The 72,089-nt window shown below is 34.0% G+C and overlaps 3 protein-coding genes across 3 annotated transcripts in view; all 3 read left to right on the plus strand.

The window, feature by feature from the left end:
• The window catches only part of septin5b (septin 5b), an 11,520-nt gene extending 6,890 nt beyond the window's left edge, over window positions 1-4,630 (plus strand). Inside the window, exons 7-10 of the mRNA XM_073829089.1 lie at window positions 73-169; window positions 334-469; window positions 549-651; window positions 3,574-4,630. Of these exons, the coding sequence (XP_073685190.1) occupies window positions 73-169; window positions 334-469; window positions 549-651; window positions 3,574-3,636 (399 nt within the window). The 3' untranslated portion in view covers window positions 3,637-4,630. The remainder of the gene's footprint in view (window positions 1-72; window positions 170-333; window positions 470-548; window positions 652-3,573) is intronic.
• A 2,574-nt stretch (window positions 4,631-7,204) lies between these two features.
• Window positions 7,205-58,931, plus strand: mctp1b (multiple C2 domains, transmembrane 1b). The gene is made up of 20 exons (XM_073829168.1): window positions 7,205-7,837; window positions 20,780-20,894; window positions 21,046-21,188; window positions 26,622-26,701; window positions 27,042-27,165; window positions 31,269-31,439; window positions 32,830-32,960; window positions 33,086-33,272; window positions 36,032-36,125; window positions 39,029-39,131; window positions 42,930-43,032; window positions 43,373-43,474; window positions 43,640-43,714; window positions 49,650-49,769; window positions 51,864-51,983; window positions 54,549-54,605; window positions 56,755-56,864; window positions 56,956-57,065; window positions 57,843-57,940; window positions 58,022-58,931. The coding sequence occupies exons 1-20, from the start codon at window positions 7,373-7,375 to the stop codon at window positions 58,091-58,093; spliced, it is 2,580 nt and encodes an 859-aa protein (XP_073685269.1). The 5' UTR covers window positions 7,205-7,372; the 3' UTR covers window positions 58,094-58,931.
• Window positions 58,932-66,011: 7,080 nt separating this feature from the next.
• On the plus strand, window positions 66,012-69,177 carry tlr8b (toll-like receptor 8b). The gene has a single exon (XM_073829167.1). The coding sequence runs from the start codon at window positions 66,017-66,019 to the stop codon at window positions 69,062-69,064; it is 3,048 nt and encodes a 1,015-aa protein (XP_073685268.1). The 5' UTR covers window positions 66,012-66,016; the 3' UTR covers window positions 69,065-69,177.
• The last annotated feature ends 2,912 nt before the right edge of the window (window positions 69,178-72,089 follow it).

The raw sequence follows: 72,089 nt of genomic DNA on the forward strand, positions 1-72,089 counted from the left end.
GGCTAAAACTCTTGTAGTGTGAGCCTAGGTTTAGAAACAAAAAATCTAAATCTTCTATGTTGTGTGTTTCAGGAGAGCACTCCATTTGCTGTGATTGGGAGCAACACAATAGTGGAGGTCAAAGGTCAGCGGGTGAGAGGGAGACTTTACCCATGGGGGATTGTAGAAGGTCAGTGTGGATCTCTGCTTGAATATCTAAATTTTGCATGAGACAGACAGACTCTCTGTACTAACAAGAACAAATGAATGAAAAATAAGTTTTAGCCAACCACATGTTATATCTGTTATATGTTATATACAGGTTTTACAAACATATATATTTTTTTGTCACAGTGGAGAATCAGTCGCATTGTGATTTTGTTAAGCTGAGGAACATATTGATTCGCTCACATATGCACGACCTGAAAGACATCACGTGTGACGTACACTATGAAAACTACAGGGCGCAGTGCATACAGCAAATGACAAGGTAAGTCACAATGCTTTTCTCAAATATCACACTAAATATCATAGACATTTGTACTTATGAGATGTTCTGTTTTCACCAGCAAACTGTCCCAGGATAATCGCGTGGAGAGCCCCATCCCAATACTACCGCTGTCCACCCCAGACGTAGAGACAGAAAAGCTGATAAAGATGAAGGATGAAGAGGTCAGTGAGCTATCCTACTTAATCTGGACATTTCAGTTCTTAACTGTAATTTTATAAATGTGACATGGAGCACAAAATTATATGGAAAATATAGTGGTTTTGAGACACTTGCAATCAGGGCTTAAAACATTTGCAGCACCTGAAAATCAACGTTGACTTGTATGAAAGCCTGATTAAAAAATAAGAAAGGTAATTATGACTTTTTATCTCACAATTCTGACTTTTTTTTTCAGAATTGTGAGTTTATTTCTCAGAATTGCGAGTTAATGTCTCGCAATTCTGACTATATAACTTGCAATTGCGAGTTTATATCACACAATTGTGACTTCATTTCTCAGAAATTCGAGTTTTTATCTCACAATTGTGCCTTCATTTCTCAAAATTTTGAGTTTATATCTCAATTCTGAGAAAAAAAGTCAGAATTGCGAGAAAAAAAGGCCGAAATTGCGAGATAAAACATTGTTTTATCTGGAGAATTGTAAGATGTAAACTCGTAATTGCGAGAAAAAAGTCAGAATTGTGAGATAAACTCGTAGTTGTGAGAAAAAAGTCAGAATTTCAAAATATAAACTTAAAAATTTAGAGTTTTTTTCCCCTTACATTTCTGACTTTATTTCTCGCACTTATGAGTCTATATCACGCAATTCGGAGTAAAATGTCAGAGTTGCACGTTTTTATCTCGCAATTCTGACTTAATTTCTCGCAATTGTGTTTATATCACGCAATTCTGAGAAAAAAAGTCCGAATTTGGAGTTTTCTTCTCACACTTCTGACTTTATTTCTCGCAATTGTGTTTATATCATGTATTTCTGAGAAAAAAAGTCAAAATTGTGAGTTTTTTCTTGCATTTATGACTTTATTTCTCGCATTTATGAGTTTATATTACCCACTTATGAGAAAAAAGTCAGAATTGCAAGTTTTTTTTCTCACATTTCTGACTTTATTTCTCGCAATTGCAAGTTTATATAACGCAATTTGGAAAAAAAGGTTAAAATTGCACATTTTTATCTCGCTATTCTGACTTTATTTCTCGCAATTGTGTTTATATCACGCATTTCTGAGAAAAAAAAGTCAAAATTGTGAGTTTTTTCTTGCAATTCTGACTTTATTTCTCGCAATTGTGTTTATAACACGCATTTCTGAGAAAAAGGTCAGAATTACACGTTTTTATCTCGCTTTTCTGACTTAATTTCTCGCAATTGTGTTTATATCACGCAATTCTGAGAAAAAGAGTCTAAATTGTGAGGTTTTTTTTTGCATTTATGACTTTATTTCTTACATTTATGGATTTATATCACCCAATTCTGAGAAAAAAGTCAGAATTTGGAGTTTTCTTCTCACACTTCTGACTTTATTTCTCGCAATTGTGTTTATATCATGTATTTCTGAGAAAAAAAGTCAAAATTGTGAGTTTTTTCTTGCATTTATGACTTTATTTCTCGCATTTATGAGTTTATATTACCCACTTATGAGAAAAAAGTCAGAATTGCAAGTTTTTTTTCTAACATTTCTGACTTTATTTCTCGCAATTGCAAGTTTATATAACGCAATTTGGAAAAAAGGTTAAAATTGCACATTTTTATCTCGCTATTCTGACTTTATTTCTCGCAATTGTGAGTTTATATCACGCATTTCTGAGAAAAAAAGTCAAAATTGCGAGTTTTTATCTTGCAATTCTGACTTTATTTCTCGCAATTGTGAGTTTATATCACGCAACTTAAAAAAAAAAGTCAGAATTGCACATTTTTATCTCGCTATTCTGACTTTATTTCTCGCAATTGTGTTTATATCACGCATTTCTGAGAAAAAGGTCAGAATTACATGTTTTTATCTTGCAATTCTGTCTTTATTTCTCGCAATTGTGAGTTTATATCACACAATTCGGAGAAAAAGGTCAGAATTACATGTTTTTATCTCGCTTTTCTGACTTTATTTCTCGCAATTGTGTTTATATCAAGCATTTCTGAGAAAAAAGTCAAAATTGAGAGTTTTTATCTTGCAATTCTGACTTTATTTCTTGCAATTATGAGTTTATATCATGCAACTTTAAAAAAAAGTCAGAATTGCACGTTTTTATCTCGCAATTCTGACTATTTCTCATCATGTATTGTAAAAAATGTCATGTATTTCTGAGAAAAAAGTCAAAATTGTGAGTTTTTTCTTGCATTTATGACTTTATTTCTCGCGATTACGAGTTTATATCACGCAATTCTGAGAAAAAAGTCAGAATTACACGTTTTTATCTTGCAATTTTTACTTTATGTCCTGCAATTGTGAGTTTATATCTCGCAATTCTGAATAAAAAGTCACAAAAAGCCTTTTTTATTTGTTATTCAGTGGCAGTAACAGACTTCCATAGACCCGAAAATAATTTACCAGCCATGCATAGTATGTGCATGCAAAAGTGATTAATAATTTATTTAATAATCATAGTAATCATAATAATTATTATTATTTTATAATAATTTAATCAACTAATTAAATAAATGTAAAAATAATTATCATAATTGTTTTATTAATGATTAATATTATTAAAATCTAAACAAATCGATAATGAAATATCACTATGATACTATTTAACTGTTAAGTGTTTAATAATAATAATAATAATAATAATAATAATTTATATAATAATACAAAGTTTTATTATTATTTTTTTTTAACAATAGTACTATTACAATACAAATTTTTATGGCTGATTTTTGTTTGAAACCATAAAGCTTTTATTTTGGCGTAAAACTGCAGGAAACTTCTGTTGGAATGCTTTTTTTGACAATAGAACTCTCGAGAATACTCACCAACACTGTTTTTTTTTTTGTTTGTTTTTTTTCACATTTTGTGTTTGGCGAGTGTTCGTTTTAGGTCCTCTTTGGAACACCAAACGCTGAAACTGCCAAATATTTTTCACTTTGTCTTTCACAGTTGCGGAGGATGCAAGAGATGCTTCAGAAAATGCAGCAGCAGATGCACGAACAGGACCTGTGAGCGCCGCCCTGAACAAAAACGGCTGATTTCAACTTGTCTGCACTTTCACACAAGCAGAAACATAACACTTTACCATCATCACACTGAACGATATGCAGTAGGGAAACAAACAGATGTATTGTGTAATGCACAGATATGAATGCATGTGTCGGTTAAAAGGGTCACTTCACTTGAGCCTGACATCTAAAACCAGGCTCCAACTTGAAATATTTAGTAACGCTAAAAGATTTAGCGATTTAGTTTGTTTTCACACTTTGTACAGTCCATGTGATGCTGTATGACTGTTTCCATGGCAAAGACTTCTGCTTTATTCACAGACATGGCAAATGTTCTGTCGTTCTATTGTCTTTTTTGTTTCCTGTTTTTGTGATCTGTTTCTATCCTAGTTTTTTAAATATTTTTAGTCGTGTGTGTGTGTGTGTGTGCATGCGCAAGTTTGTGTGCCTGTGATGATTTGCATAAACCAAGTGGAAAACTAAATATTTGAGGATTTTCTACTTTTGAAGAAGCTATACCAACAAGTCATTACATTTTGAACAAGGTTTGGAAATATGAAAACAATTGCAGTATTACAGCAAACACTTATTTATTCTACATTAATTTATTTGTCTCTGAAGAACCTTTGTTGTACGATTGCTGTATGTTGATGAGAATTTTAACTAATCCAAACTTTTGACTACTATTGATTGAACTTAAAAAGGTGATTATTTATGACAGTTTTATGTAATTCAGGTTATAATATGCTACTTAGGATGACTGTTCCAGTCCTAAAGCACCTAATCATTTATAATATTTCACAAAATGGATATCAGACAATCTTTATCAGTCAATAGAGGCTCTGACATCTTTTATATGACCTGTTGTTGTTGGTTTTAGATGGATGCATTGAGATATTGATTTGTATGCCCTGTATGTGTTTACTCAAGCTATTCCTATGAGCATGACAAATGCACCATCTGCCATATATCATGACTCCTTTGAAAAATAAACACATCCTTAGTGGTAAAACCTGTCTGGTCTGTACATCTTTTCATCATTGTTAAATATTTTTTATATTGCTCAAGATATCATTTTTCATTCTTGCAATTAACATCTAAATTAATTTTCCATTACATATTTTTGGTTTAGATATTAAAATATATTTTTTAGTTTGAAAGCCTATATTAAAACTTAAATGTGTTTGTGCTTGATTTTGAATCATTCAAGTGACTCGAATCACTCAAAGAATTCGTTCTAAAACAGCGATTCACTCGCCGATTCATTGAAAACAACAAATCGGCGTAATGAACCGGAACAAGTGGATACAAATCTACTAATAAACTCCACAACAACTTGTAAACAAAATATGTGTTTTCCTCATAAATTACAAAGCAAAACTAGCTTATTTTCACCTTTTATTTTATAAACTAGCGATTCTACAAAATGTTTGCAGCAGAAAACCCCATATATATTTGGTTCAGGTAATAAAATATATGAGTTTGAAAGTCTAGATTAAAACTAAAATGCGTTTGTGCTTGATTTGGAATCATCCAAGTGACTCTAATCATTCGAAAGATATGTTCAGTGAGACAATGATTCACTCGACAAAGAGTCGACCAGAAAATCCCTCCAGATATATTTGGTTCGGGTAATAAAATATATGCGGTTGACCGAAACAAGTGTAAACAAATCTAAAATGCATTTGTGCTTGATTTTAAATGATTTAAGTGACTCGAACCATTCAAAAGATTCGTTTCTGTGAGGCAACGATTCGTTGAAAACAACAGAGTCGACCTTAACAAGTGTAACTGTTATACAAATCTAAAATGCATTTGTGCCTGATTTTGAATCATTAAAGTGGCTCGAATCATTCAAAAGATTCGTTCAGTGAGACAAAGAGTCGACCAGAAAATCCCTCCAGATATATTTGGTTCAGGTAATAAAATATATGCGGTTTAAAGTCTAGATTAAAAATAAAATGTGATTGTGTCTGATTTTGAATCATTCAAGTGACTCGAAAAACACTCAATTCAAAACAACAGAGTTGACCGATACAAATCTAAAATGCGTTTGTGCTTGATTTTAAATGATTTAAGTGACTCGAATCATTCAAAAGATTTGTTCTGTGAGGCAACGATTCGTTGAAAAACATTGGAGTCGACCTAAAAAAGTGTATACAAATCTAAAATGCATTTGTGCTTGATTTGGAATCATTCAAGTGACTCGAATCATTCAAAAGATTCGTTTTGTGAGGCAACAATTCGTTGAAAACAACAGAGTCAATCTAAACACGTGTATACAAATCTAAAATGCATTTGTGCTTGATTTGGAATCATTTAAGTGACTCGAATCATTCAAAAGATTCATTCTGTGAGGCAACGATTCGTTTGAAAACAATCTAAAATGCATTTGTGCTTGATTTTGAATCATCCAAATGACTCAAATCATTTGAAAGATTCGTTCTGAGACAATGATTAACTCGTCGATTCGTTGAAAACAACGACTCAGCGTAATAAACCGAAACAAGTGGATACAAATCCACTAATAAACTCCATGGCAATTTGTAAACAACATAATGCATTTTCCTCACAAATTACAACAAAGCAAAACTAGCATATCATTTTCACCCTTTATTTTATAAACTAGAGATTTTACAAAATGTTTCCAACAAAAAATCCCTCCAAATACGTTTGGTTCAGTAATAAAATATGAGTTTGAAAGTCCAGATTAAAACTAAAATGCGTTCGTGCTTGATTTTGAATCATCCAAATGACTCAAATCATTCAAAAGATTCGTTATGTGAGACAACGATTCACTCGCCGAGTCTATCAAACAATGATATACAAATCTACTAATAAACTCCACAACAATTAGTAAGCAGCATGTGTGTTTTTATTTATAAATTACAACAAAGCAAAACTAGTTGATCATTATTTTCACTTCATTTTATAAACCAGCGGTTTTACAAAATGTTTGCTGTTTCTTGCTAGTTTCTGCTTGACTTTGAATCATTCAAATGACTCGAATCATTCAAAAGATTCGTTCTTTGAGACAACATTCACTACGCTTACACTCAAACCCGACTAGTTCAGTAAAGTGGGCGTGTTCGTTCAGTAAGTCCAACCAATCAAATGTTCCTTCCACATACCCCACTCGAACGCTATTGGCTCACGCCACAGTCAGTCTTTGAACTTGAACGATTTTTTTTAATTAAATGATTAGTCCAAAACACAAACTAAACAGCTCCAATGTGTGCAAAAAATAAACTTTACATAATGCGCCAGGTCCACAGGTTTGTCTTGTGGTAAAACATTTGAATACATATTTGCATATGAACAATCTCCGATCACGTAGTATGGGATTAACAGACCACAACATAGAAGGAGTTTAACAGAAGCGCATGTAAATAAAAGCTCGGTGGGCAGGAACACTGCATTGCGTGATCACAGATGACACATTTATTTAATAGCAAGCTGTGTGTAACACAGAAACTTTTTTTTTGAAATAATGGGCGTGGATGAGGACTACAGACTGGGGGACTGTCTCGTTTTATAAAACCATGAAGGACTGCAGATGTGCTGTTAAAAAAACTTGCTTCTCCATCACTCTACTTCCGCATCAAACATGCTTTTAACGCTCAACATGTCTTGCTGAGCACAACACTAAAGTAAATGCTATTTGCATCGGTTTGCATGTTTTCAACATTAACCTCACAGAAACATCTGACTGGGACGCAGCAGGAGACTGCAGAGATTTTATGGAGGGGAAACTGGACATGGATGATGTTTCTCCATCCCATCATCAGCATCAGCGGGGCTTGTGGAAATCCTTCCACGGCAGACCCAAACTCACAGGCAGCCCCAAACTGGGCAAAAAAGACAGAAAGCAAGAAAGCGGGTTTTGGATATTTAAAAAGAAACGAGCGAATGGTTTGGACCGAGCGGTTTCTTCGTCTCAACCCAATCTGCACAGCGCGGCAGCCGCTCCGGATGGTGGCGAGAGCGGGAGGACGCGCTGCGGCATGCCGGAGCAGAGTGTCGGTACGGCGGCCGTAGCAGCAGCGTCGCTCAGTGCGGAGGTCCAGATGCTGAAAAGAACCGTCAGCTCCAAACCGACACTCTCGCAACTGGTGCAGTCTCAACATAAACCTGTTCTGCAAGTATCCACATGCACTGAGGATGCAGTGGTGGATAGTAATGAGGAAAAGATCGATCAAAGTGTGGTAAGATGATTTATAATGTTTCAGATGTTGCTGCCATTACACTAAGCGATGGATGTAGTTTCTCAGTTTCATTGGATCTTAGACAGTTTACACCTTACATTCACATCTGCAGATGTTATGAACTTAAAGATCTTGTTTTTGTGTTAAATACAGGGAACTTTCCAAAACTGCTAAATCTCTATAATAACTGAGCCTTTAGGGTTTGCCATAGCCTCCGACATATAAATGCACTAAACAAAATTTCATTTACAGTGGGGCTTCAGCAAAAGTGAATTTGAATTCAGGCTGATAGGAAATATATTTGCTGCAAAATATTACAATAAATTAGTGCTGGGCAATGATTAATCGCATCCAAAATAAAAGTTTGTGTACGTAATATATATGTGTACTGTGTATATTTATTATGTACACATGCATGTATATATTTAAGAAAATTGTTTTATGTTTATATATTTGATATATTAATATATAATATAAATTATATGAATATAAATATATATACATGTAAATATTTGCAAAATATATACTGTATGTGTGTCTCTTTATATACAAAGCATATAAAACCAGATTAATACACAGGCTGAGATCCGTTAGATCTTAAAGCTTGATCACATCCATCAGGATAATGTCAGAGAAATTGAAACATTTCCAGAAGGATTTTTGGGTTTAAAGGGCAGTCAACCATTAAACGTATTTGCCTCATTTTACCTGTTGTCCCACTTTTGCTGAATCCACCCTACCAACTGCTTTGAATACAATCAAACAAGCAGAATGATTTTGACACTATAATATTTTACATTGCAAGTCCAAACCTGGTCAATTCAGAACTCCTTGAATACTTGGTAGACAATCATTTTGTTGCATGCGTGCATGTGAATATATTTGCTCTTGTACACATTTTAAATATTTAATATATGCACCCCAAGGTTTACCTGAATCAGGTGTTTTTGTGCATGGTCATTTTGACATTTGTAGATGCAAAGTGATATGTTTGCATAGTCAAACTTATGTCAGATTGTCATTCACAGAAGGACATGTGGCAGAGTGACCTTGAGTCAGCCTTTTTTTCTGCGAGACTTTCTTTCAAAACGACTAAGTTTGGTCTTGACATTAAGTTAGTTTTTCTATAAACTGCTAGTTTCAGTCATTTTAGTTCTGTATAGTTAGTTCTCTGTGCCTGAGGGTGTTTGCCAAGCTGGGTTGCAAGAAGAGGAACTAAAAAGTAAAGACACATGTACACATTAACACAGGCTTAAAGCCAACAGGGTATGAAGTGTTGAGTAAGGTTATACAATATATACAAGAGAATTGAGAGGTTGTCTTTGTGCTTTTTTAAAATACAGATTAAAAGATTTGATTACGCTGTCTTGTGCTTGTTTTTCTGCTAGCGCCAATGGTGTGTTTTGTTTAAAGGAATAGTTCACCCAAAATCGAGACTTAACTCAAATTTAGGTTGTTACAAACCCGTTTGACTAGTATTAAGACTTATATGGCTTAATATAACATAAATGATCACTTACTGAAATATGCAGCGTTTTAATTTAAAAATCCACATCATTTTATATATATTTTGGCCGTTATTTTGATCAAAATGGTTGCACTCGGTGAGCTACTGGCACTACCTGTTGCTATTTTTACCGAGACACAACTCTGAAAATAAAATACTTATACGATGCCACATTGTGTGGCTTTTGGTTGTAATTTTCAGTCAAAGGGCAACAAGAGAAGCGAAGTCTTCACTGCTTTCCTAGTGATAAGAAGAGTTAAAAAGAATGGGAAGATGCCTGTGGACGAATACAAATATGAATACAGGTCTTTCTAAAGACCTGCGTCTTTGTTCTTTCTACTTTAGCCCTGATGCCTTTGAGGCTTTTAGTTGACCACAGCTACTGAAAGAGCTTACAAACGGCAGAGACAAGAAACGCTAGATGTCATCCTGACGTAAGGATGTAAACGTGGTGACACTTGTCATGATGCCGCAGCCACTGGAGGAGTTTCTCAATGTGGATTTCACACGATATCTGGCGGCGTTTAGACTCCTTGTGGAGGAAAATCGACGGTACGGCATTTGGTTTAAGCCTATGCTTATGTCCATCGCCACCTAAACTTTTTCAGTAGCTGTGGTCATCATATCAGTATTTTATTTTCCAAGTTGTGTTGCAATAAAAATAGCAACAGGTAGCGCCAGTAGCTCACTGAGTGCAACCATTTCACATCATAAAAATAATGGTGCCCCCCATAGTCCAAAATATGTATAAAACTAGATTTTTTAAACTATCCCTAACCCATAACTTTAATAGGTTTTCAATAAGTGACATAATTTACAATACGTTTAAAACTACTTTGTGTTCTGTGCTGAGCTATTACAGAGAAACCTTGAGCAATAAAGTTTTTGGCTAGTCACTGAAGTTAAGTGTACGGAGGACAGTAGCTTTTTTTGTTTGCATGACCTTTTCAAGTCATTACATCACTGTCTTAACAGCCACCAAAAGTGCATAGATTAGAGTCAAACAAACAACATGAGCTCGAGCTTAGCGTTCCCCTGGATCATATGGGCTCTATCTTTACTCTTTTACATGTGTGGACTTGACAAACAGTCTTGGTATGGAGCTGCCCGAGTTGTGTTTGTGGTTAGATGAGGAAGGTTTTTGTGGAGGTTTGACATTTGGAAAATAGCAGCATGCCTTTCTTAAGAAATGTGTGAGTCAGGATCTGGCAATGGAGAAGATTCATCTGCTCAGGAGTAACTCTCCAGCTCTACATGTGCCATATGCAATGGTTTCGGTGAGTCTGTTCATTGTGTAAATCATGGTATGTGGGAATATGTGGGAATTGCAGTAATGCTAAGCTACCTACAGGGTTTCCACGATCATGAAAAACCTGGAAATTGTAGAGAATAGCCTTGGAAAAGTTTTTTTTTTTGCTATGCCCTGCTTTTAAAAATGAGCTGGACATTTAAAAACATTTTCAATATTATTTACATTCGTATGTGTGTGTTATTAGATAATAATCTTGTTATTTCCATGACTTTTTGACAAAAAATTCTGAACGACTCGAGTCGTCTTTGACTATGACTTTGAATTACTATTAAAAAAAACTTTTTTAGTATATGAATTACAGTTTTTAGTATATGAATGTCTTTTGTGACTGTTGGCCAAAAAATGAAGCTCCTTAAATATATATAAATATAAACCCAAATTAAATTAAATATATATATATACATTGGTATGCGAACATTTGGGAACCCCTTGCAGAATCTGTAAAAATGTGAATAATTTTAACAAAATAAAAGAGATCATAGAAAATGCATGTTATTTTTTATTGAGTACTGTTGTGAGTAAGATATTTTACATACAAGATGTTTAAATATTTTCCACAAGACAAAAAATAATTACAATTATTAAAATAACCCCCTTCAAAAGTTTGGGAACCCTTGGTTCTTAATACTGTGTGTGGTTACCTGAATGATCTAAGACTGTTTTTTTGTTTTGTGATGGTTGTTCATGAGTCCCTTGTTTGTTCTGAGCAGTTAAACTGCCCGCTGTTCTTCAGGAAAATCCTCCAGGTCCTGCAGATTCTTCAGTTTTACAGCATATTTTGCATATTTGAACCCTTTCCAGCAGTGACTGTATGATTTTGAGATCCATCTTTTCACACTGAGGACAGTTGAGGGACTCAAACACAACGATTAAAAAAAGGTTCAAATATTCACTGATGCTCCAGAAGTAAACACGATGCATTAGGAGCCGGGGGTGAAAACTTTTAAACAGGATGAAGATGTCCAAATGTTTTCTTTTTTTGTTGAAATATAATTTTTTTTTCTCATTTAGTACTGCCCTTCGGAAGCAACAGAAGATACTTGCATGTTTTCCGGAAGACAAATTAAGTACAATTTACTTTGATCTTCAAATTTAACAAGTTTTCACCCCCCGGCTCTATGGCTTAATGTTTCCTTTTGGAGCAAAAGTGAATGTTTGAACCTTTTTTAATAGTTGTGTTTGAGTCCCTTAATTGTAATCAGTGTAAAAAGATGGATCTCAAAATCATACAGTCACTGCTGGAAAGGGTTCAAATATGCAAAATATGCTTGAAAACTAAAGAATCTGCAGGACCTGGAAGATTTTTCTGAAGAACAGCGCTAAGTTTAACTGCTCAGAACAAACAAGGCACTCATGAACAACTATCACTAAACAAAAGAAAAGTAGATCATAGATCATTCAGCTAACCACACACAGTATTAAGAACCAAGGGTTCCCAAACTTTTGAAGGGGGTTATTTTAATAATTTCAGCTATTTTGTTGTCTTGTGGACTATATGTAAACATCTTTTATGTAAAATATCTTAGGACATTAGGACAGTACTAAATAAAAAAACAACATGATCCCTCTTGTTTTGTTAAAATTATTCACATTTTTACAGATTCTGCAAGAGGTTCTTGAACTTTTTCATGCAACTTCATATATATCCTTTTTTAATTCTAATAATTTTATTAATTTCCATGACCTTTTATCCAATAGTCACAAATGACTGGAAAAGGTATGAAATCATGAAAAGGGTATGATGTGATGTTTTTTTGCTCTAATACAGTTGTCACATTGCCACATTAAGGCCATAATGAGACTGTGGGTTGAGTATCGCAGCTACCAGTTTTCTACAAGCGGGTCACGGTCACTGACATTGGTTTCTAACTGCTCAGGGCTTAAAAGATACACATGAAAACAACATTAAACAGATCACATGTTTCCTGTCTTACAACATGACAACTAATACAAGTGCATTTTGCACACATCCCTTGAGGCCCCTATTCTGGACCCCGGAATTTCTGTTTATAGGCTGCTTTTTGTGCAAACAGGAAGTGGCTCTATAACTTGAACCACCACACTGTCAACCACCACGTCTTCCTGTTAAACCCTTTGGCAGGTAATTCTGAAATATTTTCTCTTGCCAAAGTTCAACCATTATGACTACAGATGTTTGTAGTATTGGTTGCTTTGCATTAATGCGTTTTAATTGCATTTGCATAAAGGACACATGTTGATTGATTTCTGTTTGCTTTGTTGCTCAAAATCATTGTCACTAGATACAAAAAGAAAGTTTTGTTGTGTCTTAACTATCTGTAATGAAAATAAATTGCGTTTGAGCGGTCACGCTCACAGCTTTTCTTCTTATGGTGCAAGGGGAAGCTTATTACAAGACTTTGATTTATAGTCACAATCAACAAGAGCTACTTGTATAATCCTCAATAATGGTTTTCAGTGCAGCGGTTGATGTGTTTTATTGGCTGGCACCGTTCTCCAATTCAGTGTCTTTCTCTTTACGAGAGCTGCTCTTGTAATCACCTCACAGCGGAGGTGAGATGACGGGTGTCTTTGCTTACAGAGATGCTCCGAACAGAACAGAGGAAGGTGAATTCATCTTAGACAGGTCTTACAGGGGAGCGTGGAATGAGGCCAGGATGATTCATTGATATAAATCCCGAAATCATATTACCAGCTCATGTTTTGCAGGTGTTTGCAATGTTTCAGAGCAGCTGCACACTGAGAGAAAAGGTACTAAAGCTGTCACTGGGGCGATACCTTTTCAAAAGGTACAGTTTTGTACCTTATTTACCCCTAAAGGGTGCATATAAGTACCTTATTAGTACCTAAATTGTACATATTGGTACCTTTTGAAATGGCACCATCCCACTGACAGCTTTTGTACCTTTGTTCTGAGAGTGTGGGTTTGCAGTAAATGCTGCTCCACACAAACTCCATTTTCCTCAGTTTGTGTGGAGCAGCATTTACTGCAAGCCCACACTCTCAGAAAAAAAGGTACAAAAGCTGTCACTGGGGCGATACCTCTTCAAAAGGTACAGTTTTGTGCCATATTTACCCCTAAAGGGTGCATACAAGTACCTTATTAGTACCTAAATTGTACATATTGGTACCTTTTGAAATGGCACCATCCCACTGACAGCTTTTGTACCTTTGTTCTGAGAGTGTGGGTTTGCAGTAAATGCTGCTCCACACAAACTCCATTTTCCTCAGTTTGTGTGGAGCAGCATTTACTGCAAGCCCACACTCTCAGAAAAAAAGGTACAAAAGCTGTCACTGGGGCGATACCTCTTCAAAAGGTACAGTTTTGTGCCATATTTACCCCTAAAGGGTGCATACAAGTGCCTTATTAGTACCTAAATTGTACATATTGGTACCTTTTGAAATGGCACCATCCCACTGACAGCTTTTGTACCTTTGTTCTGAGAGTGTGGGTTTGCAGTAAATGCTGCTCCACACAAACTCCATTTTCCTCAGTTTGTGTGGAGCAGCATTTACTGCAAGCCCACACTCTCAGAAAAAAAGGTACAAAAGCTGTCACTGGGGCGATACCTCTTCAAAAGGTACAGTTTTGTGCCATATTTACCCCTAAAGGGTGCATACAAGTACCTTATTAGTACCTAAATTGTACATATTGGTACCTTTTGAAATGGCACCATCCCACTGACAGCTTTTGTACCTTTTTTTCTGAGTGTGGGTTTGCAGTAAATGCTGCTCCACACAAACTCCATTTTCCTCAGTTTGTGTGGAGCAGCATTTACTGCAAGCCCACACTCTCAGAAAAAAGGTACAAAAGCTGTCACTGGGGCGATACCTCTTCAAAAGGTACAGTTTTGTACCTTATTTACCCCTAAAGGGTGCATATAAGTACCTTATTAGTACCTAAATTGTACATATTGGTACCTTTTGAAATGGCACCACCCCAGTGACAGCTTTTGTACCTTATTTTCTGAGTGTGGGTTTGCAGTAAATGCTGCTCCACACAAACTCCATTTTCCTCAGTTTGTGTGGAGCAGCATTTACTGCAAGCCCACACTCTCAGAAAAAAAGGTACAAAAGCTGTCACTGGGGCGATACCTCTTCAAAAGGTACAGTTTTGTACCTTATTTACCCCTAAAGGGTGCATATAAGTACCTTATTAGTACCTAAATTGTACATATTGGTACCTTTTGAAATGGCACCACCCCAGTGACAGCTTTTGTACCTTATTTTCTGAGTGTGGGTTTGCAGTAAATGCTGCTCCACACAAACTCCATTTTTCTCATTTGCTCTAAGTTTGTGTTGCTTTAATGGTTTCCAATTTTGTACCTTATTTACCCCTAAAGGGTGCATATAAGTACCTTATTAGTACCTAAATTGTACATATTGGTACCTTTTGAAATGGCACCATCCCACTGACAGCTTTTGTACCTTTGTTCTGAGAGTGTGGGTTTGCAGTAAATGCTGCTCCACACAAACTGAGGAAATTGGAGTTTGTGTGGAGCAGCATTTACTGCAAGCCCACACTCTCAGAAAAAAAGGTACAAAAGCTGTCACTGGGGCGATACCTCTTCAAAAGGTACAGTTTTGTACCATATTTACCCCTAAAGGGTGCATACAAGTAGCTTATTAGTACCTAAATTGTACATATTGGTACCTTTTGAAATGGCACCACCCCAGTGACAGCTTTTGTACCTTTTTTTCTGAGTGTGGGTTTGCAGTAAATGCTGCTCCACACAAACTCCATTTTTCTCATTTGCTCTAAGTTTGCGTTGCTTTAATGGTTCCTATAGTTGTAATGAGAAATGCTTATCAACAAATTAGAAGCTTTAGTACGGTGGCCGACAGAGGCCAACGCGCTGCAAACAAGAAAACACATGCAAACAGAAAAAACGACAACAAATTAAGAAAACATCTTCATCAGTTTGACAACACAGGCGCTGCAAATCCTCGCAACGCAAACACAAATACGGAAACGCGCTGCAAATTCTCACAACACAACCAAACTCAGAAACGCGCTGCGAACACACGGAGGGGCTGCGAACACACGAACGCGCTGCATATAGCACGGACCACAACGGAAATGTTTCAGGGGGACCTCAAAAAGTGACGAACCCATCTGGGACCTGATTATTTTTTCAGTGGCTGTTGGTCAGAGCAGAGGTGTTATCGGTGAACTATCGCCTTTTAGTGATAGTATAGTATCACTTAAAGGTGATAGTGATATAAATAATCAGGTAATATAGTGATATAAATAATCAGGTCCCAGATGAGTTCGTCACTTTTTGAGGTCCCCCTGAAACATTTCCGTTGTGGACCGTGTTATATGCAGCGCGTTTGTTAGTTTGCAGCGCCCTCGTGTGTTCGCAGCGCGTTTCTGAGTTTGGTTGTGTTGTGAGAATTTGCAGCGCGTTTCCGTATTTGTGTTTGCGTTGCGAGGATTTGCAGCGCCTGTGTTGTCAAACTGATGAAGATGTTTTCTTTATTTGTTGTCGTTTTTTTCTGTTTGCATGTGTTTTCTTGTTTGCAGCGCGTTGGCCTCTCTCGGCCACCGTACTTTAGGGCTTCCTGTGGTGATCTGTAACATCATCATAACATTTTATTATATTTTTCTTATATACTTGATTTTTTTTTACAGTGAAACTGCAATATTAATCATTTGTTTTTTTTGTAATAACAATACTTATAATAAACCATAATAATCATAATAAAATATTAATACATATCAAATTGATGGTATAATATATGGTATAATTGATGGTACATTATGAATAAGGAAGGAAAGGAAAGGAAAGGAAAGGGTGTGAGTGAGGCCAAGTATGGTGACCCATACAAGGAATTTGTGCTCTGCATTTAACCCATCCAAGTGCACACACACACACCGTGAACACACACCCGGAGCAGTGGGCAGCCATTGCTGCGGCGCCCGGGGAGCAGTTGGGGGATCGGTGCCTTGCTCAAGGGACTCACCTCAGTCGTGGTATTGAGGGTGGAGAGAGTGCTGTACATTCACTCCCCCCACCTACAATCCCTGCCGGACCTGAGACTCGAACCTGCAACCTTTGGGTTCCAAGTCCGAATCTCTAACCATTAGGCCACGGCTGCCCCATATAATAATTATATTGCATTATACATAATGGGGTAAAATAAAGTGTTACCAAAATTATTGTTATTTTTGTAAAAGCTGAAATATTTGGCCAAAAGATTACATATCAATTTGATTAAACATTAAACCTGTTGTTGTTGTTTTTTTAAATCACATTTTCATCACACGTTTTTACAAAAATAACAATAATTTTGGTAACACTTTATTTGACCCCATTATGTATAATGCATTATAAAGGGTTATAAAGGGTATAATGCAATATAATTATTCATAATGTGCGTTGTAATACATTATATTTTGTCGTTAATAATTATAATCGGATTTACAATGCATAGTGTAACAATGAATTGTGACCCTGGACCACAAAACCCAGGGTCCATTTTTTGAGATTTATACATCATCTGAAAGCTGAAATAAGCTTTCCATTGATTGGTTTGTTAGGATATGACAATATTTGCCCCAGAGATACAACTATTTGAAAATCTAGAATCTGAGGGTGCAAAAAACCAGTGAGAAAATTCCATTTAAAGTTGTCCAAATAAAGTTCTTAGCAATCAAAAATTAAGTTTTGATATATTTACGAAATATCTTCATGGAGCATGATCTTTACTTAATATCTTAATGATTTTTGGCTTAAAAGAAAAATATAATAATCTTGACCCATACTTTGTATTTGTGGCTATTGCTACAAATATACCCATGCGGTTTATAAGTGTTATAATGTATTAGCTGTGGTTACAATTATTCATGAGATTGTACAAAGCATTATAAGGTACATTACAAGGCATAAATAATGCAATAAAACTACTTTTATAATGCATTAAACATAAAGGCTTTAAATAAAGTGTTACCATATTTTTTTACCCCGTCAAATCATGCAGCTCTCCATTTCAAACTGGATATTCAGGTGTGAGTTTGGGGCGGGACTATGTGTTTGACTGACCAATAGGAGATGAAACCCATTATTCATTATATTTTGAACTTTGTTTGTTCTGTTTTCTGTTTGATTTAAACGGTGCAGAAATGTTACTGAGATGTTTTCTTAGATAATGTATTGAAATAATGGCGGAAGATAAATATCTCAAAATGTAAATCAGCCATAAGAACTTCTTTATCTGACACATGACACCAGGATGTTGTTAAAGGAATCCCTGATCTAATAACAGTATCCTATATCCTGCTTCTTGCCAATCCTATCATTAAACAGGATGTTAAATAGGTCCGCGATGCAAATAACTTGCTCTCAGCTGACACTGCAAACACATTCAGTGTGTTAGAGAAATGTGTTTTTGACCTCATCTCTTACTCAAGGGTAAAAAGAGGAAGTAGAATGTGTGTAGTGCATGTCAAATATTGTCTGTGTGTTAAAGTGACATAATAAGTGGTGCTGTGTTTTCCGAAGCCCCAAATTATTAAACTTTGTCATGTAACTCATTTTGAATAAGACCTAAATAAGCTATTTCACATAAAAGACGTTTACATATAGTCCACAACAGAAAATAATAGCTGAATTTATAAAAATGACCTTGTTCAAAAGTTTACATACACTTGATTATTAATACTGTGTTGTGACCTGAATGATCCACAGCTGTGTTTTTAGTTTAGTGATAGAAACGAGTCCCTTGTTTGTCCTGAACAGTTAAACTGCAGGCAGTTCTTAAGAAAAATCCATCAGGTCCCACAAATTCTTTGATTTTTCAGCATTTTTGTGCATTTTAACCTTTTCCAAAAATGACTGTATGATTTTGAGATCCATCTTTTGACACTGAGGACAACCGAGGGACTCATATGCAACTATTACAGAAGGTTGAAACGCTCACTGATGCTTCAGAAGGAAACACGATGCAGTAAGAGCCAGGGGTGTAAGCTTTTGAACAGAATGAAGATGTGTACATTTTTCTGATTTTGCCTAAATATAATATATTTTTCATTTAGTACTGCCCTTCAGAAGCTACAGAAGATACTTACATGTTACCCAAAAGACAAAACAAGTTAAATTCCAAAAGTTTTCACCCCTTAATGTATCGTTTTTCCTTCTGTAGCATCAGTGAGCGTTTGAACCTTCTGTAGTTGCATATAAGTGGACTATATGTAAACGTCTTTTATGTGAAATATCTTATTCAGGTCAGTACTAAATAAAAAAATAACATGCATTTTGTATGATCCCTCTTATTTTGGTAAAATAATTAACATTTAGCAAATTCTGCAAGGTGGATTTAAACTTTTGATTTCAACTGTATGTTCATAAATAAAATATATGATTTAAATTGTTATAATTTTGGAATAAATGTAAAATGCTTAAAAACAGTAACTTGATTCATAACTGAGATTCATACTTGGCTTTAATAAATAGAATATCAATTACATTGTTCATGTACAAATATAAAATAGAATTGCTTTTCTTTTTCTGATAGTGTAATTAATGTTTATTTAACCAAGAAAATGTGATTGGGACAGGAATTTACATTTGACCACTGCCTAGAAACACCTTAGCAACCACATAGAACACACCCTGGACTCTGGACTTTAACAGGATGTTTTTAAGGGCTGTCAATGGTGTGAAGGTGAAATCACACAAGTAGCGTTTCACTTCTTATGCAGAAATTAGCCATTGACAATAGAAAACTAGTTTAGTCTCCTGTGACTCCTGATTTTTAGTTAATTTGTGGCTTATCCTGTTGAAGAACTGACTACCGGATAAGATTGTCTGACTGACATACTGTATAAAGTGATCTACCTCAAATGATAAGATGAAGTAATGAAGTGGCATGTGGAAGCTTATTTCACTAATAAACATCTCCACAAAAGGTTACACAGAAATGGGTGGGAAATGAGTAACAACTTTGTGAAAAGTTGTTGAAAACAAAGTGGAATCAGATCCAAAATCATGCTCCAAATACAGTTCAAGTCAAAAGTTTACATACACCTTGCAGAATCTGCAAAATGTGAAACATTTCACCAAAATAAGAGCGATCATACAAAATGAATACTATTTTTTTTTATTTAGTACTACTGACCTGAGTAAGATATCTCATATAAAAGAAGTTTACAGTCCACAATAGAAAATAAAAGTGGAATTTATAAAAGTGACCCTGTTTACATAAACTTGATTCTTAATACTGTGTTGGTACCTGAAAGTTATTGTTGAAAAGGGTTCAAATACACAGAAATGCTGAGAAACCAAAGAATTGGGACCTGAAGGATTTTTTTCTGAAGAACAGCGGGCAGTTTAACTGTTCAGGACAAACAAGGGACTCATGAACAACTTTCACTAAACCAAAAAAAACAAAAAAACAACAGCTGTGTATCATTCAGGTAACAACAAAGTATTAAGAATCAAATGTATGTAAACTTTTAAACAGGGTCATTTTTATAAATTCAACTATTATTTTCTCTTGTGGACTATATGTAAATGCCTTTTATATAAAAAAAATATTATTCAGGCCATTGGTAAATAAAAAATAACATGCATTTTGTATGATCGCTCTTATTTTAGTAAAATAATTAACATTTTGCAGATTCTGAAAGATGTATGCAAACTTTTGACTTCAACTGTAACTATTTAAACACTGAATGTGTTCTCAGTAACTGTGATTGTGTTACATTGCACAGCTTCTGCTTTTAGTGTGGATAGATATATTTCTTTGCAATGTGTCAATGCACAACAGTGCTAATATTTCTATACAAGTGCCAAAAATATGACTGAAACAAGAAAATATGTTGTAATGAGTCCAGTTAAATAAGTACAAATGGCCATTCTAATAAAACTGTTAAAACAGAATAAAAAGCTTTTACTTGGTCTGTATAAAAAGAGCTCAATTTTATGTCCTCAGTGCTGGTTTTAGAGAAACAGCTTTCATTTTAAGCATTTTGCAACATCCTATCTGTTAGAGAAAAACTAAAGTGTTTTCTCTTTATATAAGCACTTTTGAGTTAGTGAAGCTCTATAAGGTTTGGCATTAATGGCTTGATGCGTTGTGTGTTTTGAAGGTCATGTCAATCAATCACACTAAAGTTTTTATGACCATGTCTTTTCTTCAGGGCATTAATGCAGCTGCTAACGGTGCCACACAACCTTCACTGCCCACTTCAGCAATGTACCAGTTAGACATCATGCTGAAAAGAGGAAACAACCTTGCCATTCGAGACAGAGGCGGTAAGACCTGCATCTCCGATGCTCATGTTGTTTCCTCTTATACCACTGTCAGGAAAAAGGGATGTATTTATTTTCAAAGCTAATGTTCCTTCTATGGTTTGCTAAATTGTGTAATCAATTAAATTGCGATCACAATGTTCCTATGTTTCAGGAACGAGTGACCCGTATGTGAAGTTCAAAATAGCTGGCAAAGAAGTTTTCCGTAGTAAAATCATTCACAAGAACCTTAACCCAGTTTGGGACGAGCGTGTTTGCCTGATAGTGGACAATTTACAAGAGCCTCTGTATATTAAGGTAATAATGCTGCTTTTACTTACATTGTTTTGGTATGAATCTTAATGAATGACTCTTATGAGCCAGTTCATTTTAGTGAATCAGAAACGAGTCGATTTGTTTTGGTGAGTCAAAAATATACTACACAACAGGTGTAGTCTGGTTTCTGAATCAATAGCTCTTATGAGCCGCTTCGTTTCAGTGAATCAGATCATTTTTTGATAACCAGTGTTTTCTGAAACCGAAAGTAATGACTCTTATGAGGTGATTCATTTTAGTGAATCTGCTCGACTGGCATAGTCTGTAACCCAAATGAATGATTCATATGAGTCGATTTGATTTGGTGAATCAAAATCATACTGCACAACTGGTGTAGTCTGATTTCTGAATCAGTGGCTCTTATGAACTGGTTCGTTTTAGTGAATCAAATCATATTGCTCAACGAGTGTATACTGAAACCCTAAAAAACTGACTCCTATGAGCTGGTTCTTTTTAGAGAATCAAAAACATTACTGTGCAAACAACATACACTGATTCCAATACTAATGACACTACAGAGACGATTCTTTTTAGTAAATCAGAAATGTATTGCGTGACCAGTACATTCCAATTCTGAATAAATGACTCCTGTGAGCCAGCTCTTTAAAGAAATTCTAAAACATTACAGCACAAATAGACTGATTCCAAAACAAATGGCCAGTTACACTTATGAGCCAGTTCTTTTTAGTGAAAACACTACAGTGTGAACTAAATACACTGATTCCAATATAAATGATTCTTATTAGCTGTTTTTTTTAATGAATCAACAACAGTCATCATCAGTCAGTCATTTAGAAGTCTAGAATGATATCTTTTAAATGAGTCTCGTGAGCCGGCTCTTCTTATCAAATCAAAAACAGTACAGCACGAACAAGGTAGACCGATTCCAAAAAGAAAGACTTATAAGCCAGTTCTTTTAGCAAATCAAAAACATTTCAGTATGAACAATGTAGATGATTCCAAAACTAATGATTCTTATCAGAGTTGGTTCTTTTAAGTGGATCAAAAACATACTATGCAACCGGTATATTCCAATTCTGAACAAATTACTCTCATGAGCCAGTTCTTTTTAGCCAACATTATAGCACAAACAATATAGACCGATTGCAAAAGAAATGATTCTTATGAACTGGTTCGTTTAAGTGAATCAAAAACATACTATGCGACCGGTATATCCCAATTCTAAATAAATTACTTTTATAAGCAAGTTCTTTTTAGCCAAGATTATAGCACAAACAATGTAGACCGCTTCCAAAATGAAGGATTTTTATCATTTTATCAGTTCTTTTAGCAGATCAAAAAAATTACAGCATGAACAATGTAGACAGATTCTAAAACTAATGATTCTTATGAGCTGGTTCTTTTAAGTGAATCAAAAACATACTATGCAACCGGTATATTCCAATTCTGAACAAATTACTCTCATGAGCCAGTTCTTTTTAGCCAACATTACAGCACAAACAATATAGACCGATTGCAAAAGAAATGATTCTTATGAACTGGTTCGTTTAAGTGAATCAAAAACATACTATGCGACCGGTATATCCCAATTCAAAATAAATTACTTTTATAAGCCAGTTCTTTTTGGCCAAGATTATAGCACAAACAATGTAGACTGATTCCAAAGGAAAGACTCTCTTAGCCTGTTCTTTTTAGTGAATCAAAAACATACTATTCCAATTCCGAACAAATTACTTATATAGGCCAGTTTTTAGCCAATGTAGACCATTTCCAAAAGAAATTATTCTTATGAACTGGTTCATTTAAGTGAACTAAAAACATACTATGCGACCATTATATATGACATAATACATGTCAGATTCTGACAATTGACTAATAGCACAAACAATGTAGACCGATGCCAAAGGTAGGACTCTGAGCCAGTTCTTTTTGGTGAATCAAAAACATATTATGCAACCGGTATATTCCAATTCTGAACAAATTACTCTCATGAGCCAGTTCTTTTTAGCCAACATTTTAGCACAAACAATATAGACCGAAACCAAAGAAGGACTCTCTGAGCCGGTTCTTTTTAGTGAATCAAAAATATACTATGTGCCCAATTCTGAACAAATTACTCTTATAAGCAAGTTCTTTTTAGCCAACATTATAGCACAAACAATGTAGACCGATTCCAAAATGAAGGATTTTTATGATTTTATCAGTTCTTTTAGCAGATCAAAAAAATTACAGCATGAACAATGTAGACCGATTCTAAAACGAATGATTCTTATGAGCTGGTTCTTTTAAGTGAATCAAAAACATACTATGCAACCGGTATATCCCAATTCTGAACAAATTACTCTCATAAGCCAGTTCTTTTTAGCCAACATTATAGCACAAACAATGTAGACCGCTTCCAAAACGAATGATTTTTTTGAGCCGGTTCTTTTTAGTGCATCAAAAACTTACTATGCGACCAGTATATTCCAATTCTGACAATTGACTCTTATGAACTGGTTCAATTTAGTAAATAAAAATATTCTGGGACCAATGTGTTCCGATTCCCAAATGTCAGTTCTTTTAACAAATCCCAAAAAATTACAGCATTAACAATGTAGACAGATTCTAAAACGAATGATTCTTATGAGCTGGTTCTTTTAAGTGGATCAAAAACATACTGTGCGACCGGTATTTCCCAATTCTGAACAAATTACTCTCATGAGCCAGTTCTTTTTAGCCAACATTATAGCACAAACAATGTAGACCGCTTCCAAAATTAAGGATTTTTATCATTTTATCAGTTCTTTTAGCAGATCAAAAAAATTACAGCATGAACAATGTAGACCGATTCTAAAACTAATGATTCTTATCAGAGTTGGTTCTTTTAAGTGGATCAAAAACATACTATGCAACCGGTATATTCCAATTCTGAACAAATTACTCTCATGAGCCAGTTCTTTTTAGCCAACATTACAGCACAAACAATATAGACTGATTGCAAAAGAAATGATTCTTATGAACTGGTTCGTTTAAGTGAATCAAAAACATACTATGCGACCAGTATATCCCAATTCAAAATAAATTACTTTTATAAGCCAGTTCTTTTTAGCCAAGATTATAGCACAAACAATGTAGACTGATTCCAAAGGAAAGACTCTCTGAGCCGGTTCTTTTTAGTGAATCAAAAACATACTATGCAACCGTATATTCCAATTCCGAACAAATTACTTATATAGGCCAGTTTTTAGCCAACAATATAGCACAAACAATGTAGACCATTTCCAAAAGAAATGATTCTTATGAACTGGTTCTTTTAAGTGAATCAAAAACATACTATGCGACCATTATATATGACATAATACATGTCAGATTCTGACAATTGACTCTTATGAACTGGATAATTTTAGTGAATAAAAAATATTCGGGGACCGATGTGTTCCGATACACAAATTGAATCAAAAACATACTATGTGACCGGTATATTTAAATTCTGAACAAATTACTATTATGAGTTCTTTTTAGCCAACAATATAGCACAAACAATGTAGACCGATTCCGAAGGTAGGACTCTCTGAGCCGTTTTTTTTTTTAGTGAATCAAAAACATACTATGCAACCGGTATATTCCAATTCTGAACAAATTACTCTAATGAGCCAGTTCTTTTTAGCCAACATTATAGCACAAACAATATAGACCGAAACCAAAGAAGGACTCTCTGAGCCGGTTCTTTTTAGTGAATCAAAAACATACTATGCGCCCAATTCTGAACAAATTACTCTTATAAGCCAGTTCTTTTTAGCCAACATTATAGCACAAACAATGTAGACCATATAGCACAAACAATGTAGACCGCTCCCAAAATGAAGGATTTTTATCATTTTATCAGTTCTTTTAGCAGATCAAAAAAAAATTACAGCATGAACAATGTAGACAGATTCTAAAACGAATGATTCTTATGAGCTGGTTCTTTTAAGTGAATCAAAAACATACTATGCAACCGGTATATCCCAATTCTGAACAAATTACTCTCATGAGCCAGTTCTTTTTAGCCAACATTACAGCACAAACAATATAGACCACTTCCAAAACGAATGATTTTTTTGAGCCGGTTCTTTTTAGTGCATCAAAAACTTACTATGCGACCAGTATATTCCAATTCTGACAATTGACTCTTATGAACTGGTTCAATTTAGTAAATAAAAATATTCTGGGACCAATGTGTTCCGATTCCCAAATGTCAGTTCTTTTAGCAAATCCCCAAAAATTACAACATTAACAATGTAGACCGATTCTAAAACGAATGATTCTTATGAGCTGGTTCTTTTAAGTGAATCAAAAACATACTATGCAACCGGTATATCCCAATTCTGAACAAATTACTCTCATGAGCCAGTTCTTTTTAGCCAACAATATAGCACAAACAATGTAGACCGAATACAAAGGAAGGACTCTCTGAGCCGGTTCTTTTTAGTGAATCAAAAACATACTATGCGACCGGTATATATCCCAATTCTGAACAAATTACTCTAATAAGTTAGTTCTTTTTAGCCAGCATTATAGCACAAACAATGTAGACCACTTCCAAAACGAATGATTTTTATGAGCCGGTTCTTTTTAGTGCATCAAAAACTTACTATGTGACCAGTATATTCCAATTACGACAAATGACTCTTATGAACTGGTTCATTTTAGTAAATAAAATATTCTGGGACCAATGTGTTCCGATTCCTGAATGAATGACTCTTATGAGCCAGTTCTTTTAGCAGATCAAAAAAAATGACAGCATGAACAATGTAGACAGATTCCAAAACAAATTATTCTTATGGGCTGGTTCTTTTAAGTGAATCAAAAACATACTGTGCGACCGGTATTTCCCAATTCTGAACAAATTACTCTCATGAGCCAGTTCTTTTTAGCCAACAATACAGCACAAACAATGTAGACCGATTCAAAAGGAAGGACTCTGAGCCGGTTCTTTTTAGTGAAAAATATACTATGCGACCAGTATACAATTCCAACAATTGACTCTTATGAACTGGTTCATTTTAGTGAATAAAAAATATTCTGGGACAGATGTGTTCCGATATGAGCCAGTTCTTTTTAGCCAATCAAATACATTACAGCATAAACAAAGAAGACCATTTCCAAAATTAATGACCCTTGTAAGCCGATTCTTTTAAATGAATCAAAAACATGCTATGCGACCAGTATATTCCAATTCCGACAAATGACTCTTATGAGCTGGTTCATTTTAGTGAATAAACGTACCGTATTCTGATTCCTGAATGAATGACTCTTATGAGCCAGTTCTTTTTAGCAAATCAAAAACATTACAGTGTAAACAATGTAGAACGAGTTCAGGTTTGTTTGTTTTTAATAAACTGACAACGGTTATCAGTCAGTCATTACTTAGTCTAGAATGATCTCTGATATTTCTTCCTAAAGAACTTAATCTTTTGCAATCCATTTTAGGTGTTTGACTATGACTTTGGCCTTCAAGATGATTTTATGGGCTCAGCTTACCTGTACCTTGAGTCTCTGGAGCTCCAGAGGTATTGTGTCTTCATCATTACTGCAAAGATATAAGAATTCAACAGTTAGTTCTATTTGAATCATCATTAAAATATGTTATTAGTTAAATGTCTTAAGGAGTTTCATGAAATTAAAATTGACAAGTCAGTTTTGCCAATGTTTTGTTGTGATCTAAGAGTTAACACTGACATCTAATGGCGTGGATGCAGCATTACAAAAATGAAAAAGTTTGATGCCACTGTAAAAGTATTGCACTGAACATTTTAAACATATTCCTCAGAAGTTTTATCCACTTCTTTAGGTGTAAAACTACAATACTATTTCTAATGGTGGTCATAACAGCCCATGTTTTTGTTGTAGACCTCTTGATGTTCGGTTGGACCTTCAAGATCCTCACTGCCCCGATCAGGACCTGGGCTCTCTGGAGCTGGCGGTCACACTATTCCCAAGAAATCCAGAAGACAGAGAGGCTCTCCGACAGGCGGTAAGACTCATTTATCAGATTAATGTTGTTTTATACTTGTACAAGTTGGAAACGATTAAATCTGCCTGCAAACTTTCAACATGTATCCAAAAAGATTTCATTCTGACATATTCACAGACCTCAAATTTGTTTCACACCTTTCTCACAAGACTCTATTAACTATTTTTAGCTCTCAGGTAGTGTTTGTCAACCACATCCAGTTGTCTGGTTTTTGAAAAGCATGTGAATTCTGCAACAGAGCCAGATATTCTGCTCAATCGGTTTACTGTACACTACCTTTCAAAGGTTTGGGGTTATGATGTTTTTTTTAAGAAATAATACTTTTATTCAGCAAGGATGCATTAAATTGATCAAATTTGACAATAAAGACATTCATAATGTTCCAAACTATTTCTATTTCAAATAAATTCTATTCCTTTTAACTATCAAAATTAATAATAATGTTTCATGAGCAGCAAATCAGCATGTTAGAATGATTTCTGAAGGATCATGTGACACAGAAGATTCAGCTTTGCATCACAGGAATAAACTACATCTATATATTCAAATAGAAAACAGTTATTTAAAATTGCAATATTATTTCACAATATTACTGTATTTCAGCAAATGCAGCCTTGGTGAGTAAAAGAGACTTCTTTTACAAAGATTAAAAAATCTTTCCCCCAAAACCTTGGAATAGTAGTGTATATACTGCCTAGCCTTTTTTTTTAAAGTTTGCATAATGTACATTTCAAATAGTAGTATACTAGACTCTGGTCATGTGAGCTACTATGTTGCACTTAATTCAGTTTGTGATGTCCAGTAAGCTATTAAAATGGTTATTTCGCTTTTTTAATCCATTTTGTGTAAAAAGAACCATGGATGGTCAAGTCAAGCATATTGCATTGTTGTTTTTTCTTACAGAAAAATTGCATACTGTACACAGTCTGCAAAACTAGTATACCGTTGAGGTCAAAAGTTTACACTCCCCTTTTAGAATCGATAAAATTATAATTATTTTACCAAAAGAAAAGGGATCGTACAAAATGCATGTTATTGTTTATTTAGTACTGACCTGAAAGATATTTTACATAAAAGATGTTTACATATAGTCCACAAGAGAAAAATGACCCTGTTCAAAAGTTTACATCCCCTTGATTCTTAATACTGTGTTTGTTACCTGAATGATCCACAGCTGTTTTTTTTTTGTTTAGTTGTTCATGAGTCCCAGTTAAACTGCCTTTGGTTTTCCAGCATTTTTGTCCATTTGAACCTTTTCCAACAATAACTGTATCATTCCACAATTCATCGTTTCACACTGAGGACAACTGAGGGACTCATATGCAACTATTACAGAAGGTTCAAACACTCACTGATGCTCCAGAAGGAAAAACGATGCATTAAGAGCCAGGGGGTGAAAACTTCTTGAATTTGAAGATCAGGCTAAATTTTACTTATTTTGGCTTCGGGGAAACATTTAAGTATCTTCTGTAGCTTCTGAAGGGCAGTCATGTTTCCTTCTGGAGCATCAGTGAGCGTTTGAACTTTCTGTGATAGTTACATATTGTCCTCAGTGTGAAAAGATGAATCTCAAAATTATACAGTCATTGTTGGAAAGGGTTCAAATACACAAGAATGCTGGAAAACCAAAAAAATTATGGAACCTTAAAGGTGCCATAGAATGCATTGAGAGAATATTTTAAATTGTTCTCTGATATCTACATAGAAGGTATATGGCATAGGAACGGGCAAAAAAATCTCCAGAAACGGTTTTACAGGTCCATTTACAACCCTAGGATTTGTCCCTAGAATGAAATGCTCTGTTATTGCCTTATTTGGAAGCTTCATGAATATTAATGAGCTCTGCTCTGATTGGCTGTTTCACAGAGCTGCTCATCTCTATAGCTCGCACACTGATAAAAATATATATTTAATTAGGAGCTCTAGCCGCTTTTAATATGTGGTTTGTTGAATCTGCCGTTTTGAATCGCCGACATTTTAGTCTCATTACTGTGATCGTATGTGCTCTGTGTAAAGTTATAATGCAGAGGGAGTGCTTACTTACCACACAAGTTCAGCTGCTTGACAGTGATACTCGGGATCTGTAAATCATTCGCCATCATCAGCGCAGTCATTTCTCTGTTTATGTGGTAAGTGAAATCTTTTGTACTGCAATGTAACAGGCTAGCGCTAGCATTAAGCTAACCGTGTCCCTTCAGTGGCTTGCCTTGTTTTACTGATGATTGGGCGATGCAAATGCTGGAGGCGTAACTATTAACGATCCCGGGACTATTGCGTAACAGTCGGTGTTATGTTGGAATTTACCTATTTTTCGGTGGTCTTTTGCAAACACTAGATTTATATAAGAAGGAGGAAACGATGGTGTTTGAGACTCATGGTATGTCATGTCCATGTACTGAACTGTAATTATTTAACTATGCCAAGGTAAACAGTTTTCCATTCTATGGCACCTTTAAGGATTTTTCTGAAGAACAGCAGGCAGTTACAACTACCACTAAATAAATAAAAAAGACACAGCTGTGGATCATTCAGGTAACAACACAGTATTAAGAATCAAGTGTATGCAAACTTTTTAACAACTATTATTTTCTCATGTGGACTATATGCAAACAATTTTATGTGAAATATCTTATTCAGGTCAGTACTAAATAAACAATAACATGCATTTTGTATGATCCCTCTTATTTTGGTAAAATAAATAACATGCAGATTCTAAAAGGGGTGTAAACTTTTGACCTCAACTGTAAGTATTATGTTTGGCTACTCCAAAAAGTCAATGACTCTTGAGAGACACTGGGATGACGGGACATTTGTGCTGTCTGCATAATGCATGAAATGACTTTGAATTAGACATTAGAAACCTGCTGCACTGTGCGGGCGGGCGGAGAACACATCGAAATTCACATGGTGTTGCACCAACAGATGAAAAGGCAGTCTGATGGGTGGCTTTGATCATCAGGACATAGCGTAAGAACAGAAGATGATCAGATCTCTTGATCAGATTTGGAGACTTAGATTCTCATACAGTACAAAATTAACCATGGCCACCTCCATCGGTCCCCTGATTATACAGTAACACATATGACCTGCTCTGTTGTTTTTGTAGACCATGCTACTGAGGAGAACCTGGAAAGGATGCAGTAAGGTAAAAAGCAAGAGCGTTTGCCCCCAGATTCTCTGACTAGCTGCTGTGTACCCTGTCCTACACACCGTATCAGGTTTATTAGTGATAGAGAAATTGGTTTGTGTAAAATTGTAAATGTCAGATACGATTCAGGTTTGCAGCAGTCTGGTCAGAGGATGGGTTTTATAGGTACGGGTTCATTAGTTGCAGCAGTCATGCATCTCTTGAGGTGATGGGCCATGCCTTTTTCTAGACATTTGCATTTTATACTTTGGTCATTCACGGTGTATGTGAAATCATTTCACACTCTTTGAGTCATTTTCCCCATTGAGGAGTCATTTCATTGTCTTAAAGAGATAGTTCATCCAAAAATCTGTCATCATATAATGTACACTACTTTTCAAAAGTTTGGGGTCAGTAAGAATTGTCTCTTATGCTCACCAAGGCTGCATTTGTTTGATCAAAAATACTGTAAAACAGTTAAATATTATTGCAATTAAAAAAATGTTTTCTACATGAATATATTTTAAAATGTAATTTATTCCTGTGGTGCAAAGCTCAAATTTTAGTATCATTACTCTAGTCTACAGTATCACGTGACCCTTCAGAAATCAGTCTAATGTGCTGATTAGACATTTTTGAAGAGTAGAAAATCAAAATTCTTAATATTATAAATGTATGTACTGCCACTTTTAATCAGTTGCATGCATTTTTGCTGAATGAAAGCATTAATTTCTCAAAAAACAAACAAACATACTGACTCCAGATTTACTCTCATGATGCTCAGATTGTCCTTTTTGAAACTTTACAGCAATGTTTACCAATCACTTTTGTTGTATGGACAGAGTAGGCCTCATATGTTTCCTTTTGTGTCCAAAAATCATGTTTTGAGTATCATGAGGTGACTGTATGATGACAGAATTGTCTGTTATGATTGAAGTAACCCTTTCATGTCCTGTGTTGTGTGTGTGGAGTGCAGCAGCAGCAGCAGAATCTACGACTGTCAGATCTGCACAGAAAGTCTCAGCTGTGGAGAGGAATCGTTAGCATTAGACTCATCGAGGGTCGCAACCTCATCCCCATGGACCAGAACGGCCTGAGTGACCCGTACGTCAAGTTCAAACTAGGGCCCCAGAAATACAGGAGTAAGGTATAAATGACTGTGCCATCTCAAATATTTTGGAAAAAAAAAAAATCAAAAAATATTATTTTTCCTACCTCTGACAGAAATTTTCTTTGCTGATGTAAAGGAAAAATATTACCCAATAACCCTTGCCTAGATATGTATTTTTTGTTTTTGTTTTTATTATAATATATATATATATATATATATATATATATATATATATATATATATATATATATATATATATATATTACATTTATTATTATTATATATAATGACAAAAGAAAAAAAAACTATATATATCAACATTTTGTCTTCATAAATAAAAATAAACTATATTTACAATTCAACATTTTTGTCATTATAAACAAATAAGTGAATAAAAATAACAAATATAAAAATAAAAAATAAACAATAATAATGTGTTAATCTTTTATTTAAACATGTTTGTCACTGTCATCATAAACAATAAAAGAAAATTAATACATTTAAATAATTATTTGTTTTATATTTATTTAATAAATAACTCAAATTAAATAATATACACAATTTTTTCTTTTTTTTATTCATTAACTTATTTAGCATAATATATTTATTTTTTACATGATGATATAATGACAAAATGTTGATATCAATAAATAAAAAATAAATGATGTTTTATATTTGTTTTATTTCAACATTTTTGTATTTATAAACAAATAAATGAAAATAAAAATAAATAAATAAACAAATATAAAACTATTAAAATAAATAAATAATAATAATGTATTTATTATATTTAAAAAACATTTGTCAATGTCATCATAAACAATAAATTAAAAATCAATTTAAAGAGTTATTTGTTTTATATGTGCTTAATAAATAATACAATGAAATAGTTTGATTATAATATATATATATATATATATATATATATATATATATATATATATATATATTTAATGAATTAATTATAATATATATTTATATTTTAAAATATATTATGATATATAATAAAAATATGCATATATGATTTTAATTGAACATTTTGTCATTTTAAACAAATGAATAATAATAATGATAATTATATATATATATATATATAATTTATATATAGAATATTAAAATTATATAATAATAATAATAATAGTAATGTGTTTATCTTTTAATTAAACATTTTGTCAAACTAAATGAAAAATATTTAAATAATTATTATGTGTTTTAAATTTATTTAATGAATAAATTTTTTTTTACTAAATTTATTTATAAATTTTCATTTATTTATTAATGTATCTTAGCATTTTCTTAATATCATGAGTCATATGTCATATGATGTACATTTCAGTATACGTTTCAGCAGTGAGAATAAGAATACTGTCTGCAGAAACTATTTCTAAGAATATTCCTCTCTCATTTATTGTTCTTTTCTGTACAGACAATTCCCAAGACCCTCAACCCTCAGTGGAGGGAGCAGTTCGACTTGCATCTGTATGATGAGGAGGAAGGCATTCTGGAGATCTCCGTTTGGGATAAAGACATTGGAAGAAGAGACGACTTCATCGGCCAGTGCGTACTTTCCTACATATCATTTTATATTCACATTATCAGCATGTCTGCTACCTGGAATCAAACCCATAAATATGCCATTGATGCTTGATTTACAGTAAGTACATGTGTTTAACATATTTTAGGTGTCAGCTGGACCTGTCGAAACTGAGCAGAGAGAAGACACATAAGCTGCAACTTGAACTGGAGGAGGATAAAGGGACACTAGTACTACTAGTGACTCTGACCGCCACAGTCGCGGTCTCCATCTCTGACCTGTCTGTCAACCTACTGGACGACCCACACAAACGCCAGCAGATCATTAAGAGATATGTAAGTGATATGATTAAAGGGATAGTTCACCCAAAAATGGGTGAGTAATTAATGTCAGCATTACCCACACACAGCCAAACTACATACAGTAGGGTCTTTCACACTGTATATGGCAAGTTTTGCTACTGACTTCTCTTCCTCTAAAGGGCGCTAGACAACTAAATCCTCCATGGAACTGCACTGAAATCTCAGTATTGATATTTGACACATAGAAATAAAAATCGGCCCCAACAATCTCTTTAAAATGATTAAATACAAGTTCAGTAGTGATTGGCCAATTCTGTCCAATGCTGAGAAATATCACGACAACGCAATCTGTGTGACGCTTCAGAATGATAATAGTTCATCTTTAAATCATGATATTAAGATTTTATTAGCTATTAAAATATAAAACACCACTTACTTTATAAAATGTAAAAATCTGCAGTACTATTAAAAAGTTTGGGGTAAATAATTTTTTTTTTTTTTTGAAGAAATTAATGTTTTTATTTGGCAAGGACACATTAAATCGATCAATTGTGACAGTAAAAGACTTTCATAATTTTACAAATGATTTCTATTTCAAATAAATTGCTGATAAAGTCACAATTGTGACCTTTTTTCACAATTACAAGTTTATATCTCTCAATTCTAAATTTAGCAATTTTGACATTTTTCTCAGAATTATAATGTTACTCGCAATTGCGAGTAATAAAGTCCAATTTTGAGGGGAAAAAGGATATTCTGTCAGAATTGAACGTTTATTTCTCGCAACTGAATTTTTGTCTCGCAATTACAACATTTTTCTTAGAATTGTGAGATATAAACTTGCAATCGCAAGTTATAAAGTTCAATTTTGGATGGGAAAAAATATACGTTGTCAGAATTGAAAGTTTATATCTCGCAATTCTGAATTTTTGTCAAAATTTGTGAAATATAAACTTGCAATTGCGAGTAATAAAATACATTTTTGGTGTAAGTAAAAGAGATGTGAAGTCAGAATTGAAAGTTTATTTCTTGCAATTCAGATTTTTCTCAGAATTGTGAAATATAAACTCGCAATTGCGAATTATAAAGTCCAATTTTGAGGGGGAAAGAAGATTTGTTTTTAGAATTGAAAGTTTCTATGTCACAATTCTGATTTTTTGTCTTGAATTATGACATTTTTCTCAGAATTGTGAGATATAAACTCGCAATTGCGAATTATAAAGTCAAATTTTGAGGGGGGAAAAATATATGTTGTCAGAATTGAAAGTTTATATCTCACAATTCTGAATTTTTGTCTTGCAATTTTGACATTTTTCTCAGAATTGTGAAATATAAACTCGCAGTTGCAAGTTATAAAGTCCAGTTTTGAGGGGGAAAATATTTGTTGTCAGATTGGAAATTTTATATCTCACAATTTATAAAAAAAAATTCTGACAATTTTGACATTTTTCTCAGAATTGTGAAATATAAACTCGCAATTGCAAGTTATAAAGTCCAGTTTAGAAGGAAAAAATATTTGTTGTCAGATTGGAAATTTTATATATCACAATTTTAAATTTTTGTCTCACAATTTTGACATTTTTCTCAGAATTGTGAAATATAAACTCACAATTGCAAGTTATAAAGTCCAGTTTGGAGGGGGAAAATATTTGTTGTCAGATTGGAAATTTTATATCTCACAATTCTGAATTTTTGTCTCACAATTTTGACATTTTTCTCAGAATTGTGAGATATAAACTCGCAATTGCAAGTTATAAAGTCTAATTTTGAGGAAGGAAAAATATGTCAATTAAAAGTTTATATCTCGCAATTCTGACTTATAACATGCAACATTACGAGTTAAGTCAGAATTGTGTTTTTGTGAGAAAAAGTCACAGTTTTGAGATATAACCTCGCAATTCAAATTTGCGCAACTGAAAAAAAGGACACAATAAATTGATCAAAAATGACAGTAAAGACTTATAATGTTACAAAAGATTTCTATTTCAAATAAATGCTGTTCTTTTAAACTTTTTATTCAACAAATAATTCTGAAAAGAAATATGTATTCAACTGTATTCAACATTGGTATTAATAATAAATGTTTCTTAAGCACAAATCAGCAAATTAGAATGATTTCTGAAGGATCATGTGACACTGAAGACTGGAGTAATGATGCTGAAAATTCAGCTTTGCATCACAGGAATAAATTAGAATTTAAATTCAAAAACAGGTATTTTAAATTGCTATAATATTACTGTATTTTTAATCAAATAAATGTGCAAAATACAGCAGAAATTGGTAGTACTCAATTCTGCAATACACTTCAATGACCAAAAGGGGGAGTGAGATGATCACACTCCAGTGCACTACTGGATTAACACTACTTGTTCACAACTGGACGACGGTGGAGTAACTCACACAAAACAAAGACAGAGAGAGACATCTCGCTCCTCTCTGAGCTGTCTGTCTTCCCTATTCACGGTTTGTCTTTGTTCTGCCACTGTCCCCCGGAGGGCCGGTCAGTGAACCGCTTACAGAAACTCGCCACCAATGCAGACTGACCTTCTTTCATAATAGCTGCATAATGAAGATGTATTCGTGAGAGCCACCAGATAATCTGGCGTGGCGGCTCAATGTTTTTGTCTCAATGTCCACGGCCGAGTGGCTTGGACGTGGACACAAAACTGCTCGCGGACTCTTGACAGGGGATTAGAGAAAGTTAGGGCCAAAATAGAGCTGTCAGAAACATATGGACGCATTGCTGCTCGGCAGATTGTGAGCTTTGAATGTGTGATTTTGTTCTTTTTCAGAGTCCACTAAGGTCAGTCTTTAACCTGAAGGATGTTGGAATCGTGCAGGTGAAGATCCTGCGGGCCGAGGGGCTGATGGCTGCTGACGTCACAGGTAAAAATCATATGTCACTTCCTGTATGCATTTGTGCACAGGGGAACAATAACCAGGATTCATACTGTCTTGAAAAATGAGAAATTATTAGGTGATTTTAAAACTATGGCCTGATAAAGTCATGGAAATGTTATCTCGTTTCTGTAGTGAACAAATACATATATTTATTCTAGTTACGCTATGCTTTAAAATATGTAAATAACTAGATATGACTTTTTGTATGGAAGCCAGTTTCTACCACTAAATAAAAAACAAAAAAAGGTTATTCCAACTTTTTTTTCCTCAGAATTGTGATATAAACTCACTATTGTGAGTTATAAAGTCCAGTTTGAATGGGGGAAAAAAATTGTCGTAGTTCTGACTTCATTTCTCAGAATCTCGCAATTTTGACTTTATAACAGAATATAGTCAGCTATTCTAACTTTTTTTTCCACGCAATTTTTTCTCAGGATTGTGATATAAACTCACAATTGCAAGTTATAAAGACTTACAAATTCAAGTTTATATCACATGATTCTGAGAAAATTGTAAGTTTATATCTCATAGTTCTGACTTAATTTCTCATAATTACGACTTTGTCTCACAATTTTGGCTTTATAACTCACAATTGTAAGTTTGTAACTCGCTATTTTTTCTTCTTCTCAGAACTGTGAGACATAAACTCACAACCGAGAGTTATAAACTCCAAATGCAGGAGTTAAGTCAAAATTGTGAGATATAGGCCCAGTTTCACAGACAGGGCTTAGCCTAAACCAGGATTAGGCCATAGTTCAATTAGGACATTTAGGTTTTTTTAACAATGTGCATTAGAAAAAGACATTACTGGTGTGCATCTTGAGACAAAACAAAGGCACTGATATATTTTAAGATCAGTCAGTGCAAGTTTCTTTCAGTTGAAACAGCTCAGACTTACATTTTAGTCGAGGACTAGGCCTTGTCTGTGAAACCAGAGGATACATTTTTTTTTTAAGATTTTTATCACAATTTCTAACTTTATAACTTGCAATTGCGAGTTTATATCACGCAATTCTGAGAAAAAAAAGTGAGTTTTGTGAGTTTATCACACAATTCTGACTTTGCCAATTCTGACTTTGTAACTGCCAATTGTGCATTTGTAACTTGCTATTCTGACTTTTTTTCTTAGAAATGTGATATAAACTCACAATTTTGAGTTTTAAAGTCCATTTGTGACAGTAAAGTCAGAATTGTGATATAAAATTGCTATTCTGAGAAAATATTTTCTCATAATTCTGACTTTATTGCAACTTTATTTATCAGAATTGCAAGTTTATTTTTCAGAATTACGAAAATCTGTCTTTATATCTGACTTTATAACTTGCAATTGCGAGTTTATGTCATGCAATTCTGAGAAACAATATAAACTTGCAAATCTGACTTTATTTCTCAAAATCGCAAGTTTATGTCTCACAATTCTGACTTTATAACTCGCGACTGAGAATTCTGAGAAAAAAAAGATTTAGAAGTATTTCTTGAATAAATAACATTTTTAAATATATTACAATAGAAAACTATGAAAGGTAGTTTCCGCCACTAAATAATAATAATAATAATAAAAATCTCTCATTCAGACTTTTTTTCTAACAATTTTGATTGCCACAATTGTGAGATATAAACTCGGAATTCTGAGAAAATATCAGTCTTTTTTCCCCTCAGAATTGCACTTTATAACTCGCAACTGCGATTTTATATCTCACGATTCTGACATAAAAAAACAGAATATCAAGTTTATATTCTGCAATTCTGACTAAATAACTTGCATTTGTGATTTTATATCTCAAAAATCGGGGGAAAAAATCAGAATTGCTAATGTATATCCTGCAATTCTGATTTTATATCTCAAAATTCTGACAAAAAAAGTTTATATCCTGCAATTCAGACTTTGTATCTCGCAGTTCTGACTTTATAACTCACAGTTCTGAACTGGAATGGTCCATAAGACATCCTGAAAGTTTTAGTGTGGTTTCTCTTTAGGAGGTTTATGATAGAAAGCTGACCATCTGAAAGAGAAAAGGTTCTTAATTTCTTTTTTTCTCACTCATACGTTGATCCAGTTTTTGCGGTTTGCTGTTCTCTCAGAAGCGGCCCACCTCATGGGTTCTGATTTCATGCTTCTTCTAATACCACACCATGGTGGACAGACAAAGGCTTTTAAAAAGCTTTTGCACACACACACACACACACACACACACACACACACACACACACACACATTTTTTCTGTGCCTTTCTCTCAGTCTGTGGTTTAAAAAGACTTGTCTTCCAATCTGATTTTTAGCTCCTCTACACTTTCTTCCCTCCAGCATTCGCCCACACCAATTCTGTGTGCCTTTTTCTTCACATTGTTATTTATTTTAGCTCAGAGCTTTCCAAAATTAGACAAATGTTTCATAAAACAACATGCAGGTGGTGGGATATGTGTAGAATTACATTGTTTCAGCACAGATGTCAGAGAGGATTCTGGTGATCATATAAATATTACTGATTGGATTTCATTATTCCAATTTCATTATTGTCACATGATCCTTCAGAAATCAATCTAATATGTTGATTGGATGCTTAAGGAACATTTACTGTATTATTATTTTTAAAGTTGAAAACATTTGTGCTGATGATTTTTGTAGAAACTGTTAAAAGTTCAAAAGAACAGCAATGGAAATCTATTTCAGATAAAACATTATAAATGTCTTTACTGCCACTTTTGATCAATTTATGCATTCTTACTAACCTCAAATTTCTGGACTCAAACCTTGAGCTATGAGACAGGAATTTGCAGCAATACCAAAAATGACTTACTAGAAACTTTTCAGTATTTAATTTCATGGTTGTCATTTCATTCATATCATTTTCATATGTCACTTGGGAATTTTAAACATTATGTTTCAGGAAAGAGCGACCCGTTCTGCATTGCGGAGTTGTGTAACGACCGTCTGCAGACACACACGGTCTACAAGACGCTGAACCCCGAGTGGAATAAAGTCTTCACCTTGTGAGTTCATTATGCACATCTACTGCCGCTCCCAACAGAGGACAAATTAAAATATTCACAGCTGATGAAGTTGTTCTGTCACCTGGACTCCAGTGGATTGCATTTACAAAACCAACTATCAGCTGCAATTTGGCTCGACTGTGTAATATATTATATAATAGAAAACATGAAAAGAAAATGTATCCCATTTACTTGATTGTACAGGAAAAAATGTAAATTTTCTAAAGGAAATATGAATAGCGCAGGCAATCCTAGCACCAATTCTTTATGATATTTTGGCCCCTAGATATGACTTTGTTTTAGTAAATGAGCAAGACTATGACCAATTACCTCATGACACAATACGCAATATATTATATTACATTATTTCTTAAATGGTTTGTTTGACTTTTGTCTAGTAGCATAAATTAATTGAAGTGTAGGAAATGATATAAAACACACACAAATAAATACTGATACAGTGAAGCTTAACTGAGAAATCACTGCAACGTTGATAAAAAAAATCTGTGTACTGAGATATGATTGATTATTCAATGCAAGTCTAAGGTTTTTTTGCGCTATTTTATTGTAAAAAGTATAGCAACCACTTTAAACAGTTATAGCACAACTTTTTACTTAAAATAGAAGCCACACGATTCAAAGTATCAGACCTGGTCAGATAACATCCTTCATAATTTCTCTCAGAAATGTGTCACATATAAGTTTATAGCTCACAATTTTAAGAAATTTTGAAAAAAGTCAGCATTGCAAGGTGTTTTGAGAAAAAAAACATCTAACAGAACAATTCTAACGGAATTGTTAGATATAAACTAACAATTATCTTTTTTTATTACATGGAGGAAACAAACAAGAATTGCAAGATGTTAACACCAAATTCTGAGAAAAAGTCAAAATTGTGAGATGTAAACTCAGAATTTATATATATATAGAAAAGTTGAAATTGCAAGATCTAAGCTTAAGAATTCAAAAGACAAAAATTCAGAGGAAAAAATGTCAAAATTGCTAGATGCAAGCTCAGAATTAAGAGGAAAAGTCCAAATTGAGAGAGTAAACTTGTTAGGAAAAAAAGACAAAATTACAAGATGTCAGAATTCTGAGGGGGAAAAAAGTCAAAATTGAGAGATGTAAACTCAGAATTCATAAAAAAAAGTCAAAATTGCAACATTTCAGAATTCCAAGGAAAGAAATGTCAAAGTTCTGAGATGTAAACTCAGAATTCATAGAAAAAAATCAAAATTCCAAGATGCAAACTCAGAATTTAGAGAAAAAAAGTCTAAATTGCGACATTTCAGAATTCTGAAGAATGAAATGTCAAAATTCTGAGATATAAACTTAAAATTCATAGAAAAAGTCAAAATTCCAAGATGCAAGCTCAGAATTCAGAGCGAAAAAAATCCCCCTAAAAATTGCAAGATGTCATGTCAGAATTCTGAGAAAGAAAAGGTATAATGGTAAAAAGGTAAAATGTTATAATTCTGAGAAAAAAAATCTAAATTGCGAGATGTCAGAATTCTGAGAAAAGAAATGTCAAAATTGCAAGATGTAAACTGAGAATTCATAGAAAAAGTAAACATTGCAAGATGCAAGCTCAGAATTTAGAGAAAAAAAGTCTAAAATCACAAAATGTCAGAATTCTGAGAAAAAATGTAAAAAAAAAAAAATTAAGTCAAATAAAAAAATAAATCAATAAATAAAAAATAAAACAAGTCGAAATTGCAAGATGCAAGAAAAAATTTGCTTTTCACTTTTTATCTTACATCTTGCAATTTTGACCTAATAAATAAAAAATAAAAATACATTCTCATTTTTTTCTCCGAATTCTGACATCTCACAACTTCAAATTTTTTTCCTTTGAATTCTGAGCTTGCATCTTGCTGATTATGTGCATCAAACTGATTGTTTATAGAAAAAAGTCAAAATTGCAAGATGCAAGCTCAGAATTCAGAGGAAAAAATTTTGAAGATGTGAGAAAAAAAAACCATTAAAAATTGCTAGATGTAAACTGAGAATTTATAGAAAAAAAAATCAAAATGCCAAGATGTACTCTCAGAATTTATAGAAAAAAGTCAAAATTGCAAGATGCAAGCTTAGAATTCATAGAAAAAGTCAAAATTGCAAGATGTAAACTCAGAATTCAAAGGAAAAATGTCAAAATTGTGAGATGTCAAAATTCTGAGGAAAACAAATGTCAACATTTTGAGATGTACTCTCAGAATTCAGAGCAAAAAGGTGTCAAAATTGCAAGATGTAAACTCAGAATTCAAAGGAAAAATGTCAAAATTGCAAGATGTAAACTGAGAATTTATAGAAAAGTCAAATTTGCATAATGCAAGCTCAGAATTTAGAAGAAAAAAAGTCAAAATTGCGAGATGTAAACTCAGAATTCAAAAGAAAAATGTCAAAATTGCAAAAATTATTTATAGAAAAAAAGTCAAAATTGCAAGATGCAAGCTCAGAATCCAGAGGGGGAAAAAAAGTTCAAAATTGCAAAATGTAAACTCAAAATTCAAAGGAAAAATGTCAAAATTTTTGAGATGTACTCAGAATTCACAGAAAAAAAGTCAAAATTGTGAAATGTAAATTAAATTTATAGAAAAGTCAATTGCAAGATGCAAGCTCAGAATTCAGAGGGAAAATTTTGAAATTGTGAGATGTGAGAAAAAAAACCATTAAAAATTGCAAGATGTAAACTGAGAATTTATAGAAAAAAAGTCAAAATGCCAAGATGTACTCTCAGAATTCATAGAAAAAGTCAAAATTGCAAGATGCAAGCTTAGAATTCAGAAGAAAAAGTCAAAATTGCAAGATGTAAACTCAGAATTCAAAGGAAAAATGTCAAAATTGTGAGATGTCAAAATTCTGAGGAAAACAAATGTCAACATTTTGAGATGTACTCTCAGAATTCAGAGCAAAAAGGTGTCAAAATTGCAAGATGCAAGCTCAGAATTCAGAGGGGGAAAAAAAGTTCAAAATTGCGAAATGTAAACTCAAAATTCAAAGGAAAAATGTCAAAATTGCAAGATGTAAACTGAGAATTTATATAAAAGTCAAATTTGCATAATGCAAGCTCAGAATTTAGAAGAAAAAAAGTCAAAATTGCAAGATGTAAACTCAGAATTCAAAAGAAAAATGTCAAAATTGCAAAAATTATTTATAGAAAAAAAGTCAAAATTGCAAGATGCAAGCTCAGAATTCAGAGGGGAAAAAAAGTTCAAAATTGCGAAATGTAAACTCAAAATTCAAAGGAAAAATGTAAAAATTTTTGAGATGTACTAAGAATTCACAGAAAAAAGTCAAAATTGTGAAATGTACATTAAATTTATAGAAAAGTCAATTGCAAGATGCAAGCTCAGAATTTAGAGGAAAAAAGTCAGAATTTCAAGAAAGTTTAAAACGGAGAGATGTGAACTCAGAATTCTGTGGAAGAAAACAATTGTGGGATATAAACTAGAAAAAACTAAGAAGATAAAAAAGTCAGAACTGTGAGATATAAACTTGCAATTGCAAGAAAAAAGTCAGAATTGTCAGATAAACGGTTGCAAATATACTAAGCCATATTGCGGTCAATATTAATAAAGATTATTCAGCAAAATTTGTAATAGCACACCTTGATCCCTAAAAAGCTGAATGATTTATGGCATCATTTATCATCAAATCAAATCCTGAAGTACCGCCCTACATAATTCCCCACGGAAATACAGCCCATAATATTCTTTTTGACATTGACTTCATACAGTATTATAGTCAAAATTACAAATGATTCTGAATACTACATATTTCTCTTTTTTCACCCTGCAGCAACGTGAAAGACATTCACTCTGTGCTGGAGATCACGGTGTACGACGAGGACAGAGATCGCAGCGCCGATTTCCTGGGTAAAGTGGCCATCCCGTTATTAAACGTAAGCTCGCCCCATTCAGTTTCTCCACATTCTTAGATCCACGTGTGTTTTTAAAGGCGCGTTTGAAACAAATAGACTTGCCGACCGAGATTGATGGCGGCGCGTCTTTAAAAGCGCACACAGCTGGGCCTCCCGGTGCCTGGGTAATGTCTCGGTGACAGAGGGATGCTGGTAATGAGCAGGTACTTGTCAGAGTTGGAAGTGCTGGAAGGAGGGAGGGACTGGGAGGGAATGTGCGGCTGGCTGTTTGATGCTGCCGCTGGGAGATCAGGGGTCAGCCGTGGAGGGGGGTCCGCTGGGGCTTTGCCAGACAGCAGGCTGTCACGTCTTCTTCACACAGATCCGCAACAGCGAACAGAAGGCCTACGTCTTAAAAAACAAGGAGCTGACAGGGCCAACAAAGGGGGTCATCTTTCTCGAAGCAGACGTCATCTTCAACGCCGTAAGTGTGCGCTGCGCCCGGAGCGCTGGATGTTGTGTCTTTTGTTTCCGCTGTGTGTGTGTGTGTGTGTGTGTTTTCTCCACTGTCGAATTTGCAATAATTATTGATGCATAGAGAACTCCAGCGCTAATTAAAACAAATCATAGTGCTTCGTTTCGCTTCAAGGTGAAAGCCAGTTTGCGGACGTTCGTTCCACCGGAGCAGAAGTACATCGAAGAGGAGGCCAAAGTCTCTAAACAGGTAAAATAACAACAGTGGAACTATTCTTTGAAAGGGATGGTTCACAGATAATGACACCTCTGTCATTATTTACTCCCCTTTATGTCGTTCCACAAACCACATGCTGCTATTTTACACTGTGAAACAAAAGGTTTTTTTGAAGAATCATTACACAGCTGTTTCTATACAGTGGCACTTCAAAGTGGGCAAAAATCTCCAAAAAGGATTAAAAAAAAAAAAACACTAAAGCACCCAAAAAATATTTCACATACATTCAAAGATTTCTAAAGTTTGAATCTAGATTGAAAATGGTCATCAAAATTAAAAATCTTTTTTATTTTACTTTGGATACAAAAGCATTAATCATTTTGTTGTGTTTTTAGAATTTATTATTTTTAATGTGTTTATATATAGTTTATTTATTTATACTTTTTTTTTTTCGGTTTTAAGTTTAAGGTTTTAATATTTTATTTAATTTTAGTTATTTATCTTCATTTATTATTTATTTCAAGTATTGAACATGTTTTCTTTTTATATTTTTATTACATTAAATTACATTTAATTTCATTTAATTTATTTTTTATTTTTAATGTTTTAAATGATCTATATAGTTTTATTTTTTTCAGTTATGAATGTTTCTTTAGCAACTAGCTAAAATAAAATAAGTTTAAGATTTTTAACATTTGATTAAATTATTAATTATTTCGATTTTTAATGATTCATTTAGTTATTCATCTTCAGTTATCATTTATTTTAGGTACTTAAATGTTTTATTTTTATATTTTCAATTTTCATTTTAATTTCAGTTAATTTTAATATTTTTTTTAATAGTTTTTGTCATTTTTATTATTACATTTATAAATTTTTAATATTTATAAATTTTTCTTTCCATTGTAGTTTCAGTAATAAATGTTTCTTTGGCAACTATAGGTGAAATGAAATAAGTTTTAGATTTTTAACATTTTTAGATTTTAATTATTCATTTAGTTATTCATCTTCAGTTATCATTTATTTTAAGTATTGAAAATGTTTATGATTCTTCTCTTTTTAGAATTTTTTTTCTTTCAGTTGTAGTTTCAGTTATAAATGTTTCTTTGGCAACTAGCTGATTAACATTTATTCCATTTTAATTATTCATTTAGTTATTGATCTTCAGTTATCATTTATTTTAAGTACTGAAAATGCTTTATTTTTACATTTTTAATTTACATTGTAATTTCAGGCAGTTTTAATATTTTTTTTATAGTTTTTGTCATTTTTATCATTATTAGTAGTAGTATTTTTATATTTCTATTTTTTTTTCTTTCAGTTGTAGCTTCAGTTAGAAATGTTTCTTTAGCAACTAGCTGAAATTAGTTTTTTTCTATTTATTTAAATAGAACATTTTAAATAAAAAGTTTAAGATTTGTAACATTTTATTTTAATTTACTTTTAGTTATTCACCTTCAGCTTTAATTTTTTTTTTTTATATTTTCAATTTTCATTTGAACTATTTTTTAATAGTTTGTCATTTTATTATTATTTTTAATATTTCTATTTTTATTATTATTTCTTACAGTTGTAGTTTCAGTTATAAATATTTTTTTTGCAACTAGATGAAATAAGTTTAAGATTTTTAGCATTTATTTAATTTTAATTATTCATTTAGTTATTTATCTTCAGTTATCATTTATTTTAAATATTGAAAATGTTTTTTATATATATTTTCAATTTTCATTTTAATTTCAGTTTTAATCATTTTTTATAATTTTGTCATTTTATTATTATTTTTATATATATTTCTATATAGTTTTTAATGATTTTTATTTCAGTTATAGTTTGATATAAATGTTTCTTAGGCAGCTAGCTGAAATAAAATAAGTTTAAGATTTTTTATATTTTATTTAATTTTAATTATTCATTTAGTTATTCATCTTCAGTTGTCATTTATTTTAAATATTAAAAATGTTTTATTTTTATATTTTCAATTTTCATTTTAATTTCAGTTAGTTTTAATAACTTAATATTTTTTTGTCATTTTTATTATTTTTCTGTATATTTCTATATAGATTTTTTATATACTTTTCTTTTAGTTGTAGTTTCAGTTATAAATGTTTCTTTGGCAACTATCTGAAATGAAATAAGTTTAAGAGTTTTAACAATTATTTAATTTTAATTATTAATTTTAAGTATTGAAAATGTTTTATTTTAAAATGTTTAATTTTCATTTTAATTTCAGTTAGTTTTAATATTTTTAGAATAGTTTTTGTCATTTTTATTCGTAGTAGTAGCAGTATTTTTATATTTCTATTTTTTATTCATTTTTCTTTCAGTTGTAATTTCAGCTATAAATGTTTCTTTGGCAACTAGCTTAAGTCTAATAAGATTTTTAGCATTTAATTTAATTTATTAATTTAGTTATTCTTCTTCAGCTATCATTTATTTTAAGTACTGAAAATGTTTTATTTTTAAATTTTCATTTTAATTTCAGCTAGTTTTAATAATTTTTAATAGTTTTTGTCAATTGTATTATTATTATTAATGTTATAGTTATAAATGTTTCTTTGGCAAATAGCTGAAATTAAATCAATTTAAGATGTTCATACATTAACATTTTATTTCATTTTAATTACTCATTTTATTATTATTAAGTAATGAAAATAAATGTTTTTTTTATTATTGTTTTAGTTTTAGTAAAAAATAAATAACCCTACTTCAGAAGATTTTGAATATATATATCACAAAAGTCCTATGGACCACTTGGCCTTTTATAATGTTTTTTTTTTACGTTGTTAGAGACTCTCTACATGTGTCTTCCATACTTAAAATAGCATGGGTGTGAAACCCCATTAGAGGCGAGTAAATTAAAAACATAATATATTTTTTTTGCTGAACTGTTCCTTGAATCCAACGGCCGCAATCAAATCAAAACCACCCCGACGAGGGCCGGCGGTCCCATGCCCGCCACACAATAGGCCGACGTGTTTGGGACAGGGGGCGCAAGCGCTGAATCGCTGCGTTTTCCCCCTTGCCCTGCCGCTCTAGGTGTTGAATAGAAATGTCAAGCCGGCCCTCATGAGAGGAGAGGGGCCACCCCAGAGGGCCCGGCTGCGGCTCTGCGGCTGTGCCTGCTCATTGTCCTCTCTCTCAATGTGCCTGCGTGACAAAAGCGCTGAATTGGAGGGGCTGGGCTGAATCAGACGCTGTCACAAAGCTGCGCATTGAGCAGAACAGACCGATTCTTCAGTCCTTTATGCCCGTCTCAGTGAAGAGTTCAACCGCGGATTCGGCCCGTATATCTAACCCCAGCTGTCAGTCACACCGTCACTTATGGAGATGATTACATTCGCCTTGTTTTTTGATATGCCTTGAGGTTCGTGCACCTTTCAGGGTGGTTTGTGTTAATCATGCGTATCTTTAGTTCGGCCTTTGATGGAAAAAAAAACATAATTAAGTAACAGTCTAGTGTAAAAGTACACCATTTAAATGTTTGAGGCCAGTACGTTTTTTTTTAATTAATACTTAAATTGATTAAAAGTGATAGTAAAGGTTCAGTATTACATTGTAACATTTATAATGTTACAAATTTGTAATTTAGTGTTACGAAAGATTTCCATTTCAAATAAATGCTGTTCTTTTGAACGTTCTATTCATTAAAGAATCCTGGAAAATATGTAGCATGGTTTCCCCCAAAAAATATTAAGCATCAAAACTATTTTCAACATAATAATAATAAAATAATAATAATTGTTTGTTTATTGCGCAGAAAATCTGCATATGTGACCCTGGAGCACAAAACCAGTCTTAAGTCGCTGGGGTATATTTGTAGCAATAGCCAAAAATACATTGTATGGGTCAAAATTATTGATTTTTCTTTTATGCCAAAAATCATTAGGAAATTCAGTAAAGATCATGTTCCATGAAGATTTTTTGTAAAATTCCTACTGTAAATATATCAAAATGTAATTTTTGATTAGTAATATGCATTGTTAAGAACTTAATTTGGACAACTTTAAAGGTGATTTTCTCAGTATTTAGATTTTTTTGCACCCTCGGATTTCTGATTTTCAAATAGATGTATCTCGGCCAAATATTGTCCTATCCTAACAAACCATACATCAATAGAAAACTTATTTATTGAGCTTTCATATGATGTATACATCTCAGTTTTGTAAAATTTAACCTTATGACTGGTTTTGTGGTCCAGGGTCACATATTAGAATTATGTCTGAAGAAGCAGGTGACACTGAAAACTGGAGTAATGATGCTGAAATTTAAAGTGTATTATAAATATAAAACTGTTATTTTGAATTGTAATAATATTTCACTATATTACAGTTTTGCCGAATTTTCACTGTGTCAAATTAATAAATGCAACCTTGGTGAACATAAAAAAACTTCTTTCAAAAACACAGAAAATCTACTTTTGAACAGTAATGCATTGTTTTAATGTTTTGGTTGAAATATATCTCTATATCTCTTGAGATGATTCATACATCATCTCAAATCTGAATAAATAAGATTTCCATTGATGTATGGTTGTTAGGATAGGACAATATCTGGCCAAGATAAAAAAAAAAAAAAATTTGAAAGCGTGAAATCTGAGGGTGCAAAAATATTGAGAAAATCGACTTAAAGTTGTCCAAATGAAGTTCTTGAATAAATATGCATTTTAATTGATGTATGGTGTGTTAGGATAGGACAATATTTGGCTGAGATACAACTATTTGAAAATCTAAAATCTGAGGGTGCAAAAAAATCTAAATATTGATAATTGCAAACATTTTTTTGTATTACAAGTTTTCTAAAATGTTAGGTTTAAATATACAAATGACACATTATTTAATGAAATATTCGCTAATTTGCATACATTTCTAGTACAAAAATCTAAACACTGGATGAAGTCAGTTTCAAAAATCTTTTTTTAATTTTTTATATTAGATTCAAATGTTTTTACAGGGGAGGGGATTTTGGGTATCTCATATTGTCACTCCATAATTCAGAAAAAAACTTAGAACAATGTATTTTTTACCATTTTGGGGGAATAAAATGTTGTATAAAATCAAGTAAATTATATATGAACAAATCCCTCTGTAAAAACCTTCAGGATATAGACAAGTTTGGTGTGTGTGAGTGTTACTGAAGTGGAGATTTATGGCTCAGTGTAGGAGAAAAAAAAACTCATTTTGAGAAAACAGCCTTTAAAAATATGGATTGTAATTGACATATATTGACACAAATAGATAAAGTGCTAAAAAGAAACACTTAACAGTCTCTTTTGGGTGTTTTCTTTCCTCCAGTCTGAAAAAACACTTCATGAAACACCAAAATCTTAAACTTGATAGGTGCATGAAAAAACAGTGTTTTTGTCTGCAGTGTCTCCCGTTAAAGTTGTCCAAATGAAGTTCTTGCATAAATAGGTTTTCCGTTGATGTATGGTTTGTTAGACCAATATTTGGCCAAGATCAAAATATTTGAAAATCTGGAATCTGAGGGTGCAAAAAATTCAAAATATTGAGAAATTTGCCTTTAAAGTTGTCTAAATGAAGTTCTTAGCAATGCCTACTACTAATCAACAACTAAGTTTTGATATATTTACAGTAGTAAATTTACAAAATCTTCATGAAACATGATCTTTACTTAATATCCGAACGATTTTTGGTATAATAGAAAATTCTAGAATTCTAAGACTGGTTTTGTGGTCCAGGGTCACATATATTAATACACAGTATAATTATTAAGCAAGTAAATTATATAAAATATTTATAATTACTTAAAACATACCTTTTTGGTTTGAATATATGTCTTAAAAATATATTTTTGTTATATAAATACAAAATATATATTAAAGTAGTATTTCCAAATGCTTGGTATTGGAGTATTCTCAAATAATGATCATTATTTTGTGAGAAGGCTGTGTTGTTTTATGGCTAACAGCTCTTGTTTGAATTTCTTTCTCATATTCTCACATTTTCAGATGCTGCAGCAGAATTTTAACCGAGTGAAGCGCTGCGTCCTTTTCCTCATTAACGTGGGCTCCTACATCAACAGCTGTTTTCAATGGGAGTCCCCCCGCAGGAGTTTTTGCGCTTTCTTGGTAGGTGGCAAACTCTTTTGGATATACACACTGTATTGATATGATACACACAACCCCAAGAAACTCACTTATTAAAGATAGATAGAAAGATGAATGCACACATTGTATATATTATAGATTGAGTGTGTGTGGTGACTCTTGTGTGTTGAAGAGCTGTGATGTGTGAAGTGTGCTCGTAGTTTAGCGCTGAAGAACCCTTGAGCTAAAACAAGTAGATGTGATCTCTTAGACGCCGTCCCTCTGTGACCTCGCGCCCGACCTCACCCCACGCCCCCGCCTGCATCGCTGTGAACACCTCAAGAGCCCTTCACACGGTTCCCTCTCGCGTTCACACACTCCATACACACACTTCACTCCTGGACCTGAAGGAGGCGCTGTAGACTCTGAGTGTCCCTTACAATAGATTCACGTCGCTATTTTCATCCATACCTGTTCATGAAAATGAACTGACCGAGATTTGACCTCCCTCTGTAAACGGTGAAGTTCAGCTCTGGTTTACGGCTGTGACTGGAAACTTAAAGTGAAACTCATTCACAATACAGTAACAAACTATAAAACTGTTCAAGCTCTAATATCTAAAAGGATGAGCCACATTCAAAGCCTTAGTGAAAATCATTTAATATATATATATCATATACAGTTACATAAGATGTGTTCAAACACTGAAGTTCAAAAGTTTGAGGTCTATAAGAAACAGTTTTGCTGCTTAACACTTTTGTGAAACATTATTATTATTATTATTTAAATCTTGTATATTTTTATTTACACTATCAGTCAAAAGTTTTTTTTTTATGTTTTTTTTTAAAGAAGTCTCTTCTGCTCACCAAACCTACATTTATTTGATCCAAAGGACAGCAAAAGCAGTTAAATTTTTTAATATTTGTGCTATTTAAAATAACTGTTTTCTATTTGAATATGTTTTAAAATGTCATTTATTTTTGTGATTTCAAAGCTGAATTTTTAGCATTACTACTCCGGTCACATGATCCTTCAGAAATCATTTGTATAATATATACATAATGTTTCTTATTTGCTGATTATTATGTTGAAAACAGCTGAGTAGAATTTTTTCAGGTTTCTTTGATGAATATAAAGTTCAGAAGAACATAATTTATCTGAAATATAAATCTTTTGTAACATTATAAATGTCTTTATCATCACTTTTGATCAATTTAAAGCATTCTTGCTAAATCAAAGTATTAATTTCAATTATTTCATTCCCAAAAGTAAAAAAAAAAATGATATTGACTCCAAGCTTTTGAATGGTATAGTGTATAATGTTGCAAAAGCTTTTTATTTATATTTTTTATCTTTGGATCTTTCTATTCATTAAAGAATCTTGAAAAAAATGTACTCAACTGTTTTAAATATTGTTAATAATAATCAAAATAATAAATGTTTCTTGAACAGCAAATCAGCATATTAGACTGATTTCTGAAGAATTATGAGACACTGAAAACTGGAGTAATGTTGCTGAAAAATCAGCTTTGAATTCACAGGAATGAATCAAATAGTAAGCAGTTATATTAAATAGTAAATAATAGTAATAATAATTCACAATATTACTGCTTGTGCTGTATTTTGAATCAAATAAGTGCAGGCTTGGTGAGCAGAACAGACTTCTTTAAAAAACATTAAAAATCTTTTGACTGGTAGTGTATTTTAAAATTTAATTTATCTCCTTTGATGGCTAAATGGAATTTACTCATTTTTTTGATGAACATAAAGTTCAGAACAGCATTTATTCATTATAAATGCCTTTACTTGTCATTTTGATCATTTTAATGCATCCTTACTGAATAAAAGTATTAATTTCATCATACAGAGACCAACCTTGGAGTGATATCAGAATATTATAATGATGCCTAAATCTGTAAAACTGTATTAGTATGCTAACCACATTATAATATTTTATTGTGATGAGTAAAAACAATAATAAATGTTGTTTTTAATTAACTATCTCTCAGATTTATTCAGAAACATTAGCAGATATCTTTATACTTATTGTTAGAACATGAAAATTGAGTTGCAAAACATTTATTACTCGATAAAATGATACATTTAATAAGGTATATTTTTGTTGTGATTGGTCAGATCTTTGTGATGGTGGTTTGGAATTTCGAGATCTACATGGTTCCATTGTCTTTGCTGCTACTGCTGACCTGGAATTACTTCCTGCTGGCCTCGGGGAAGGAGTCGCGCGAGGGAAGCGTGGTGAGTGCGTTTATGGATGTTGACTCTCGAGTCTAATGATGGCTAAATTTGTGACATTTATCTCCAGCTCATTTTAAGCACCTGGTTGTTGTAGGCCGTCACAGGAAATTGCAATGTCTCGCCCTGCCCAAACTATCTTTGATTATTTGAACTAACCATCAACAATTCCTGGCTAATAAACAGTTAGGTTATATTGTGCATGCTTATTTTTAAAGGTGTGTGCACAGCTGGAATTAAAAGTAGCGCAGATATATGAGCTCTTAAACGTGCCATTCCACTTACCTGCTGTATTTACTTATCGCATTTTCCAATTAAATTGTGTCAAACTAATTTCATGCCGTCGTGAAATGTTGCCAGTCACACTAAGTGTGTACGCAAAACTCCCTGAAAATTGATTCCATTTTAATTGTTAAAATAGCGTGGAATGAGTGCTGATGACTTTCAATGAGCGGCGTTTTTGGAGAGGGTGTTCGCTTCCTAATTAAGCCATCAAAATTTTAATTAAATTTTTTATTCGGGAGTATCCGGTCAGAGAGTCAGCAGAGATATGCATCAGATAAATCTCAAAACAATAAAATAATAATTTTCCACTACTTTGCAAATTAAAATGGGATTATCATATTGACCAGCATTAATTTCAATATTTTTTTGTATCACTTTTTATTTTGTGAGCTCGATTTCAGTTGATGGACACATGACACAGAGAGAATCATTTCACATTCAGAAGGAGATGGACACAAATATACAGTCTGTCACAAACGTGAGCCGTATGCATATGTGTCTTCATATGTGGCCTAATGGCTAATAAATAGCGGAACAGTTGCCATTAGATTGTCATCAGTCTGTATGTGATGTAACGTGAGTGTTTAAATGACATTCTAAACTCCCCAGAGGAAAATGTTATTGCTGAGAGGTTGATCCTTCATCGCTCCAGAGACTTAATGGAATTCTCAGTTTTATTTAGATGGCAACTTCATCTCAGATGTTGCTTTTAAAACTGATGAGAAATGAAAAATACAAATGAGATGATTGTTAAAATGGTCATGTACAGGACCGAAAAAGTCATGAAAATTAATAAAATATTAAAAACTCATGAAAGGTTTTTAATTGATAAAATTCAAATAAACATTATTTTAAATGTAATTTGAATTATTATTATTTTTTACTATTGTAAAGTAATTAAGAATGACTGGAAAGAGTCCTGCTACAAAATTAATGCGGATAGCATAGCTCAGGTAATTTAGTCTTGGATGAATTTAATGAGAATTTTTTTAGTTAATATCAAGATCTCATACTAATGGAAGCCTATTTCGCCACTGATTAAAAAATAAAAAAAGTTATTGCGACTAATCTCACAATTCTGTTTTTCTCAGAATGGCAACATATAATTTTATAATTCTGACTTTTTTTTCTCGCAAATGTGAGTTTATATCTCGCAATTCTAACTTTTTTAACGCAATTTCGCCTTTTTTCCCTCAGGATTAAATTATATAAACTCAACTGCGAGAAATAAAGTTAGAATGGTGATATATTAACTCACAATTCTGACTTTTTTCTCGTTTTTACGAGTTTATATCTCACAATTCTGAATTTTTTAACACAATTCTGACCTTTTTTCTCAGGATTAAATGATATAAACTGAATTGTGAGAAATAAAGTCAGAATTGTGAGATATGAACTCACAATTCTGACTTTTTAACTTGCAAATATGAGTTTATATCTCCCAATTCTGACTTTTTTCACACATTTCTTTAATGCAATTCTGACTTTTTTTCTCAGGATTGAGTGATATAAACTCAATTGCTAGAAATAAATTTAGAATTGTGAGATATAAACTCAGAATTCTGACTTTTTTAATGCAATTCTGACATTTTTTCTCAGGATTAAATGATATAAACTCAATCGTGAGAAATAAAGTCAGAATTGTGAGATATAAATTCACATTTCTGACTTTTTCTGGCAAATGTAAGTTTTAATCTTGCAATTCAGAATTTTTTCTTGCAATTGTGAGTTTGTCTCAACTGAGAGAAATAAAGTCAGAATTGCAATGGCAAATTCACAAAAACGTGTTAAGTCAGAATTGTGAGATATAAACTTTTGCAAAAAAACACTTCATGAAACACCAAAATCTTTCACAGTTGCGAAATATAATTCTGAGAAAAAAGAATTGCGACCATTTCTCAGAATTGCAAGTTTATTTCTCAGAATGGCAAATTTATATCATAAATCTGACTTTATAAGATGTAAACTCAGGAAGATGTAAACTAATTTCAGGAAAAAAAAAATCAGAATTGTGAGATAAAAAGTCGCAATTACCTGTTTTATTTTTTTATTCAGTGGCAGAAAAGGGCTTCCATACATACTTATTGTGATCCAAGTTCAGGATGACTTTTGCAGACTTTGGTATCTTGGCAAATCCAAGCACAGTTGGAGATCTCTTCTGAAACTCTAGAAGAGATACGTGTGAGATTACTAGGGTATATATCTTAGGAGACGCAGGAGAGCAGAAACAACTGAGATATCACAGAGATTGCATTTGTAATTCTTCTCGTTGTTGCTTCGTAGCAAACGATGGAGGACCTTCTTGAGGATGTGGATGAAGAATATGACAAAGACGACAAGGTAACCATACATGGCCAAAGAAAATCTATCTCTATAAGGTGTCTCGTTTCTATGTGGAATAGCACTATCGTTTGTGGTCTTGTGCGCTCTAGGGGACAGCTGAAAGGTTGGCGTACGGACACACAGTTTAATATATGTGTCAGTGCTTTAGTTTAATTGCACCTGAGGCTTGCGTTGCCAAATATATTCAACATATCCCAGATGTTTAACTCCAGCCGTTCTCGGCGTTCCCATAACCCTTTGTGCGCCACAAGGCAGCCATTAGCGGCCTGACCTTTGACCCTCGGAGCTAACTTGGGTATTTTGGCGCAAATGACCCAGACACCTGTTTTCCATTCATAAGGACCCCTCATAGGCCCGGGCTAAGCCTGGACATATGTTTGCACTTAGCTCACCGCCGGCTGGTCATGAAAATACGGCAAGGGTTGGTATCGCTCTCCAAAGCTTTCAGAAATTGTTCCGGTTAATTTATGGGGACAATTGATTTGTTGAACCCCAACTCTGTAAGTTGTCGGAGAAAGAATAACACAACTTGCAGGCCGTCCCACTGATTTTCCATCCGACCCGACGCAGGTGAGGACTGGGGTGCAGAATAAATACTGTCAGACTGGCCATTATCAAACAAGGAAAAACAATGGTTTGAGTTGCCAGTATTTTATTGAAAAAGTAAAAATGACAATCGATTAGATCAAACAAAAAATACTCCATGAAATATTGTAATTAAAATTCATATTTTCTGTTAGGCTATTCCCTATTTTATTTCATGTTCATCAAAGCTACATTTTTTTTTAAAACAGTAATATTGTGAAATATGACAAATTAAAACTAAAATTAAACTATTTGAATATATTTCAGTGTCACGTGATCCTTCAGAAGTCACTTTAATATGCTGATTTGCTGATCAGAAACATTTATCAATGTAAAAAAAATGTTTTTACTGTCAGTTTCAATTTAATGCATTCTTGCTGAATAAAAATTAATTTATTTTTTTAAATGTTAAATATATATTATATAAAATCCTTATAATAAGTTATTAATTAATAAAGTTAATAAAGTAATTCATTAACTTACAATTAACTGTATTTCTATTCATTAACATTATTAGATATCTTTATTATAGTAACTTGTTATGAAAGAACTGGGAATTTTTATTATATGTGACCCTGGACCACAAAACCAAGTCTTAAGTCTTAAGTAGCAATTATATTATATTTATTAGATTTGTAGCAATAGACAAAAATACATTGTATGGGTCAAAATGATACATTTTTCTTTTATGCCAAAAATCATTAGGATGTTAAGTAAAGATCATGTTCCATAAAGATATTTGTGAATTTCCTACCGTAACTATATCAAAAATTTAATTTTTGATTCGTAATATGCATTGCTAAGAATGTAATTTGGACAACTTTAAAGGTGACTTTCTTAATATTTAGATTTTTTTGCACCAGATTCCAGATTTTTTAATAGTTGTATCTCGGCCAAATATAGTCTTATCCTAACAAACACACATCAGTGGAAAGCTTATTTGGAAAGCTTATTTATTTCAGCTTTTTTGTATAAATCTCAATTTAAAAAAAAAATTACCCTTATGATTGTTTTTCTGGTCACATATGGACAAGTACTAGAAAATGGAATCAGCCCGACCGCTACTTGCTATCGGAAATCTATTTACGCATTATGTGAGCAAGATTTCAGTATTTATGTGTCCATTTTAACTCTCAAAACATATTCAAAAGCGCTGAGAACATTTTAAAAAATGTGCACCACGATATGGAAAGCTCTCGATATTTCAAATGCAACTTTTGACATTTGATTGAGACGAATTTAAATCTAATGTTTAACATTATTCCGTTTGGTTCCAAGGAATCGTGTCGTTTGGAGGCCCTCTTTTCCATATTAATGAAGCTGCGGTTGGGATCGGAGACTCGCTGCTTTTGTGTTAAGCTACACCAACTAACCTTTTAGTCTAAAGAAAAGAGACACCAGTCAGCAAACAAAAGCTTCCCCAACCCCCACGTCTTTCACTTCTCATAACGCAACTAAACAACTCATGTTACTTTCTAGAAGATTTCCAAATGTACAACTATGTGTGACAAAATTAATTCTGTTGAGTAACTTTCTGTGTGCTTGTGCGTTAAAACAACAGGACTCAGAGAAAAAGGGCTTCTTCGACAAATTCTATGCAGTTCAGGATGTGATCATAACAGTTCAAAACGCTCTGGATGAAGTGGCCTGCTTTGGGGAACGAGTGAAGAAGTGAGAAGTTATTTTATACCTACAAAGCTTCATTTTTTGTAGTATTAAATTAATGTAATGAATGCATGATTGTACTGTTCCTCTCTTTCAGCACGTTTAACTGGTCCGTGCCTTTTCTGAGCTGGTTAGCCATAACAGCACTATGTGCCGGTGCCACACTAATATACTTTATCCCACTACGATACATTGTGCTGGTCTGGGGTAAGAAATCCTTTGTCTATTAAATACTTTCCCAATTATTTCTTAGTTTGCTGAAATTAATGATAGCAGAGTACTTTTTTTAAATAATTTAAAGAGCAGGTCATATGGGTTTTCGAAAATTTCTTTTTTGCAGTTTGTAACGTAACTATCCTTTAATGTAAACAGTCTGCAAAGTTGTTAATCAAAAAAGTGCATTATACATAACGATTTTGTCTCTCAAAAGAAAGAGGCGACTCAGAATAGCCTTAACGAGTCGTCATATTTTCAAATCTTCTCTGTTACCGATATACGTCACTTGGCATAATTAGCATAATTTCACGAAATACGAACATAATCTGACCTGTCCACAAACACTTCTGCTTGTTAGTGTGTGTGGCCAACAGGCTTGGCCAGCTGACCAATCAGAGCAGAGTAGGCTTATGGAAGGGAGGGGTTTACAGTCATTATGCTCAAAGCTGCTCGAATGAACCATTTCAAAATCATTGACAAAATGTATAAATGTATACAGTAGTCAACATTTGAAGTGGATCAAAAAAGTTCATCAAAGTGGTCCTAAGATAAGAACGGGTATTCTTTTTGGTTTTAGGACAAATTTGATGAAAGGTTTTGATCCACTTCGAATGTTGACTACTGTATTCTGAGAAAATTACTTTCTCTGAACTTTGATGCACTTGAACCTGTTGTAGGGGACTCCAACACAATATTAGGACCATATGACCTGCTCTTTAAAGGGTGTTTTGGCTATTAGTAGGATATGAACATGCATGTCCCACACAGGTATCAATAAATTCACCAAAAAACTTCGGGACCCCTATATTATTGAGAACAACGAGCTGCTGGATTTTCTGTCTAGAGTTCCGTCAGATGTCCAGTTGGTAAGTGATCAGTAACAAAGATAAAGCTACATATGTTCACTGATTTACGTGATTCACATTTGTGCAAAATCTGCTCATCAGGTTCAATACAAAGATCTCAAACCGGAGACTTCTCAGAGTCCCAGCAAGAAAAGGAGAAACAACCCCGGGTAAATCTTAAACTGCATCCAAAGCACTGTTCACGTACAATACACTGTGAATGTTGCAAAGACTTTAAAAAGATCATTATTTATGCAAACTTGCACAGCTGTATAATAGCACAAAACTCAATTGTTCATAAAATGTACTTTTAATTATTTATACGCCCATTTTTATTCCCTGTCACTGATTCACAATCAGTGTTTTGAACATTTTTAATCAAAACAGACTTATGTGGAGAAAAATGCTGCAAGCCAGATTCAAACTTGTGTCGTCCATGTGAGCACCAAAGCTAAAAAAAAACATGTGCCTACCACTAAGTCACAGCTCCAGCAAATTAGTCTTTTTAAATGTGATTTTTCCAATCAGTCGTCTATATTACGTGGTTTCTGGTGCAAAAATGTTTAGCTTTCGAATAATGGATAATTATGTTTATCCGCAAGCACATATTATATGGAGAAACTGCATGCTGTGCATCTAAATCAACAGAATGTATGTCTGTGTATAAAAGGTTACTGTAAATATACAATGTGGAAAGATTATTTATACTGTTCTGGACACGTTTTAGATATCACATGCTATATATAAGCACTGTTCATATGCTGTGATGAATGATGAAATGGAGTTTTAATGTAATATTTGTACATTGTGTTGCTTGTTAATGTTACAGTATGTTGGTGGTCTATGAGCATGTCACTGTTAAGCAGCTATACTCAAGGAGATAAATTATTCATTTACTATAGAGAACATTTATGCGCATTCAAAGATAAAAGGCATGTTTATACAGGGCTGAAACCAACCAATGAAAACGTCTCTATGTGAATGTTTGGTTATTTATTTTCAAAAACTATGAAATAATAGACTTTTTTCCTGAATGTTTCTGCTTTTACTCGTATTTATTGGTCTTCAAAAGTCATTTATTTTCATACTGCATGTACAATTTGAAACTGGTGATTTAGAAAAAGAAAGGGCAGGACTACTTTATTTGCCGCAATGTGCACCAATGAATCAGTGACAATAAGACAAGAAAAAGTGTCAGATTTGATTCCATGATGACTTTAACCACATTCCACAGAAGGAAATAAATCCATTAATTAAAAACAAATTAATACATGCAATTAAACATGGTGCCACGAGGTTTGTAAGTGCATGTGGCATTGCATAATCCGGTATTTTGTCGTTGTGTAAAATGTAGATTGTTAATCATTTGTCCAAGAGCATCCAATTAACTAATCCAGATTAGAGATACAGTGTGTGTGATGCATTTGTCGGGATGGGGGAGGGACAGTAACAGATAATGAATGAGTCATCAGGTGGAGTTTTGTGTCTACATTAACACAATGTTCATACGGCCAACTGGAAGGTCCATTTCCCAGTTACAATCGAAAGGTTTATAATTAGTTTCTTTAATCTCTGCCTTATTAAATAAATGCTTCTTTGGGAATCAGGACAGACTAATTGAGCTATGAAGGGCATCTTTTTAAAGTAGCAAAAGAGCAGTCTCTCCCATGGCCTGGGCTTTTAAAGGAGATTAATGAGAATTTAAAACGGTTTTGGGTTTCCCTTCTCACTTCAATAAAGACCGATGTAACTCTCCACAGTGCTCCCATTGATGGTTTAAGATCCAGAACAAGATGGTTGAGTAAACACATACACTATAGCTGTACAATGAGTACACTCAACAAAAGAACACGTCTGTTTTTATCTACAGTCAAAGCTATGATGTTCCCTAAATGTTGCAATTGCTCAATTTCAAGTTCAACAACAGATTCATGGTGAATGTTCAAGTCACATTTCCTCCCAAAAACTAAAGAGAAAAAAAACGTGCATTTATTGCATATTGATGTATTTATTTATTGCATTGTTTTTATTTATTTTTAAAATATAATAATTGTGCCAGCACTATTATGTATAAAATACATTAAATATATTCTGAATATATAAATGTAAATTATGAATATATAGTTATCAGATTTTATATTATTTCCTTTTTGGCATTTCATTTTAAAGTACAGTTGAGGTCAAAAGTTTACATACACCTTGCAGAATCATATGCAACTATTACAAAAGATTCAAACGCTCACTGATGCTTCAGAAGGAAACATGACGCATTAAGAAAGAATTTGAAGATTTAAATTAGTTGTTTTAACTTAAAATAATTTGTTACCCAGCCACTGACTAAAAATTAAGTTTAGTCAACTAAAATATCTACTAAACAAAAATATATAATAAAGTTTTCACTAAACTTAACATTAAGTAACTTAAAATTTAAAGTTGACTAAACTCAACATTTTTAGTCAGCAAGGAAATTAGTTGAAACTCTTTTTTTTTTAACAGTGTACTTTGTTTTTTGCTGGGAAACATGCAAGTATCTTCTGTAGCTTCTGAAGGGCAGTACTAAATGAAAAAAAAATATGATATTTAGGCAAAATAAGAAAAATGTACACATCTTCATTCTGTTCAAAAGTTTTCACCCCCTGGCTTTTAATGCATTGTGTTTCCTTCTGGAGCATCAGTGAGCGTTTTAACTTTCTGTAATAGTTGCATACGAGTCTCTCAGTTGTCCTCAATGTAAAAAGATGAATCTCAAAATCATGCAGTCAATGTTGGAAAGGGTTCAAATACACAAAAATGCTGGGAAAAAAAAAAAAGAATTTGTGGGATCTGAAGGATTTTTCTGAAGAACAGAGAGCAGTTTAACTGTTCAGGACAAATAATTAACTTGTGACTATTACTAAAAAACAACAACACAGTATTAAGAATCAAGTGTATGTAAACTTTTGAACAGGGTAGTTTTTTTTTTAATAAATTTAACTAATATTTTCTCTTGTGGACTATATGTAAACGTATGTGAAATATCTTATTCAGGTCATTATTAAATAAAAATTAACATGCATGTTGTATGATCCCTCTTATTTTGGTAAAATAATTAACATTTTGCAGATTCTGCAAGATAGGGGTGGGCGGTACACCGGTGTCATAGTCATCACCGGTGTGAGATTGCGCCACGACATGGATTTTCTAATACCGTCAATACCGGTATATTTAAAACATTAAATTTTCTTCAAACGTTCAGTTGTGGTCTGAATACCTGTCCTTATACTATATATCTTGTTGTAAATAAAAAAGTAAAACATATTCGTATCAGCTTTGCAGGTGGTAAAAGGGGAGTGGCCATTAAACGACTGGTGAAACATCGTGAAAGGTCGGGCCTGTAGCCTATACCAGGGGCGGAGTGGCAATCGGGACGACCGGGACTTTTCCCGGTCGGCCGGCAAAAGGATTTACACAGCGGATCACAAATTGAGCAGGCGCGAGGCGAACGCGACCGGCCTGTTAACTTTTACTTTCGGTTTTGTAAAGGGAGCAGCACATCTTATAATAGATATTTGTCAGTGAGTACAAGATTGCAACAAATCCTCCAGTCTATGTTTGTCATCTCTCTTTACTTTCGACCCGTGATCATTCAAATCTAAAGGTCATTGTACACTGAGTCCGATTTTCGTATGCGTTTTTTTTTTTTTTTAGTTTTCTCATATTCGCCATCCTTATCAAAATGCTTATTATGGATGTGAAAATGCAGAAAATCAAACACGATCCAAATTTTTTTATGACAGACGAAAGTTTCAGAGGCAGTGTGTAAACTCTATTAACATAACCTGTATTTTTTTTAACGTGCAAAAATGTCGGACGAAAATTTCGTACTCATGTGTGCAAAGACATTAACTCCAGCAGCTCATGTTGGATGCAGGGTTGCCAAGTCCGCGTTTTTCCCCACAGAATTGGTCTACTTTTAAACTGTTGCCATGGGTTGATTTCCCCCAGTTATTTAAAGGTTGTAAATATTGCAGAAATTAAATTTCAATAAAAAATATTTTTTTGTTTTGTTGTACACTGTTAAGTAAGATCTTTAGGTTTTTTGCAAAATAAATATGTTGAGAATGCATAATACTCTCCCATGTCTCTTTTTGATAAGGATACCTACCATATACTTATTATATTATGAAAATATTAACTTTATTCACATACTAAATGGACAGGACAGGCTACTCCTCCGAAAATGTACCAAAAAAAGTAATACCGTGATATTATACCGGCACCGTTCAAAAGATGAAAAATACCGTGATATTAATTTTAGGTCATATCGCCCACCCCTACTGCAAGATGCATGTAAACTTTTGACCTAATATCATTATGTCAATATGCATTGAAATGTCTAATGAAATTAACTGGGGGGAAATGTGTTTAAATTTAAAAATATGTCTGAATGGTACTAAAATTTAGCCTAATTTTCTTATATTTTTGCAAAATATAATTTTATTAAAATATAACTTACATTTTCTTTTGATTTTGGGTTGAAATATCACCAAGAAATCTAAATTAATGTTCACAAACAAGAGAAAAGAAAATAATAAACATTGTGTTAATCAGCAGCAGTCATCAATCAAGTTTATTCATCATCATATGCTATCTGGAATCCCAGTCACACACAATACAAAAACAAAGCTTTGTTCAAGCAAAATTTACTCTTTTCCTGTGCAAATCACCAATGCTATTGAACTGCAGTACACAATTCCTCAAGAGCCTGAAGCTCATCCTCACAGCTCAAACATTACGCCCCGGGCCGAATTCAACACCCCCTCAGGCTCAGATACCCCACAGGATCATAAAGAGTGGAAAAGGTGAAAAGTGCAGGATGCAACCTGGAAATCATTGTCAAGATTGTATTTATTGTGAGTCAGTGTAAGGATTTGCTCATAGGTTGAAGGAAGTAGTAGCAGCAGCAGCAGAAGCACATCTCTCAGGCCAGGTATGAGCGCTTCTCTTACACAGTCTTGTGCAATCAGAAGGAGTTTCTAGTAAACAAAGTCCTAAGACTTCAATTTCAAACTTCCAGCACAAAACTAAACACCAGCACTAACACGACGCGCGATGCTCAAACAAGTAAAACAACAAATTACAGAGTAAAACACGCCTACATAATGAACCGTGCCTTGTTCATCTCCATACCTCATCCCTACTGATCAGAAATACCAAAGAGTGTGGCATGGATACAACACATTTAAAATTAATAATGGTCCGATCTGTATGTGGAACACGTAGCAGCGGTTGGAAAGCAATGCATGAAAGCTGCCCCCAGGTGCTGAGCAGAATATGAGCACTGGCACCTCTGCGGGTTCACACAAAGTGCTATGCATCTAATTGCTGGAGTGTCCACTCACAGTCGCCGCGTTTCTCCACGGCATACTAATGCACTCACGGCTCCGCATGCGATGAGTGCCAGTCTGGCCTCGCATACTCCTGGTGTCTGTTGAGCTGATTAGGGGGGATTTTAGCCATTGCTGGAGAGCTGTGCAAACACAAGAAACAGACTGCTGAGTGTTTGCAGATCAGGTTATTGTTTCGATCCGCCAGCAATGCACACAATGTTACTGTTTCAAATGAAAATGTAGATCTGACGCATTGGATCAAGTAGGATTAGAAGTTTGAGAAAAGACTGCTATTGAGATGAATGTTTACTATTCTTTAGGTTTTTGATATGATGGTTTGGTTCAGTCACACAGTATGCCTGCCTGTGTTTCCTTTGTAACAATTTTCTGCAAGTTGTTGTAACATAATATTGTTGAAGATAATAAATAATGTTGAAGCTACACCATCTAACTACAAAAAGTGTCTTTCGCCATGTGCTGCAATTAAAAAAATTACGAAAGCTTCAGTTTCCTCCACTGAATAAAAATAAAAAAGGTCATTGCGACTTTTTATCTCACTCGCAATTTCAAGTTACAAAGTCAGAATTCCATGATATTAACTCACAATTGCGAGGTATAGTCACAATTCTGACATTTTTCTCAGAATTGCGTAATAAAACTCGCAATTGCAAGTAATAAAGTCAGAATTGCAAGATCTAGTAACAATTTTGACTTTTTTTTTAAGAATTACATGGTTCAGGCCTCTACTCACAATTGCAAGAAATTAAGTCAGAACTGCAAGATATAAACTAGCAATTGCAAAAGTAAGAATTGCGAGATATAAAGTAACAATTCTGACTTTTTTCTCAGAATTGCATGATATAAACTCACAATTGCAAGAAATAATGTCAGAATTACGAGATTAAAATTCAGTATTAACCCCTAACCCCTGACTTATTTTCTCGCAAATGCAAGTTTTTAGACTCTTTCTCCCCCAAAGCATAAGGTTTCCATCTCCATGTTTGACAGCGGGGATGGTGTTCTTGGGGTCATAGGCAGCATTCCTTCTTCTCCAAATACGGTGAGTTAATTTGATTGATTTTGGTCTCATCTGACCACAACACTTTCACCCAGTTCTCCTCTGAATCATTCAGATGTTCCTTGGGCCTGTACATGTGCTTTCTTGAGCATGGGGACCTTGTGGGCACTGCAGGATTTCAGTCCTTCACGGCGTAATGTTTCTTGGTGACTATGGTCCCAGCTGCCTTGAGAGTTCTGTGTAGTTCTGGGCTGATTTCTCACCGTTCCCACAAGGTGAGATCTTGCATGGAGCCCCAGACCGAGGGAGATTGACAGTTATTTTGTGTTTCTTCTATTTGCGAGTAATCGCACCAACTGTTGTCGCCTTCTACCCAAGCTGCTAGCCCATTCCAGCTTTGTGTAGGTCTACAATCTTGTCTCTGACATCCTTGGACAGCTCTTTGTTCTTGGCCATGGTGGAGATCTGACTGATTGATTGCTTCTGTGGACAGGTGTCTTTTATACAGGTAACAAGCTGAGATTAGGAACACTCCCTTTAAGAGAGTGCTCCTTATCTCATCTCCTTACCTGTAAAAATAAGACACCTTGTTGACTGATAAGGGATCAAATACTTATTTCACTCATTAAAATGCAAAAAAAATTTATGTTTTTAAAAAGCGTTTTTCTGAATTTTTTGTTGTTATTATGTCTCTCACTGTTCAAATATACCTACTATGACTTTCTTTTATCTATGAAACATGATGAAATGTCTCATTGTTTTTGCCCATGCAATAAAAGTCAATGGGGTCCAAAAGAACAACAATGTAATTGATGATGGCCAGTAAACAACAAAGGGAATTTTTGGGTGAACCATCCCTTTACACAGATTTGTGCATCTATTTTGGTTAAGTGGAAGAGAAATAAGGAAGCATTTTGAAACTTGAAAGAGAAACAACAGTCTATATCAGCTGACAGATATTCCTTAACCATGCCTTTCTCCTCTACAGACCGTTCTGGTAAGCACATTTTTTGATCTCTTATACAACTACACAAGCGTTTAGGATCCGTCAGTTTTAGTTTGTTTTTTCTTTTTTATTAAATTAATACTTTTTTTTGGTCAGTATTGGTGCATTAAATCGACCAAAGGTGACAGTAAAGACATTTATAATGTTACAAAAGATGACTATTTAAATTAATGTTGTTCTTTTGAATGTTTTATTCATCAAATAATCCTAAAAAAAAGTATCAGTGTTTAGGTAAACTTTTAAAATAATTTTTAAAACTTTTAAATAATGATAATTAATACAAATGTTTCTTTAAGCAGTAAATCAGCATATTAAAATGATGGACATGTGGACACTGAAAACACTTCTTCTCAAAATTCAACTTTGCCATCACAGGAATAAAAACATTTTAAATATTTGAATTTGAAAATAGTAAATTGTCATTTTAAATTGTAAAAATATTTCATTTCTGTATTTACTGTATTTTTAATTAAATAAATTCAGCTTCGGTGAGCATTAAAATACTTTCAAAAATTAAAAATCTTTTTTTGCAAGTGATCTGTATTTAATGTAGTTTGAGTCAGGTTTTTTTTTTTTTTAAGTTCTAGTCATGGTCTTAAGAATAAAATACCTGTCTATGTTGGCATATACCCAATTTGGACAACTTCAGAAAGTACCTAACAATACATTTTCTCATTCACAGAAGTCCTCAAACTCTTAGGAAAATGATACTTGTGTTCATTTTGATATGTACTGTCCACTCATCTCAAGGCCTCATCTGGGCTTGGAGAAAGCTTCCATGTGATGTGACACTGTCCAACATCTCCGTCGCCTTGGACTGTTCGGGAAGATCTTTGAAAAGAATTCCGAAAAACCTTATTTGGAATACAACTGAAATAGACTTTGCAGACAATAAAATAGAATACCTCCCAAAGGACGCCTTTTGGAATCTGACTAATCTTACACAGATAAACCTCAGAAAGAATCAGATTGAAAAAAGCCTTAAAAAAGACAGCGGGGTTTTTTCAAGTTTGGCTAATCTTGAGACATTGAATCTTGATGATAATAAGATCAAAGCATTTCCAAGAGACCTCCCTCCTGGACTCCAAAAGCTAAGCCTCAATTCCAACCACATCAAGACAATTGGACCAACAGATTTTGCAGGAATAAAGAAACTAAAAATTTTGATGTTAAATAAGAACTGCTATCATAATGTCAGTTTAGAACTGACAATTCACAATGAAACATTTCAACACACAAATCTAACTGTGTTAGAACTGTCCAAAAATGGACTACAAAAAATACCGTTTGCTTTACCCAGATCCCTCCGCAAACTTTCACTTCTCCTAAATAGGATTGACTGTGTTCATGCCTTTGACCTGAACAGTCTAAGAAACCTAAGAGTTCTTGATTTATCAGGAAACTGCCCTATTTGTTTCACCGCTCCATTCCCATGCACTACCTGTCAGACAAAGAATAACGCTCTACAGATTCATCCAGATGCTTTTAGTAAACTATCCAAACTACAAGACCTACGTCTGTCTGGAAACTCTTTACAAACAATCAACTCATCATGGTTCCGCAACCTTCCTTTGTTAAAGTATTTGTATCTTTCCTTCAACTCGTTGATAAGTGAACTTGAAAGTGGACAATTCTTCAGTGTCCTACCAAAAGTGGAAGTTGTAGATTTCTCCTACAATAACCCATCTCAAACATTTAACCAAAGATTGAAACTTTCAAAAGATTTTGCTAGTTTGCAATCACTCCAGACACTTCACCTAGAAGGCTATATATTCCATGAACTCTGTGAGGAAGATCTCAGACCTCTCTTTGGTTTGAGAAACCTCTCCGTTCTAAACCTGGGAGTCAACTTTCTCCAACGCGTCAATCTATCAGTGTTCAGCAACTTTCACAACCTGTCTTTGATTTCATTGATTGACAACAGGCTAACATTCACAAATCCTTTTCAGAGACAAGAGTGCAGAAGTGATGTTTTTTCTGAGGACAATGAAGGACATCACCGTGAAGGTCCCTACATTCACACAAATGAACAATTCCGCCATTACCCTCCATTTACCAAAGCCGAATGCCTGGCAACAGGTGCAGTTTTGGACCTCAGCAGGAACAATATTTACCATGTCAATCCAATTATCTTCACGGGAGCAGAGAACATCACTTGCCTCAATCTTTCCTCCAACTTCATTGCTTCCTATTTCAACGGGACAGAGTTTGCTGACTTTCCCAAGCTGAAGTACCTTGACTTGTCTCACAACAGAGTCTACATGCGTTCAGATTCCGCCTTGAATGAACTGAAAGAATTGGAAGTTTTGGATTTAAGTCACAACAAACATTACTTTGAGGTGGCGGGTGTCAGGAACAGTCTGACATTCATGGAAAAACTTCCACTTCTCAAAGTGCTCAATCTCAGTTGGAACGAGATCAATTCGCTGACCAACAAGACTCTGAAGAGTGGCTCGCTGAAGGAACTGCAGTTTCAAGCCAATCGTTTGGATATAATGTGGAAGAAGGACCGTGGATTTAAAGGTATTTTTAAGTCTCTCTCAAACCTAACGCACCTTGATATATCACTTAACAAGCTTAGTGAAATCCCAGACGATATATTCAGCTATTTTCCAAAGACGCTAAAATATTTTAGCATTAGCAAGAACACTCTTGCCAATTTTGAGTGGGAACAACTCAAATACTTACCCCAGTTGGAGACTTTGGATCTAAGTAAGAACAAACTGAGTAAAGTCACTAGAAAGCTATCAAAGCATATAACCTCATTGAAAGTCTTAGACTTGAGCCATAATCTGATCTTCAAGCTTCCTCACAGCTTTCTCGAAGATGACAAAAGCCTACTGATCCTCAGCCTTGCTTTCAACCGCTTACGGGACATCAGCGACGCATCCTTCCAGACAGGTAGCGATCATTACCTACACATGCTGAAACTCCAGAGGAACCCTATCCACTGCACCTGTGACCTTCTGGACTTCATTCTCTGGTTAGAGAAAAGTGAGACAGACCTTCCTTATTTAGCTTCAGATGTCTTGTGTGATCTTCCAGAATCCAAAAGAGGGCATCCGATGGTCAGTCTGGACTTCAAAAATGCCTGCATCAATAACGGTATTGCTCAAATCCTTTATGTACTCACCTCATCAATTATCACAGTCATAATGTCTACAACTATCGTGATACGTGTGTTCTACTGGGACATATCGTACATTTATAATTTCTGGAAAGCCAAAATCAGAAGTTACTACTTCAAGACGAATGACTGCACCTATGATGCTTTTGTAATGTACGACACCAAGGATCCGATGGTGGCAGAATGGGTACTGAACCACTTGCGTTTTGAACTGGAAGACAGAGGAAGACGAGTTCGTCCACTCTGTCTGGCGGAAAGAGATTGGACTCCTGGTATACCGATCATGGATAATCTGAACCAGAGCGTGAACCAAAGTAGGAAGACGATATTTGTGTTGACGGAGGGATTTGTTCACACTGGGATTTTCAAGACGGCAGCTTTCCTAGCACAACAAAGGCTTCTGGAGGAGGGCATGGATGTGATGGTGTTGGTCTTGTTGGAACCGGTTCTTCGGCGGTCGAGAATCGTAAACTTGCGACGCTGCCTGTGTGGACAAAGTGTGCTGGAGTGGCCCAGAAATCCGGCAGCAGAAGAGTTTTTCTGGCAGAGTCTGAGAAACGCAGTTAGGTTTGACAGTCAAGGTGTGCAAAGCAAATTGTATACAAATTACTTCAGTGGACGATGAACTGGTACAAAATGAGTAGTTTTGGTTGAAATACTTACCGCTGAACACAGTGTTGGAGAATTTTGTACATTTATTTGTATTTGCTAAATGTATTGTTTAAAATTGGTACGTTATTAAAGGAACCCTCGGGTGTTAAGACTTGTATGGCTTAATATATTGTAAATGATGTCTCTTACTGAAATATGTAGTTGAAAACCCATGAAAGATTTATGTTATTCAAAAAATCCACATCGTTTTATCATCGCTACCTGTTGCTATTTTTACCGCAATACAACTCGGAAAGTAAAATACATGATACGATGACCACAGTTACCGAAAGAGATTACAGGTGGCAACAGATATAAACTCTTTTAGTGGCTGCGGCATCATGACAAGCGTTGACATGTTTACATCCTGCCAGGATGGTATCTAGCATTTCTTGTCTCTGCCGTTTTTAAGCTCTTTCAGTAGCTGTGGTCTACCGTAAGCCTCAAAGGCATCAGGGCTAAAGTGGGGAGAACAAAGACGCTGGTCTTTAGGAAGTTTTATTCGTCTACCGGCATCTTCTTATTCTTTCCTCCATTTCTTATCGCTAAGAAAGCAGTGAAGACCCATCGCTTCTCTTGTTGCCCTTCAACTGAAAATTGCAACAAAAAGCCGCACAATGTGGAATTGTATCAGTATTTTATTTTCCAAGTTGTGTTGCAGTAAAAATAGCAACAGGTAGTGCCAGTAGCTCACAGAGTGCAACCATTTCACGTCACCGAACTAATGGCGCCCCCATAGTCCAACATATGTATAAAACGATGTGGATTTTTTAAATAATGTCAATCTTTTATGTGTTTTTACTATATATTCAGTAAGAGAAATAAATACCTAGTTCTGCCATGAAACTCTAGATGACGCAGGCTGACGGGTTGTTAATGTAACGGATGATATCACAGTAAGAACTGTGGCGCAAGCTAATTGGTTCATGTTTCGTACGCAACCAATGAGCTTGCAGCTATTTAAATGGCTGGTACCATTCACTTGGGCATTTCGCAGCACGCTTTCAGAGTTCCTCTAAAAAAAAATTATCTCGTCGTCAACTGCCTAAAACACTCTTTCAGAGCAATGAAGTAGGTTGAAAGAAAACTTTTCTGCCATCAGTATGAAACAAACTCTCTAGAACTACATTACACAACCATCTTAAATATATCGCTGTGTTTATCTACATGGGGGAAATTGCATTGTACACTAATGTAATAAGAAATACTTGTTTCTAAGATAGTTTTTTCCCTTGAAACCAAAGTGGCAAGAGTTTTTCGCCATTCTGTCTGTAAAGAAGACCTTCCCCTATAATGGTGTCATTTCCCTCTTAAACTAATTTCATCAACAGCTTCCCAAATCGGTTATGGTGCAATCAGAGTTACATTTGTACAGGAGATGCTCAGATGTACTTTATCACTCTAGAGAGCGATACAGCATGGTGACAGATTTTTATCAGTGCCTTTTGTGGACTCACATAGTAACGATACACAAACACACAGTTACTCCAGCTCTCTACGTCCTTCCTTTTTCATCTTTTATTCATCATGAAACCAGTGATGAAAAATTCATGACTCCAGGCAATGAAATGAATGCAAAATGAAAACTGTGGGCGTATAAAAAAAGGGTGAGAGAAAGAATGTCTCTATCTAGGGTGACGCTGGCACAAGGTGCGGATCACGGCGAGGGCAGTGGGTTCTGGAGAACAACTCTCTGCTAACTCTTTCTATGTTAATAAACTTCTGATGGACTTGTTTTATTTTTAGCATCACGAGATTAAGTGTGCTTGCTGAAGAATATTGTACAGCATGATCTTTCCTTACCAAACATGACACAACTACTATAGACTAATCATAAGAAACAAAGCAAAAAAATTATGTGATTATTACTTGAATGGACGAAGCCTAAAGTGCCTTAATGTTACTGAATACAAAAAGTCATGATTTGGTCAGTTACCTGGATGCGCAGCCAAACTGGAAATACTTAGGTGTAAAAAACAGCATGGATTGCACTGGTAATGTACTACTGAATATGTTGTTCTGCTAATTTATGCTGTTTAAACCATGGAAAAAACATGTGGAAGCTACTAAATCATATAAAGAAGGACTTAATAAGCAGGCGATATTTTGTCAACTAAAATTCATAGGTAGTAAAAGATACGTACAAGCTGTGATAATTAAGATATTAGCCTAATATTTCACCTACCTGACCGGAAAAGATAAGAACACAACTTGAATGTTGTCAAGATTCTTGGACAGGAAATCCTGGTTCACTTTGGCCAACCACAAACGCCTTTTGTTTCTCAGAAAGTTTTTTTCACACTTCTCCTTTATTTGTTACAACTTTTTAGCCTGGAAAAAATCCAGACCCTAATCTATTAAGATTAAGGGTCTGGAATCGATCAATGAAAAGGACCTAACTGGAGGGGCGGCACCAAGCATGCATTTGAAACTCTCACGCAATTGGATAACGCCACGACCAATCACAACAATACACGGTGTGAACTGATAGATTAAACTCTTGCCGTATCCAGCCGGCAAAACAGCAAAAACGTCCTTCTTGCAAAGGAATGATTCGAGCGCGGTTTTCTGTTCCTCTTTTTATATGAAAAGCCAAGTCTAACTCGTTCATTGTAGCGGCCAAAGCCGTTTCAAACAACTGGTGTTCATCTATAGCCATCTTTCAATGTTTTGTTTACTAAATGATTCCGGATGTCGTAGTGCTGTCGTCATCAGCTTAGCTCGCCTCTGGCCCGCCTACATCAGATACACCGATTTGATTGGTTCCCAGAACTGCTTACGTAATGCAGTAACGTGCATCATTGCTCGATGCCAGAGTGTCTTGCAGACTCAAATTGTGCTCTTGTGAGACCTCTGGATTTCCAGGGTAACAACTTTTGGCAGTCTATAGTAATTCAAATGTTTTTCCCTGTCCGACCAATTTAGTACAGCCCCAAACATGACAATAATTGACCATTTTCAGCAGCAATAAGCAAAAACATTTGCAAGTTCTGTTCAGT

Source organism: Garra rufa, chromosome 23 (assembly GCF_049309525.1).
Source record: "Garra rufa chromosome 23, GarRuf1.0, whole genome shotgun sequence".
Lineage (NCBI taxonomy): Eukaryota > Metazoa > Chordata > Actinopteri > Cypriniformes > Cyprinidae > Garra > Garra rufa.

Bases quoted from the DNA above. Each gene is read 5' to 3' on its own strand.
- mctp1b (XM_073829168.1), top strand. From the start codon at position 7,373: ATGGAGGGGAAACTGGACATGGATGATGTTTCTCCATCCCATCATCAG. The intron at 33,273-36,031 runs GTAAGTGATATG...GTTCTTTTTCAG, and splicing joins AGCAGATCATTAAGAGATAT to AGTCCACTAAGGTCAGTCTT. The intron at 57,941-58,021 runs GTAAGTGATCAG...TCTGCTCATCAG, and splicing joins TTCCGTCAGATGTCCAGTTG to GTTCAATACAAAGATCTCAA.
- tlr8b (XM_073829167.1), top strand. From the start codon at position 66,017: ATGATACTTGTGTTCATTTTGATATGTACTGTCCACTCATCTCAAGGC.